Here is a 65,716-nt window from a genome sequence, read left to right on the forward strand (position 1 = left end):
AATATGATGACGGTGTGTGCGGTGTAGTGTTTCCAGATGTCTTCCCCTTCTGTCTCCTCCACGGTGGGAGCCCTCCCTCTCTCTCCCCAAGTCCCACACACACCCCTCCCCCTACCCCCGAGTCCAGGTGCTCCCATCTGCTGGGCTTCCACCACTCACTTCCCATAGACACTCTCGTCACTGTAGGCCACATACAGAAAATAGTCTTCCTCATGGTTGTCCTGAGGGAGGAAACAAGAGGAAACATCACACTCATTATCTTCAGGATTCTGAGCCTCACACAAGGTAAGCAGGTTTTGCAAGGCATCATTAGCCTCCACTGACCAAAAAATAAGAATACACAGAAGTGACTGGAATTCAACTTCTGAGTTCACAAAAAATCTTCAAGAAGAGTATCAATACGTACAAACATCAGGGATAACAACATGACCCTTTAAAAAGCTCATTCTAGCAAAAGGGAACACAGATACTATATATATATATATATATATATATATATATATATATATATATACACACACACACACACACACACACCAGAATATACACTAACAGGAAATATATGCTATGGAATAAAAATAAGATTAAGAGATTGTTAGAAAGTTTACACAATTCACTAACTCACAGGGCACAAGAAGGCAGTACAATGTGAAATCATTTAAGGAAGAATATAGCCACAAAATTGGGTGACAGATCATGACCAAGTCCTTGCCAATAGTCTTCTCATTAGATTCTGACAGCTTGCCAATTAAACCAAATGAAATCAGCAAAGTATTCTCTCCAACTGAGTTTATCTATTAAGACAAATGAATCAATTTAAAGGCTTTGCCTTATAATTTTAAATTTCATTTTATTTGGAATTTGCAATCAGAAATAATTTCTTACTGTTTCAATAACAATGATCCAAGATTAGAACCCTAGAATAAGGCAAAACTGAAAGCTCAAAGAGAATGAATCTAGTAGTCAGCTCAATCCCTAAAGGACAAGTGACATCTAATCTCCCAGAGCCTTACACTGCTGTGTGTAAGTGGATACAGGGAAGTAACACCTCCTGCCCCACTTCCCAGGTGTGTTATCAACAGACTCCAGAACAAAGGCTACAGAACACGAGACTACACAGTATTGTCGTGACCAGAACACTTACCTCATACAGCTGGCCCATGGTAGCACTAGTGGGAGGGATGGTGTTGTTGACAAAGAAGAATAAGGCATCCTCAGGCCTCAGGTGGATCCTCTTCCGGATTAAGAAGTAGAACTGGCCAACTGGATGAAGGAAGAAGGTTTTAGAAAAGGAAGGCAATTAGGGAAAACAAGGGATTATGAGAAGGGGAAGGCCCAGAAAAAAAAAAAAAAATCTGCTGCACCTGCTCCACCGCTTACAGTGCCAGCTTTAGAGAAAATCTCAGCAGAACCAAATACGGTCCTATAGCTGTAGAAATAGAAAATGCAACTCTAATAAGCCTCCATATTCCCAGACAGGCCACTAAGAAGCTTATTCTCCAATCATTTCCCTCTTTACTCAGTTTTAAACTACTGTTAGCTTATCCACTCAAAATCTGAGGATGACTTTGAGGGAATCCTATGTACATCAAGACCAAAATACTCTTCTTATCATTCTCCCAAGGAGATCGGAAATGCACTTCCATCCTCATTCCCACCTTATGACAAACCAGTGATGGGGAGAGGTCTACTAGACTCCAGTAATCTCAGCATAGTCGCCCATCCCAAAGTCCAGGCAATGAGTGGGGTTCAATGCTGTACCTTCTACCAAGCATACTGAGAAGTTCTAGAAGGCTGACATTCAAATCTAACAACTCTAAGGCAAACACATCTACAAAACCTTTCCAGTGATTTGTATAACCACTGGTTATTCCATTAAAGATCACTAAGGTGAAGAATTAATATATTCTCTGTAATCGCAAACAATATCTACAAGACATATTACCAAAAACCGTAGCTTGAGAGGACAAAGTATTCAGCTGAAAATCTAAAATGTGATCCTCCCTCTGACTTTCCTTTTGGAATAAACTGGTATCACAATAACAAAGCAGATTCTAAGTGGTTTAAAAACGTGGGCATCTGGTCATTGCTTTTCAACGATGTGGATTATACTGTGTCTAAACCACACAAGATATTGTGATGGAAAATGCGTAAGGGAACTGGCAATGGGGAAGATCATCTGGCTATGTTTGAGTCCCCCGACTCTCTGAAGAATCCTACCCACATCAACTCTACTTCGTCTCAATCCCCCAAGCTCATGCACACAGGAGGGACCAAAGAGGCTCTGCCATAGAGGGAGGATTTAGGAAGTGAAAGAGCATTACCAGTGAGGTCAGAGGGCACCAAGTACTTCCTCTTGTCCAGATCGGGCACCCTGGCTTTAGGAGCCTTCTCCACAATCACCTGGGCGGGAGGAGAATGAGAATGAAAAATACAGAATCTAATCTAGTATTTTTCCTTCCACATCCTACAACTGCCATATTTGAAGTATGTTTGTCTAGACCCAATAAAATGTTCCCATTTCTCATTTCCTTTTATCTTACAAAACCAAAGGTACATGATCTTCATCAGTAAGGCTGTAGTTCTATTACTGCAATAAGAAGAAAATGGAGGGCATGAGATGAAAAGTAAAGAGAACCTTGATTTAAATAATTACAAGTTACCTCCCAGGTATAGGATCTATACTTCCTGGTATTTACTGAGAGCATCAAAAGGACTGTGCATTTCTTCAGACGCTCCTACGTACCTACCGGTTTTATTCTTTCTAATAAATGGCATTTATTAAAGTTATGGATAAAATGGGATTTATATTTTGTACTTTGTCGAACTTCTCTAGAATGACTGCAAAAAAATGTTCAAGGCACTGTCTTATTAAGTCAAAGAAAGTGCTGAATAGTACTTAGAGTATGAGATCCTGTAACGTGAAGACACTTACGATAACCTATTTATCAATATTGGTTGGTGTTACAAGGATTTTCAATGTCTACATTAAATATGTCTATGATCAAGTTTTATAAGGATCATATATTTCTCTAATGAAAAGAAAAAAGAAAAAAAAGAAGATATATAAAAATTGAAGACTTTATGCATAAAGTTTCAAATATTAATTTAAACAACATATTTATCTTTAAGAAATAATTATAAAAATATACTTAGTATTTATAGTTTATGTAACTTAACTGAAATTATAAATATTTAAAATCTTTTATAGGGCACCAGGGTGACCCAGTGGTTGAGCATCTACCTTTGGTTCATGATCCCAGGATTCTGGGATCAAGTCCTGCATCAGGCTCCCCGTGGGAAGCCTGTTTCTCCCTCTGCCTATGTCTCTGCCCCTCTCAGGAATAAATAAAATCTTAAAAAAAAAAAATACAATCATTCTTGATCAAACACACAGAAAATCTAGAAGAGTTACAGAAGTAGAAGTAACACTAGACAAGTATCCCAGGGAACTTTGTGATCTTCAATAGGTCATTTAACTTCTTTGAACTACAGATTCCAGTGAGTAATAGGAAGATGAAACTTTCCAATATATCTTCTACAGTCATGGTACTCCTACAGTAACTTTGAGTAATCCATAAAATTTTATGTGAAAATGTTTTGTAAATTATAAAGAATTATCTTAATATAAGGAACGATTTAAGAGGAGAGACTTGGAGGCTTGAAGCTTTTAAATGGAAGGAAACACATTAAAGGAGTAAAAAACATTATTTTGTGTTTCTGGAGAGAAAGAATCCTGAACCAGGAAGACTGAAGGGACATGATCCCTCTAAAAATTTAGAAATGAAAATCAGAAAAAAAAATATGTGAATCAGAAATTTAAAAGAAAAAGTAGGAAGAAGTTCGGGGATAGACCAGTGAAGGCCCAACAATGAGGATGGACAGGAGGCATCAGGTTAATAAAAAAGCAAAGGGAAAGAGAGGGAGCCTAACACTGTTTCCCAAAGGAACCCTGAGACCTGCCGCTCCCATCAGTAAGAAGTGACAGAAACCACAAAAAGAGAGCAGAAAAAGAGGCAATAAAATATACTGCAAGTAAGATATCCAGACAGGAGGGTGGGATTTGGAGATGAACAGGAGGGGGATGGGTAATCATTAAGGCCTTGGCTTACCAGAAAATATCTTAGGTTTCCAACAACCCCAACTCTACTCATAGGCCCTGGACTAGATGCTTTTCCTCTTTGGTTCTCGACGTGTTTTTTTCTTCTGTGCAATATGGCCAATATTCCACAAGGGCTTTTACAAATTTTAAAGAAGAGACAATCTGTTCCTAACAGTTTCCTGCAGTGTTGAAGGTTTTCAATACACTGTAGCTATGCAGATACTTTAAGATCCAAAGAAAACCTTTCCTCTCAAGGCAGAAGCACATCCGTTCTTTTGGATGGTAGCTAAGAGATAAGGAGGGACCTAACTAAAACTGAGTTATGTGAGCAGTCAGGGAACCTGATTGCTTTGGTAAATACCAATGGCCCAGCTGGAAGGGGTTTTAGAAATCCCTTACACTAACCCTCTTTTCTGTAAACTGGACACTTTAGTACAGCAAGATTAAGGATCCGGCCCAAAACTAAATCTCACAACTCAGAGAGCAGAGCTCTTCTTCCTGCATCACAACCACAAAGAAGGTCACAGGCTGAGCATCTAAGGAGCAGTTGGAACACTTATAAACTGGTTAAAACCCAACTGAAGGAACCATGAGACCTGAGTGATGATTCTAAGAGCTGACAAGTTATCACACAGGTCAAACATTTTTAACACCAAACAATGAGCAGGAAAAGAATAGGGAAGATTAGCTGAACTATTCTGGGTGAGTGCATGTAAGAGATTGAAATGGCAAGGGCTCGGTTTTGAAGAAATACATGGGAATTTTAACTAGATTTAGGAACAGGTACCTTTCAGAGTTTGTGGCTTAGGCAGAGCTACTGGAACTGAGCCTCATACTGTTCTGAATAAATGGTAGTCATTTTGCTCAGTGGGTTACCTTTCTGGCATCATACTTCTCTGACCTTGCTAGGGCTGCAATGTTTTTTCTTGATTTCCAATACCTAACAGTGTGAGTCACACAGTGCCTCCTTAATTAATTCTGAGATTAATTTTCCTTAATTCTTAATTAAGAGAATTGTATTAGAAATTGAGAAACGATATGGCATGGAAGGTCCAACAACCAGAGTTGGAATCTCAGCTCTGCCACACACCAGCCGCCGGAAACCTTTAGGAATACGTCATTTTTCTGTGCTTCAGATCCTTCATCTGTAGAATGGGATTATAACGGTGTGAAGACTGAGTAAGGTCAGAGGACATGCAATACTGTCAGTACAGAGCAAACAATCAACCAATGAAAGTTAGTTGTCATTTTTAACTATTAGATGAAAGGAGGCTTGCTACCACCACAATTGGGGCAAACTTTTGAAGCTGTCACCCAAAGTCCAGATACCAAACCAGTAATTTGTGAAGGATCATTTACTGGGTGGGTAATAGAGCTAGATCTCCTTTTTAGCTGAAAACCCTTGTGTACAATTCGTGGGGAACGGAACAGACCTAAAGTCTCGCTTCCTTATAAAGGACTGCAGGGGAGTTTTACTGCAGGCATTAAGGCCCAAGTTGCTTCCAGTAGCTGTAACACGATGAAAATTAGGTAAGGATTGGAGAAGAGTCCCAAAGAGTACCTGCAGGTCAAGAACTGACAACACATAATCACAATTACTTTGCCTGGTCATAATACGTCATCTTTATCCCAATGTCCCCGCCTGCAGATAGAGCGTGCAATCTGACAGCCTCTGCTCCTCCATCTCCAAATCCCAACGGTGGTTGTTCCCTCTACCACCACACTCAACAGTCTTCTGCCTTCCCATCTGGCTGCGCAGCCTACATTACAAAAAAAAAAAAAAAAAAAAAAAAACAGGCAAGCGGCGGGGGGGATGGGGCGACGAAAAAAGCGCCCGGATGCAGAAAGCTACCTTAATGTTTCTTCTGTTCTCCTCCCTGCCGGCACTAATTTTAACCACAGAAACCAGCTTCCAAGACGGAAGAAAAAGGCCTCAGTCCTTCATTGTCGTGTCCAGGTACAATCGGATAGAATAAGTGCAGGAGGGAGGCCGGCTGCACCCTCACAAGCCCCCGGAGCCAAGAAGGATGAGGCAATCGGGCTGTGGCGCAGAGAACGTGACCTTGTTTTCTGGGCCAGGCCTGTCTCGTGCCCTCCCCCCCCCACCCCCAACAAAGCCACTTTTCTCGTTCTTATGGAATAAAAGAAAGGATCCGCTGGTTTCCGAACCTATCCCTCCCAAAGCCAATGTTCTGAGAGCCAAAGTCAACAAAGTCTGAGACGCGTCGAAGGCAGAAATCCGTGGCCGCAAACCTCACTGCCTCGAGTTATTTCCAGAACAATTTCCCTGGGATTTGGGGGGAAGCAAATGTACGGCCCCAACTCGATCCTGCCCTCACTAAAGGGCCACATTCTGCACGCACCCCAACCTGCACACCCTCCGAATACTGCTGAGTCACCCAAACGGAGGCTCCGCTCTCAAGACCGCGGCGGGAGCGGACCCCGGGAGGGTTTTACAAGGTCGGCGGTGAGGACGCGCTCCGCGGCGCTCCCGGCAGGGAAGGGCGTTCGGGCTCGGTACCCCGGGAGACCACCCCCCTCTGTGCCTCAGGGCAGCCACCGCGACTCCCGGGCTCCCCCAAGCCCGCTCAGCCCCGTCCCCCCTCCTCTTCCCTGTCCCCCATTACACTCACAGGGACCCTGTCCGGATATTTCTTCCGGATTTTTTCTCCTTCCTTTTTCCGATATTCAAAGGGATGGTCCTCCTTATACTGGAACTTCATGATGCACCGCAGGGTTTCTAAGATTCCCCGGACGGGGCCTGCCTTCCTCGCGGGCGCTGCGTCTCTCCCGCCTCGCCTCGCCTCGCCTCCCCCTGCCAAATTCCGATAGAGGTATCCGAACCGCCCGAGAAACGGCAGCTCCCGTCGCAGCGCGCCTCGGCGGAGCTGGCAGAAGGGCTGTCGGGTCCCCTCGGCCGCGAGACGGAGCCGCTCAGGTGGAGAAATCCCGGCGGATTTTCCCCGGAGCCTCGAGCACAAAAACAACTCGGCGGCGCGTTGGTATTATGACGTCATGACGTCCCGCCTCCCCGCCCCGCCCCCAGCCTTCGGAGGGCCGCGGGAGGGGGGAGGGGGGGAGGGGGGGAGGGGGGGCGGAGGGAGGGCGAAACTCGGTCTAGTCGGACGCGCTCTGCCTCTGTCCGAACTCTCCTGCGCCGAGAGTGCTGCAAACATATAATTGTTTAACTTCGCATTTCGTTGTGTGGCTGTGGCATTAAAAGTGCTTTGGATGCAAAAAAATACGTTCCAGAGATATCTTATTCCCTCTTGCTCGCTGTTTCTTGGTTGGATCCAAAAACAAACACAGGGGGCGAAAATCCAGCTTTCTCCAGCTTATTGGGATCTGGAGTCTAGGAGAAGAAAGAATGGGGGTCCTCGGGTGGCTTTGGCCTGCACGGAAATGCCCCGTGCTTGCATTGCGCCCTTTGCTCCTCGTTTGCACCCCCAGCTCCTGGGGCGCTAGGCTGGCGCCCTCCGACCGTGACCCCTCCTTCACCACGCTCACGTCATTGTGTTTGGGTCCTTGCCGCAATTCGCTCCTAGAGCAGCAGCAACAACAGAGCATGACTCAGGAATTTGAGATGTATAAGCTGAAGGGCAAGCTACGTCATCAAGGTCCTGAGAAGTGATGTCAGTCATCGCTGCCGAGGGCATCGCTCCTGTTCCGATATAGAAAGGATTCACTTTCTCCTACTAACTCAGAGGCTGGGCCTGTCTTCTGGAAAAGAAAATACCAAGCAATTCAGGTGGTTCACAAAGTACCTCTTAAACATTTCTGGTTTTATTCTGCAAAAATTCACCAGAGGATAGTACTACTTGCTAAGTGTCCCTAAGGTGAAATAAAGTGCCACTCGAAGGCGCTTGCCTCTGGCCGTCCCCTGGCCCCACTAAGAATGAAAGAATTAAGGCCTTTCCAACCACTGCCAATGGCAGTGATTCCAGGGATTATAGATCAGCAGGAGGAAGGCAGAGAAAATTGCAAAAGGTATAGAAGAGAGAGGAAGGACCGCTTGGCTTTGATCAAGTCCAGGGAGCTCTGAAATAAATATACAACAGCAGTCCCCATGTCTCTGGTTTAAAAAACAAACCCACAAAATAAAAGAAACTAAGTTTCATTATTGAAAAAAAGGAAAAATGAAGATCAATAGCCTTGCTTCTTGACGTTAATTATTTCTCCTCCATGATGTCTTTCAGTGCTTTTTTTGTATAAAAACCCAGGAACGAGTCTATCACATTATATGTTTATAATTTTTAATCCTTATTTTCGACCAAATGTTAGCTCATTTTAGTTTTGACCCACTATAGCTAAAATCTCTGAAAGGAAGTACTTTACAACCAGCTGAGAAAGATAATTGTGATGGAGATGAATATTTTAAGGGTGTGGTTCTTGGGACACCTGGGTGACTCCCTGGTTGATCATCTGCCTTTGGCTCAGGTTGGGATCCTGGGGTCCTGAGATGGAGTCCTGCATCAGGCTCCCAGGAGGGAGTCTGCTTCTCCCTCTGCCTATGTCTCTGCCTCTCTGTGTCTCTCATGAATAAATAAATAAAATCTTTAAAAAAAAAAAAAAAGGTTTGTTTCTCTGATCAAATCATAGCTAGTTAAAATGCTTATTTTAACTTTTATTTTAAGAATACCTAAGCACAATGGCAATTTATATGTGAAAAATAATTTGAAGATAAAATTTCATTAATATTTCTACCTCAAACCTTTTGTAAATGCTAATACTTCATCTTGGAATACACAATCTGTCATCTTCCAAAGTTTGCTCTCTATATTATCAGCATGATGTTTAAAACATGCAAAAGGTGATTTTATACATTAACACATTTAAGCAGATAAAATATGCAACATTCGTTTTTTAACCAGAGACAAAATACTATATTAAAAAGCTCACATTTCAGGAATTCTCATTCATTACTCAGGGGAATGGGAAATGGCATAGCCACTTTGGAAGACAATTTGGTGGTTTCTTAGAAAACCAAACATTCTCTTACAATATGATCTAGCAATCATTCCCCTTGGTATTTACCCCCCAAACTTAAAACTCTGTCCACATAAAACCTGTACACAGCTGTTTATAGCAGCTTTATTCAAAATTGTCAAAACTTGGAAGCAATCAAGATATTTTTCGGTGGGTGAATGGATAAACTATGGTTGATCAGAACAATGGAATATTATCAATGCCAAAAGGAAATGATCTATCATGCCATGAAGAAACCTTAAATGCATATTACTGAGTTAAAGAAGCCAATCTAAAAGCCAAAATACTGTATCATTCCAACTGTATATGACATTCTGAAAAAGGCAAAACTATGGAGATAGTAAAAAGTTCAGTGGTTGCCAGGGGTTGGTGGTCGGTGAGATGATTACATAGAGGACAGTGAAAATTCTCAATTCATATCAGTGTATGATAATATAATGATGGATACATGTCATTAAACATTTGTCCAAACCAATGTATGATACCACAACTGAACTCTAAGAAAACTATGAATTTTGGATGATTATGATGTGTTGATGTAAGTTCCTCAGTTGTAACAACTATACCACTCTAATGGAGAATATTAATAATGGGGGAGGCAATGCATGTGTGGAGGGTGGTAGGTAATGGGATATCTTTCTACCTTACTCCTAATTTTGCTGTGAACCTAAAACTGCTCCAAAAATAGTAAAGTCTTAAAAAAAAAAAACCTCACATTTTCTCAAAAATAAATTCGAATTTTTTCTTGTAATCTTCTAGTTTTTTATGTTCTCAAGGGTTAATTGTTTTATCTTTTATGAACAGTTTCAAATAGGTAAAAAAAATTCAAAAAATAGTTTGATGAACACCTACACACCACTACCTTGATATTTTTCATTTGAAAGTAAATACAAACTTCATGACACTTCACCCTAAATACTCAATATAGTCCTGACAAGAATAAGAAATGTTCTTACATAATCATGATATTATTACGCATTTAAAAATGCCAATATTTTCCAACATTATTAAAGAGTTTATATTCATATTTTCACAATTGCTCTTAAAACACTTTTTATATTTTTCCCTCAATCAATCATTACATTATGAAAATAGCTGGAATTGATCATAAAGATAGGTCTGATTTCTTTTTTATTCTGATATTTTTATATTATCACATTTAAACTAATATGTACCAATAAATACATGAAAAGATGCTCAATATCACTAATCATCAGGGAAATGCAAATCCAAATCCCAGCGAGATGCCACCTTACACCTGTCAAAAGAGGTAGTATCAGAGATGAGAAATAACAAGTGTTGGTGAGAATGTGGAGAAAAGAAACTGTCATGTATCATTGGTGGGAATGTCAATTGGTGCAGCCACTGTGGAAAAAATATTGAGTTTTCTCAAAAAATTAAAAATAGAAATACCATATGATCCAATAATTCCACTATTGGCTATTTATCCCAAGAAAATGAAAACACTAATTTGAAAAGATATATTATATGCACCCCTATATTTATTCCAGAATTATTTTCAGTAGCCAAGTTAAGCAAAAGCAACTTGTATCTATTGATAGATAAATGGATAAAGAAGAGGAGGTATATATACATACAATGAAATATTACTCAGCTATAAAAAATCATGAGATCTTGCCATTTGTGACAACATGGATGGACCATGCTAAAAGCATTATGTATTATGCTAAAAAGAGTAAGTCAGACAGAAAGACAAATATATTTTTTTAAAGATTTATTTATTTATTTATTTATTTATTTATTTATTTATTTATTCATGATAGACAAAGAGAGATAGAAGCAGAGACACAGGAGGAGGGAGAAGCAGGCTCCCTGCCAGGAGCCCGACGTGGGACTCGATCCTGGGACTCTAGGACCGCAGCCTGGGCCAAAGGCAGGCGCCAAACCACTGAGCCACCCAGGGATCCCCAGAAAGACAAATATTATATGATTTTGCTTATATATGGGATCTAGAAAACAAACAAACATGCAAGCAAACAAGAACAGAAACAGAATTATAAAAACAGAGAACAAACTAGTGGTTGCCAGAGGAGATGGAGGAAATAGGTAAAAGGGATTAAGAGATACAAACTTCCAGTTATAAAATAAATAAGCCACAAAGATGAGAAGTACAACATAGGGAATATAGTCAATAATATTATAATAATGATTATTGTGAGTTGCCTGGATGGCTCATTCTGTTAAGCATCTGGCTCTTGATTTCTGCTCAGGTCATGATCCCAGGGTTGTGAGATCAAGCCCTGTGACAGGCTCCATGCTTGGTGTGGAGCCTGCTTAAGATTTTCTCTCTCCTTCTCTCTCTGCTTCCCCCACTAAATAATAATAATAATAATAATAATAATAGTAATAATAATAATAATAATATTGCAATAATGTATTGTGACAAGTGGTAACTATACTTATTTTGATGAGCATAGTGTAATGCATAGAATTGTCAAATCACTATGTTGTACACCTGAAACTAATATACTGTTGTATGTCAACAACACTTAAATTAAAAATTGTAAACTAATAAAAATAAACTAATGTGTAAAACCGGAATTTCAATGTATTGATCTCCGGTGAGAAATACAATAACGAGGTTCAACAACTCATAACCATTTGCCAAATTTAATTGATAAGCTTGGAATTTAAACAAAGAAGTTAATGAATTTGAATTTTTAGATAAGCTGCCATCTGCAAAGCAGTGCCAACTACCATCAGGATGAGACTGCTTGACCCCAAGACCAAGAATCTTTCTTGTTTCAGGACTGCGCACAGGTGGATCTTCCTTCTTAATAATTTGAATGTGCCCACTTTGCTCTGTCACTATTTTAGTTTAGTTTTATTAAAAAACAAAACTCGGGCAGCCTGGGTGGCTCAGCGGTTTAGCGCCACCTTCAGCCCAGAGCATGATCCTGGAAACCCAGGATTGAGTCCCGCATCGGGTTCCCTGCATGGAGCCTGCTTCTCCCTCTGCCTGTGTCTCTGCCTCTCCCTATCTCTCTCTGTGTGAATCCCATGAATAAGTAAAATCTTAAAACAACAACAACAACAACAACAACAAAAACTCAACTGAATACATCTTAAATATCTTATTGGCTATATTAAATGATCCATGAATTGGTCAGCATCCCATCTAACAGATAGGAGCTCTGAAGAGCTGTACAAAATGAAGGACTAAAAAAAAAAAAAAAAAAAAAAAAGATTTACTTTTTTATTTTAGAGAGAGGCAGCAGAAGTTAGAAGGGCAGAAGAGCGAAAATCTGACGCGGGCTCCGTAATGACCTGGGAGCCCTACAAGAGACTGGATCTCAGAACCCTGATCATGACCTGGGTCGAAACCAAGATTCGGAAACTTAACCGGACAGTGCCACCCAAGCACCCTCAAAACGAAAGACTTATAGGCAGAAGAGAATGGGACAAAAAAAGTTACTAGCCAAAGTGGATTGTTTGTGGCAGGATCACTTTCCTTTAGGATACGTGAATGAACCAGACTAAACCTATCTTGGACCAATCTGCCCTGATGATGCTCTGTGACTCAAAGCCTTCTTGAGCCCACCGCCTTTTTTCTCTTTTTGTTTACCCGCACTCTAAAGTACACCCTTGGGGCATAACATCTTTGATCTGCTTTGGAGATGCATTATTCTCAAGCCTTTTCTGACACGATGGCTTCCCAGCACGTACTCCCTAGCTCGGCTATAGAAACAGGTTTTAGGGAGGTGGGATTGTGGAGATATTCTCATCACCTGGTTGCCCAAGAACTTTTTTCTTCCTGGAGATTCACCACAGATCTTTCATTTAGTGGCTGCTAGTTAGACACGCTTCTTTCATGGCAGGCTTTCTGAGCAAATTTCCCAAAAGAAATCAGCAGAAAGAACATGGCCTTTGTAGCCTCATCTTTTAAACTCTGAAGTGCTATCTGGCTCATTCTATTCCTCAAGGCAGTCACAATTTCCTGCCCAGGGTCAGAGGAAGAGGACAATAGTACCCTCCTTAGATGGAAGTGTTAAAAAATTTATGGACGTGTTTTTGAGCACCAATGTTACTTAAACCCATTCTTAGTCTTTAATAATGTCCTTGAGAAAGGGAGAGAGAGAGACAGAGAAACAGAGAGATCTTACTGATGCCAGAATAAATATAATAAAGCCATATTTCATTGTGTCAGTTCTCTCTTATTATCATTCAGTGGTCCATAGTTATCATTCAGATTCTCCATAGTCTTTGGAAAAAGCTGAAATTCCTTAGAAAAATCAAGCATTTATGATCTGGCTGCTGCTTATCTCTCTGGCCTCGCATTTGCCTATTTCCTATTTGGCAATCTATGTTCCAGGCATATGAAGTTACTTAATTATTTCTTTCCTATACTGCCCTTGTTTCCAGACATTGGATATTCTCAAAGTTTCTTCCTATTTTTTTTTCTGTTTAATTCCTATGAATCATTCAAGGTTTAGCTCAGGCATCATCTTCTCCAAGAAATATTTTTCATCTTACTTGCCTGGATTCTGTACCTCTTCAATGTACTTCCAAAGGACTGTGCTCTTATTTATGTCTTAGTACTTACAATGATGTACATCACCTAATACAATGTCCATTACTTTTCATTGCTTTTGGGGGGCATATGCAGTATTTCAGGGAACTCCTCCTCCCACCTTGATATCACATGATTCCTCTAGAGGGGCCTATGCAGCCTTGACTATTTAAAAGTCCTGTGACTGACACAAGACCAATCGGCATCTTTTCTTAAAATTTCTCACATATGAACTAAGGGAAGTGTTAAAAAAAACAAAATTCAAGTGAGTAAATTTGAACATCTAATTGGCTCTATTTGATGATTTATCAATCAGGCAGCATCCCATCCCATTTTAGCAGATAGAAAGGAGCTCCAAGGAGCTGTACCAGAGATAGAAGGTTTTTATAGGCAGAAGGAGACAGAAAAAGAAAGTTTCTTGCAAAGAGGGGATGTTTAGGCAAGGTCACCTTTCTTTGGGAGAAGTGGTGGGTCTATCTGGCAGATTACCTCACTGGTGTTGACCAGCTAGTTCCAGACTAACTGGTTAAAGATCATATTTCTGCAAGAGGCTGAAACTGCAATTAGGTTAGGATATTAAGACTCTGGTAATGTGAGCTTAGTACAAGTGACTCCATTTGGAGCTTCTCTCTCTCTCTTTTTTAAAGATTTATTTATTTATTCATTAGAGACATACAGGAAGAGGCAGAGACATAAGCAGGAGAAGCAGGCTCCTTGCAGGGAACCTCAGTGGTTGAGCATCTACCTTTGGCTCATGGTGTGGTCCCAGAGTCCCGGGACACCATGAGCCAAAGGTAGATGCTCAACCACTGAGCCACCCAGGTGACCCTGAACTTCTCTCTCTCTCTCTCTCTCTCTCTCTTTAACAAAGTATGCTTCTTCTTTGGTGATGAAGTTGGATAATATAAGATCAGAGGTTTACGTAGCCATCATTTTAGTTTCATGCAGTCCAAATGCACCAGTCAGTGATAAGACAAAGTGGCATTCAGAGAAACAAGATATATAAGTAGGAATATAGAGAGATAGAAACACAGAAGAAATCCTAATGTTGTTTAATCCTTAGCTTCAGGAGTCTTTCCCAGTAGACTCTGCTATTTGATGCATTATTACTGTTGCCAGGTGAACTAGGGAGATCCCAGGCCCTGGAGCCATGACCCCATCCAGCCCAAGATGTTACAGAAGGTTCTTGGTCATGTCACAAGAAAGAATTCAAGGACAAACACAGCACTGTGAACACACTGTGAACACACAGTAATAAAATTTATTAGAGTAAAAGTACACTTTTGAGACATGAGAATAGGTCAGTTCAAGAGAGAGAGAGAGAGAAAATTGTGCACCCCAGTGTTTGGGATTTCTATCTTTTATCGGCAGTTGTTAATAATGGAGTGGAATACTCATTACCTGGGGCAAGGATTTCTTAGAAGAAGGGTTTTGTACCTTTTCTTTCTTATTTGGTTGAGGGTTTCCTGTCACCTGCTGTCTTGGACTGGCCTAGTTTGATCTGGCTTCTTGTGGAGTGCTTCCAGGATAGGCCTCTGAGTTTCCCCAATTGCTGGCCATGGTTTTCACTATGCCGGCTTCCAGATGCCCTGTTAGAACTGAACCAACAGGTTCGGTGCCCCTCTAACATTACTACTGTTTATATCCTGAGTGCTAAGGACAAAAAAATGAAGAGTATGTCATAGTCAAAAGAACAAAGGGTAGATTTTTAAATTTAAGATGGTGAATTAAAAATGATACATTTGCTTTTGCTGTCTTTTGAAACTCTTCTAAAATGACAGTGTCAGGGATTGAATTGTATCCCCCCCCAAAAAAATGTTAAATTTCTAACCCCCAGGGTCCATGAATGCAACTTTGGGAATAGGATCTTTGTAGATGACGACCAAATTAAGATGAGGTCATTAGGGAAGGCCTTAATTCAATATGACTGGTGTCCTTCTTAAAGAAAAAAAATTGAATATAGGGACAGACATGCATAAAGGAAAAAGTATATGAAATCACAGGAATAATACCATCTGCAAGCAAAAATGCAGGAGGCTACCAGAAGGTAGGAGAGAGGCATGAAATAGTTTTTCTCACAGCCTTCAAAAGGAATCAACTGTACTGATACCCTAATTCTAGATGTCTGGCCTCCAGAACTGAGAGACAACACATTTCTGTTGTTTAAACCATCCAGTTTGTGGTTCTTAGTAATGGAAGTCTGTGATTTTGTGATTTATAATAATAAATAATATATTGTCTTTTAATTAGTTCCCATCAGAGCTCTTAAAAACCCTTGGAATTTATTAAGTGATGAAAGCAATAAAGGTGTATTCTGTTGTGTTAGTTAGTGACTTATGGAATGCACCCAGGCCACCTAAGAATAGGGACTGGTCACAAGAGGCACCAACCAATGGATTAAAAAATTGAAACATTCAGTCCCCTCCTACCCACTACTTTCAAGGAGAGGGAAAGGGGCTGGCTGGAAACTGAGTTCAGTCACCAATGACCAATGACTTAACCAGCCATGTTTATGTAATGAAAACTCCATAAAAACCCCAAAGCATGGGGTGCTCAGAGCCTCTGCATTGCTGGAGCTCATGGAGATGCTGGATGAGTGGCATGCTTGGAAAGGGCATGGAAGCTCTGCACCTCTTCCCACACACCTTGACCTATGCATCAGCCCCAGAAGTAAAATGTTTCTCTGGGTTGTAGGACCCACAGGAGCAAATTAATCACCCAAGGAAAAGGTCTTCAGAACCTGTGAACTCTAGAAGCTCAGGTGACAATTTGGATTTGCAAGTGACATCTGAAGTGAGAGGTGAAGGGAACAGTCTTGTAGGACTGAGCCCTTAACGTGTGGAATCTGACACCATCTCCAAGTAGAATAAAACTGCTTGAAACTTGGGAGCATCTTTAGAGACTCCATTTTGAGAAAAGTTCCATTCTTCTTTCTAAAACAAATGGCTGATGAACTACTGAATTAGGCAAAAAGACTCTTGAACTGGGCCAGAAACAATTCTTTTGCAAGCAATTGTTCTTAAAAGTCAACAGGACAAGAGGTGTCTTGATCATAAGACTTTATTGCAGACTTTCTGAAGAGAAGATAGCTAGCTAACGCATACCAGGAATAGTTTCATTTAATGCCAAGAAAATAGTCGGTCAATGTGTAACAAAAAGGAGCCCAGCCTGTTAGTACCAATTGATATTTTCTTTTTCTTCTTTTTATCCAGATCATAATATAATTGCCCTCTTTTCTCTTTCTCTTAAAAAACCCTTGCTTTTATAACTGGACCAATGTAAGTTTGCTCTTTGGTGAGTGGGATACACCAGGTAGAGTTGTCCCATAAAGTAAACTGGATTTGCAGCAAATAAGGAGATCACAAGGAATAATTTCCAAAGACTGTGAATCTCTTACAAGGGTGAAGGGATCCCTTTTATTTAAGGTTCAAATGAATATTTAGATAGAGAAGCCTTGTTACCATCTGTAGAGGCAGGCATTAGGTCATACATGCGCCTTAAGAAAACATGCCTATACATATGTTGTATGTTATATAAATGAGGCTGAGGCTTCTCCTTGTGTGGAGATGTTTGTTTGTTTTTCCATTTTTTACTTTATTATCATTTTTTTTAGTATTACAATGAGGTAAAGGTAATTGTCAGTCATTCCAGGGCTTACTTCACCCTCCATCTGTGCACAAGTCAGGGGTTTAGCTCAAAAGGTCTGAGTGATCTGGACTGTGGGAGGTCTTGTCAGGGCAGGAAACATCACCTGAGGGGTGGTTTCAGGTTTCACTTGCCTGAGTTAAGAAGTAAACTGGAAAGAGCTTAAGGAAAAATATAAGACAAAGGTGAGTGAGTACAAGCAGGTGGGCAGTGAAAGCCTGGTCTTGGGATCTAGCTGGTGACAATTTCACCACGTGGGTGGGACACTATTTGGGTTTCTACCTTAGTCTGTGCTTCTCAAATTGCAATCCTGAGGCTCCAGGTTTGCCTATCTTTTTTTTTTTTTTTTTTTTTTTTTGCCTATCTTCTCAGATGACTATAGTGTCAGAATTGAGTTGAATTTCAGGACACTGAGTTGGTGTCAAAAAAATATTTGGTATGGGTTAAAAACCCACACGTGGGAATTGGATTCAGAATCCTACAGCCTGTAGGATTTTACAGACTGTAAAAAAGGAAATCAAAAACTCACAAAGTCCAGGGGGATCCCTGGGTGGCGCAGCGGTTTGGCGCCTGCCTTTGGCCCAGGGCGCGATCCTGGAGACCCGGGATCGAATCCCACGTCGGGCTCCCGGTGCATGGAGCCTGCTTCTCCCTCTGCCTATGTCTCTGCCTCTCTCTCTCTCTCTCTCTGTGACTATCATAAATAAATAAAAATTTAAAAAAATAGCCCATTATTCATTAAAGAACAGAGAAAGAAAGTCTCAGGTATCCCCCCCCCCACCTCCCTTGTCCCATACAACCATGTGATTGTTTCTCTTCATTCCCTGATTTACTCCTTGTACAGGGTAAACAAAGCCTATGAACTGTGGCAGATGGGAAAAGCAGACAATCCAAGATGGCACACTGAAGACGAGGAGATTGAGAATATACACATGTGAATCCCCACCTTCTTCCTAGTCTGTGCCCAGAATTTTGTCAGCCTAGCTGGGTTTGCATACATACAGAATTACAGAATTTCAAATGAGCTTTGTAGTGCCCTGTTCTTAAATATGAGCAGACTGTAAGGAGTCAGGATTTGAAGGAATGATCTGGTATGAAGCAAACAGTGAACAACAATCTCAAGAGAATAAAAAAAGACTATATAGGGAGAATACAACCTCAAAAATATTATCATTAGTATCCTTGAAGAAACAAGAGAAAATATTGCATTCTTGAAACAAAAACAGCTACAACCAAAGAATATTCAGATTATATATGGGGGGGTGGAGAATGAGGAAGGCAAAATTTAATAAAAGTATTAGAAGACAGTTGAACATTTTTGAAATGTAAAATAACACATAAAGGTGATGAAGGAGGCCAGGGTATGTAAATTAGAGGTCAAACTTTCAAATACTAGGAGTCTCATAGAATACAGCAAATGTGGGAAGGGGGTCAGATTTTATTTAAAGCTAGTTATGCCCTTAAAATCCTAAGGACAGAGTGTCTGGGTGGCTCAATCAATTAAACTTCTGCCTTCGGCTCAGGTCATAATTCCAGGATGCTGAGATCCAGCCCCACGTCTCTCCCCCCGGCCCAGCTCCCTACTCAGCCTGAAGCCTGCTTCTTCCTCTCCCTCTGCCTCTCCCCCTGCTTATGCTCTTGCTCTCTCTCATTCTTTAAAAAAAAATCTTTAAAATTCTAAGGGAAATTGTTTTCTTCCTAGAATTTTATGCCAAACTATTATTTAATTATGAGGGTAGCACAAGACAAAACTTAGATGTGGAAGCTCTCCAAAAACGTGTGTCTTATGTATCTGTTTTCAGAAAGCATTCCCAAAATGAGAAACTAAACCAAGAAAGGAAAGACATGGGATGTAGGAAACTGAATTTGCCATGAGAGATAATCTACAAGATAGTAAAAGTTAATACTTATTAATGTATAACATGTTTTATATATAGTATGTACATGTGTATTAAGTCCCATAACCCTCACAATATAATATGATGTATATATATGCAGTCATTTTTCATCCTTTTATAAGTGAAGAAGTTGAAGCATAGAATGATTAAGCAATTATAAGCAGAGCCAGAATTCTAACCCATAGAGTCTGATTTCAGGCTCTTAACCATTAATAGTCTTTTCCCTGCTTGCCAATATACTCATTTAAGCAAAATTATGATAGAACTAAATTTAAAAGATGGGGGAGGGCACAAGAAATGTTCTAATGTGTCCTGATAGCCAAGGTAGAGATGATGGTGATAAAAAAGAGCTCAACTTTCATTTTCCTTAATGGCAAGTCAATGCATGATACTCCAACCTGAAAATAAAAATCAAGAACAGCAACATATGCATAGTATTTGGAGAAATGCAGATTTTAAAAAATCAAGTACAAAGTAGAGAGTTGAGAATATGTACGTGGTGAGGAGGTTCCATTTTTCTTCCTAAGCTTTGAAGAGCTATTTGACTTTTTAATCTGTATGAAAGTCTACATTTGATTAAAATAAATAAAGATTAAGTTTAAAAAATAAGAGCAGCAGATTTTTCAGTTTGGAGTTTGAGGTCTTAGAAACTTGAGTAAAAACCAGCTCAGTCAACTCAACTCTCTGTAGGTTATACCTCTTCTCTGCCATCCAGCCTCCAAAGCTGACAATTAATGAATTAAATGCTGCACTAGAGGCATTCAAATAGTTATGATTACTTACCAACTGTTTGACTCCAGATGGACTTTTGTCCCTTGGGACTGAATTTCCATGATCTACTTTGTTATATATTGAGTTGGATTTATGACCCTTTAGGAGGAGCTGGCAATTCTCAACTTTACTACCTATAGTAATTAGTATTAGCACCATGGGGGAAATGAGGTTCTAAGTTTAATATAAGAAGGGAGTATAGGAGGGTGCCTGGGTGGCTCAGTGGTTGAGCATCTGCCTTTGGCTTAGGTCATGATCCCAGGGTTCTGGGATTGAGTCCCCCATTGGGCTCCCCTGCAGGGATCTTGTTTCTCCCTCTACCTGTGTCTCTGCCTCTCTCTGTGTGTCTCTCGTGAATAAATAAATAAAATATTAAAAGAAAAAAGGGAGTACAGGAGATGACCCATACAGGCAAGTTTGACAGACAAACGGGGACTCAAGAGAGGAACACTGATACCTTTTGTCAAACAAGGCCAGCAATAACCAAAGGGCAACAGAAACAAATAATAAGTACTTGGGGCCAAAAAAAAGTACTGAGAAGCAGAAATGTAGAGAAGAGACATTATATTTAGTTGGTCTTATTTCATAATTTTGCTTATAACTAGACTTTTATGAAACACAAGGAAGAAATATCATCTTTGGGGTAGTTCAGGACCATAATGGTTTCCTTGTCTTCCAGATCTCACCTCTTACTCATCCCCTAGTGACAGCCAAAGCATCTTACAAGTTACATGATCTCTTCTCTTTCTTCAGACTTTACAATGGCTTTCATAGAATGCATGATAAAAATCAAAGTGCTTGAGCTCCCATGGAATGCCTTCCATACAAAGATGCTAACCTGTCTTTCCAGATTCATTTCCATCATATTATCACTCTTGGAATTTTTAACATTCTCTATGATTCACATTCACATTTTTCCTCTTTACTCACAGATAAAAACAAAAACAAAAAAAAAAAACACATGCTCTTATGCTGTATACATAACGTCTAAAATTTTATCACCCTGTAGGGTTCAACTCCAGTATTACCATGCTCGTGATACACTTTCCAAACTCTTAATCTTGTGAGGAATTCTAGGTGGGAAACAGTGCAATTATGGGTTAACTAAGGTGAAAGTGCCAGGAGAGACACTGGCCAACATTATTCAGAGGCAGCATGTAAAATATTTCCCACAATTGAACTCTCAGTGTATCTTGGACAAACCATAAATCACTGTAATTGTTTTCTCAGTCAGTCTGCCAGCTCAAGGGCAAACTTCCCATGCTAGTCTCCTTATTGCCTTCCAGACAATCTGCTTACCCAAGGAAAAGAAAACAAAACTTGCTGTTTTCAGACTTTGCAATTTTTCTCCTCAGGCTCTTAAATTTGTTACATAAATCCCATCTTTGCTTTATTTCCATATAAGTAAACTCTTAATATATAATAAACTAACAGACCTTCTAATAATGGTCTTATAGACTACCCTTATAAGGCTAATTCAATAAGATTCAATACTATAGTTCCTGACCTGGGCCAGAAACAGACAAAGGGTAGCAGAATTGCCATCTCAAGATATGTCTCTTTCACATAAGGATTATCTTAACCTAGTTATTTTTTTAATTAATTTTTTTTAAATTGGAGTTCAATTTCCCAACATATAGCATATCACTCAGTGCTCATCCCATCAAGTGCCCTCCTCAGTGCCCATCACCCAGTCAACCCAACGCCACGCCCACATCCCCTTCCACTACCCTTGTTCGTTTCCCAGAGTTAGGGATCTCTCAAGTTCTGTCTCCCTCTCTGATATTTTCACTCATTTTCTTTCCTTTCCCCTATAATCCCTTTCACTATTTTTTATATTCCCCAAATGAATGAGACCATATAATGTTTGTCCTTCTCCGATTGACTTATTTCACTCAGCATAATACCCTCCAGTTCCATCCACGTCGAAGCAAATGGTGGGTATTTGTCGTTTCTAATGGCTGAGGAATATTCCATTGTATACATAGACCACAGTTTCTTTATCCATTCATCTTTTTAAAAAAAATATCTATTTATTTATGATAGACGTAGAGAGAGAGAGAGAGGCAGAGGGAGAAGCAGGCTTCATGCCAGGAGCCCGACGTGGGACTCGATCCCTGGACTCCAGGATCGTGCCCTGGGCCAAAGGCAGGCATTAAACCGCTGAGCCACCCAGGGATCCCCTTTATCCATTCATCTTTCGTTGGACACCAAGGCTCCTTCCACAGTTTGGCTCTTATAGACATTGCTGCTATAAACATTGGGGTGCAGGTGTCCCGGCATTTCACTGCATCTGTATCTTTGGGGTAAATCCCCAGCAGGGCAATTGCTGGGTCGTAGGGCAGATCTATTTTTAACTCTTTGAGGAATCTCCACACAGTTTTCCAGAGTGGCTGCACCAGTTCACATTCCCACCAACAGTGCAAGAGGGTTCCCCTTTCTCTACATCCTCTCCAACATTTGTGGTTTCCTGTCTTGTTAATTTTCCCCATTCTCACTGGTGTGAGGTGGGATCTCATTGTGGTTTTGATTTGTATTTCCCCGATGGCCAGTGATGCGGAGCATTTTTTCATGTGCTTGTTGGTCATGTCTATGTCTTCCTCTGTGAGATTTCTGTTCATATCTTTTGCCCATTTCATGATTGGATTGTTTCTTTGGTGTTGAGTTTAATAAGTTCTCTAAAGATCTTGGATACTAGCCCTTTATCTGATACGTCATTTACAAATATCTTCTTCCATTCTGTAGGTTGTCTTTTAGTTTTGCTGACTCTTTCTTTTACTGTGCAGAAGCTTTTTATCTCGATTAAGTCCCAACAATTCATTTGCTTTTGTTTCCCTTGCCTTCATAGATGTATCTTGCAAGAATTTGCTGTGGCCAAGTTATTTTTAAGAAACAGCAGACAGGGGGCAGCCCTGCTGGCTCAGCGGTTTAGTGCCGCCTTTGGCCCAGGGTGTGATCCTGGAGACCCAGGATTGAGTCCCCTGTGGGGCATGGAGCCTGCTTCTCCCTCTGCCTTTGTTTCTGCCTCTCTCTCTCTCTCTCTCTCTCTATCTCTCAGGAATAAATGAATAAAATCTTAAAAAAATGAAAAAGCAACAGCAGAGAGGAGAAGCTCTGAAAACTGAGTAAAAGTTTATGTTTATTATTTTTTTTAAAGTTTATGTTTATAAAGGAAATCTCCATTTGTTAGGGTGTCTCCTCTTTACCAAGAAGAGGATGACTATATCTCTAGAAACTCTCAACAATGGAGAAGAAGACAGTGACTTAAGTCTGCAAAAAAACATACTTTTGTTTACTGTGCTTTTCCTGGTAACCTCTCATACCACCCCTACCCAACCCAATCTTCTTCTGTTTTTAGTTGGAGATGATATTCATGGTAGTGGCTTGGGCCATTTCAGGGAGTTCCCCCTCAATTTTCTTGGGCCTCTCTCACATATACAGGAACTATGCAGGTTATTAAATTTCTATTTTTCTCTTGTTAATTTTTTTTTCTGGGGTGTCTCTGCTAAGAACTTAGAAAGGTAGAGGGAAAATAATTTGTCCTTCTCTACATAAGCTACTGTAAGGGATCCTATAGTATTCTATTTGCCTCCAAACTTCTGATAAAACTAGTCATCATAACCCAATCAATTATTTCTCAGACCCCCCTCCCAGGCAAGAGACCCTGTATTGTTCTTGTGTAAATCAATATATGTCCATCTTTCAGTTCTTCTTTTTAGATTAGAAGCTTTGTGCTATCAGAGTCAACTCCCCCCACTATGTAGGTACAGACACCTCCTTCCAGATAGTGATATCTTACCAGACACTACTCCTTATAAGAGTTTTAGTTTGGGCAAATAAAAAGTTATGGGAAGTGTGGGGGGTTTTGTCCCATGTAAACACCCCAAGAAATCCCAAGTAAGATGTAGAGGGTGGATAGTGCAGCTTCAACCACCAGGCTGAAGAAGGTTTAATACATATTTGTGTCATAAGAAAGAAGTAGAAGAGAATCTCTACTGCTTAAGATCATAGGAAAAGGAGCCTGGGTGTCTCTGTTAGCTAAGCATCTGACTCTTGATCTTGGATCAGGTCATGATCTCAAGTTGTGAGATTAAGCACTGTGTTGGGCTCTGTGCTCAGTGCAGGGTCTACTTGTCCCTCTCTCTCTTCTCCTTCCCCTGTGCTCATGCTCCTCTCTCAAATAAATAAAAGAATAAAATATTTTAAAAAATAAAATCAGAGGGAAGACCTAAAGACTCAAAGAACCCAGAATTCTGCAGACAAGAAAAAATAACTGTAGTCCCTTTCATCACCACCCCCATGTTCCTTTTCAGACTCTCACTACCTTTAACTAGGATTTGTACAATATGCTCTTAGCTGAAATGAAGACCTGACTTTCTTACACTTCATCTAAGACCTCAAAGTATCACTGGAATATCTTTTTAAATATTGACCACATTATAAAACTCTTCTGTTAATAAAACATTAAGTAGTCTTCACTCTTCAAGTTCAGTATCTGAATTACTTAAATTAAGCTGAAACAATGTGACTTTTTTTAACTCCTCCCCCCCCCATTTACAATATATAATTCATACTAAACTACTATATAATGAAGAAAGGAAGCCAGTAGAAAGTGAACAGTTAAAGAATAAGAAAGAGGAAGACGAAGGGGGATGGTAAGGATGGGGAGATAATTATCTCATTTATACCCATATACATTGATCCTTGAACAACGAGGGGGAGGGATTAGGGGTGCTGACCTCCATGCATCAAAATGTGATATAATTTTTGAGTCCCCCAAAACTTAATTACTAATAGCCTACCATTGACTGGAGCCTTATCAATAACATAAACAGTCGATTAACATATATTTCCTAATATATATATATATATATATACACATATGTGTATATATTATTATATATTATATAAATTATATATGTATATATATTATTATATATATTATATGGTATATTCTTATAATAAAGTAAGCTAGAGAAAAAAATATTATTAAGAAAATCAGAAGGAAGAATGCCTGGGTGGCTCAGTGGTTGAGTGTCTGCCTTTGGCTCAGGTCATCATCCTGGGGTCCTGGGATCAAATCCCTTTTCAGGGTCCTCACAGGAAACCTGCCACTCCCTCTGCCTGTGTCTCTGCCTCTTTGTGTGTCTCTCATGAATAAATAAATAAAATCTTCAAAAAAAGAAAAGAAAATCAGAAGGAAATGAAAATATATGTATAGTATTATACTGTATAAAAAATCATTTATAAGTGGATCCACACAATTCCAACTGGTGTTGAAAGGTCTACTGTATATTGCTAAGTTTAAACACAGCAAACAGAATTTTAAGTTAAAAAAAAAGCTTATTTGGGAACAGAAGAGAAATTACAATTCAGGACAGGAAGCTATGGTGAACCATAGGTTAAGTTCAAAGAGACAAAGGGAAGGTCAGTTTTTATTAGGTTTTAGGAAGAAACTGGAATGGTGGTTTGAATAAAAGTTTATAGAAAGCATAAGCGTTTGAGGTTGTAGTGGTTTCTCATTGTCTACAAGCAATGGTTAGTGTGTTGTTGCTGGAGCAGGGAGGGCTCTTCCTTCTTTTTCTAAAAATCAGGAGATATAATGTCCACCCTTGTTAAAATAATTCTTATCTTCCTTCTTCCTGCTGGTTATGTAGACTATAATGAGGAGTACATGCTTGAGAGCTCCTCTTTCAGGACTTTCCAATTCCACTTGGAATTATTTCTGCAATATAAATAGAATTTTTTACTTGATGGCTTCTAAACTTCCATCTTCCTATCCAGACCCTACCATCCCAGATAGGCATATCCAGTAATCTCCGCCATTTCCAGTGGGATTATTTTATAAATATTATAAATTATGAAGCCTGCTATGGAATTTCTTTTCCTTTTATTTTTTACAAATTGAGATTTTCCTCATTCAATCTCAAGAAAAACTTTGATTTTTCCCCTTTGGCACATCTGAACTTTTTTTGCTGCTTCAGTTCAGCAGGCATTACCTTAAAATTACTTGGTATATATACTGCCATGAAATGCCTTTTCTCCATTATAGAGGTCACTATCTTGAATTTCCCCCTAAATCTGTTTTTGCCCAATCTTCCCCATCCTAATCAACAGCTGCACCTTCCATGTGTTGGCTCAGGTCAATGATCAAGGAGTCATTTTTCACTCTTTTCCCTTACCACATTTTCCTACTCAATCCATCAGCAAATGGGGATAATCCTATCCGCAACATATCTCTCAAATCCCTATATTTATCTCTCTTTCCACTTCTAACATCACCGTGTTAGTCCGCAGTCATGGACTATCCACAATCACAATTCCTAGCCACAATCACCTCTTGTTGACTCTTCCTCAACACTTTCCATCTAGTCTTTGTTCCTTCAAACTTGTCCTACTCCAGTCCATTTTTCTGTAGCATCAAGACTCATTGTCATAAAATTCAAATTGTATCAAGTAACTTATTGTCAATTTTCTGATGGCTTCTCAATACAGTGCAGACTCCTTTCTTCTCTAGCTCCATTTGCTGCAGTTCTCTCTTGAGCTTTCTAGAATCAGCTACTCTTTGTTCAGTCCTCAAACTTATCAAGTCTTCCCTTATCTTTGAAAAGGTTCTTCCATCACTCTGCCTTTTCCAAGGATTCTCTGCACTATTCATGATTGCTGTAATTTTAATTTTGACTTTTTCTTAAGCTCTATGAGGACCAGGAGTCAGAGTCCTTGACTGTCTTGCCCACTCTCTTATCCCCAGCTGCCTCTGCACTATTCCTAGGAGATAATTTATTTTTTGTTATTGTTGGGTCATTTTTTTTTTCTAATTTAAATTCAATTAGCCAGTGTAAAGTACATACTTAATTTCAGATGGAGTGTGCAAGGATTTTTCAGTTGCATATAACACCCAGTGCTTCCTGGCAGATAATTTCTTAAATAATACCTTTTGAGCACAGAAACAGTTGAATCAATGTAAAACAAAACCCAATTAGAAGTATTATATTGGGGAAGGACATCTATTTCAATGCTACTGGAAAGAAAGAGGAAAGAGCTGGTCTGCAGAGGCATATAGCTTTGGGCTATGAAGTTTCCTGAAGGCTTGATTTCCTCTCTGAATGAGGATAGGTCGCCTTCCTAGAATTAATATGTGGATTGAGGGGGTGTAGGATTTGAAGGGAACTACTGAAAAAAAATTTTAAGATTCTATTTACCTATTTATGAGGGAGAGAGAGAGAGAGAGAGAGAGAATGTAAGCAGAGGGAGTGAGAAGGATAAGAAGACTCTGCATGGAGCCCAGAGCCCAGAGCCCAGAGCCCAAGGCAGGGCTGGATCTCACCACCCTGAGATCATAATCTGAGCCAAAATCAAGAGTTGATCACTTAATGGACTGAGCCACCCTGTGCCTCAGGAGCCAGTGAAATCTGAATAACTACTAAAAGGAGTGGGAGACTTATGAAAGAAACTCTAGAAAAAATGGCAAATGGTTCAGATGGTGTTGGAGACCATGAGCTAGTCATGATCCCTCTTACTAGAATTGAGAGTTTTCTGCAACACCACTCAGCAGTGTAGGCTTTGGGGAGAAATCAATTAGCTTCACTGAACCAATGTTTAAAGTTTTAAGGACAGGTATGTGGAAAGTAAAAAGGCATTTTAAGAAAATCAAGAACAGTTGTGAAAGTGATTGCATTGATTAACAGACGTCTTAGATTGAGTAGAGAAAGAGATGAAGCCAAATGAGTGCTAATATTCTGACAAAATGGGGAGGGGGTGGGTACAGGAATGCAAGATTCCCTGTATCTGAAGAGGGCAGGGAGGCAGAAGGGAGAAGTGGGGTTGAAAGATCTCTTTAGAATAAGATACTTATAGGAGGATTTTTTTTTTTTTTTTTTGCAAGCTCTTTTTTTCTACAGGGTGATGTTTTAACTTCCTCAAGACTGTGGTACCTTGAAGGATGAATGAGCCTAGAATATTTTATGGAATGTGTGATAATAAAGTGCTTCATTTGGCAGTTGCAAAACAAGGCCACCACAGGGTCTATTAACGATTCATACATTTTAACAATTTCCAGAGGCAATTTGATAAATGACACAGGATAAATTCAGATTACCAGCAGGTTATACTCGATTAGAACATTTTCCGCCTTGGGCTGAGTGAGCATTCCAAGAATGTATTTAATGAGGTGCTATACTAATCAGCCATTACCTGGGTATATGTTTCTATAAGTGCTGAAGCTAACTGCTGAATAAACGAGTTTTCTAAAATATTCCTTACCTCTACATAGACCATTTTATTTATTTTTAATTTTATTTATTTTTTCATGAGAGACACACAGAGAAAGACAGAGACACAGGTAGAGGGAGAAGCAGGTTCCCTGTAGAAAGCCTGATGCAGGACTCCATCCCAGGACCCCCGGATCATGACCTGAGCCAAAGGCAGATGCTCAACCCCTGAGCCACCCAGGTGCCCCAAACACAGATCATTTTAAAAAGAATCACATATTTTCAGTTGTTAACCTCAATCAACAAATATTTATTGATGAAATGAAGTGACTGGGTGATTGGCAAAAGGACAAGTGAGAACACAATTCTCAGTAGAATCTTAGATTCTACTAAGGTGAAAATTAGATATCAATAGTAAGAGTATCAAATACGTGTGCAAAATACTTTACAAATCTTGTCATGTATATTTACTTTATTTGATCCTCACAACAATCCTTGGAGGTGTTGTTACACCCTATTTTACAAGTGGGAAAATTGCTTTAAAGATTTTCAATGATTTATCTAAGGACACTGGCAAGTCATTTTTTCCCCGACACACTTCACTTCCTAATTGTCCAGCGGTATGTCAGGTGGACAGCTTAGTACTACAGGGCAGAATGGTGTGACTGGAAGGATCGCTCAAGAACTGAGTTCAGTTGCTTGCTCCAGGAACAGAAGAGGGGTGCAGACAGGTTCAAACAGAATACATTTTCTACCATCGCTCCACTAGGTGGCAGTGAAGGCCGCCCCACTAGAACCTGGCTTTACTTTAAGTGGCCAAAGCTAGAAAGACAAAAGAAGCAAAACAGTGCTATTCTTTGAGACCTAGAAAATACTGCATATGTATGTGTATGCGTGCACGCGTGCATGTGTGTGTGCCGTGCACATGTGTTTGGAAGGCAGAACAACTGAAAAATCAATAGAAACTGTTACTGCACTCTATGCATGGATAGGGCCAGAGTGAAGGAAAGACCTTGGTATCTGACACCTCAGTACTATACCGTGTGCTCTTAGCCCATAACTACAATCTTACTCTTGCATCCTGGATGCTCACTTAGGTATTACATGGTGTCCAAGAGCATCATTGTCATTCAGTATAAAAGTGAACATTCTCTCCAGAAGAAGAATTCATGATTTTGGTGCATTAATGTCTGTGGCTGTGCCTATACTCTTTGTTTTTCTCCACAAGTGTATTACTATTTATTCTTGTATTATAGCTGGCAGAAAGAAAAACCACTTGCAGTATTCTATGGGTAAAGAAACTCAATAGCTAGAGGAGTTCAAGATACTTTTGATGCTTTCTGGGTTTAGTAGTAATAAGCATTTGCTAAGAATAATTGCAAATTTTGGTCATTGGATAAAGAATTAGAGATCCCAATTAGAGCAATTCCATCTTAGAAAATACATGTGGCTGGAAAGGAAGAATTGGAACTCATCCTTTCCACTGACTACTGTTTAGTTGTCATCCCAAACCTTCCAAAAATTAGAAAGAAAAAAAAAAAAGTTTTGTTTGTCTACCTGTAGCAACTCCGGGGATACCCCCACCCCATTTATAAAACCAGAGTTCCCATCAGTTCGAAGAGCCTCCTGCTCTAGGAGACTCATCCACTGGCGGTGGCTGCTTCTCTTCTGGCACTGGGGGTAGATCAGGAGCTTTCTGTCCACACCTTGCAACAGTGAAGCGACTCATGTGAAGAGCTTCTTCATACCCTGGGAGGGTGTCCAAAGAGGAGGGCAACTGGCCCAGGGGGCTGTGAGAGTGAGCCACAGCCAGGATTCTTCGAGCTGCAGGGCCAAAGATTGACTGCAGGGCTGGTGGGGAAAGAAAAGAGCCAAAGTAAACGTGACATCCTCAGAAATGAGGGGCTTACAACACACTTCCCTTCCCTTCATTTTTAGCAAGTGTCTTGATCATTGTCATTCTTGGCCACAAATGTTATGAAAATCCTGTGAAGATTGTTTAGAAACCAACTTCACTCTGCTGGAAGATCCTGTATTCTCTGGGGTCCTCAGCTAATCTAATTGTGTCCCCATGTCACACAACCCTGTCCTTCCCTTTTATGGACTTAGGACCCTTTATGCCAACCTGCTGATAATGCAGACTCCTTAGAAATATTTATTGCTGTCTTCCCTCAAAGGACAGTAAGTGAAGCACGAAAAGTGAACAGCAATGTCTTCTCTCTCTTTTAAAGATTTTATTTATTTACTCATGAGAGATACAAAGGGAGAGGCAGAGATAAAAGCAGAGGGAGAAGCAGAGAGGCAGCCTGATGCAGGACTTGATCCAAGGACCTCAGGATCACAATCTGAGGCAAAGGCAGACGCTCAACCACTGAGCCACCTAGGCATCCCAATGTCTTCTCTTTTCAAAAGAAACATCACAATATTGTGCCACCTACTGTTTCAGAATAGTTTTTCTCCTCTCATTTCAGGAAAGAATATAATATAAAGAAGAGAAGAGAGCACATGAAAGTATTTTCTAATCATCGAAGGGGTGTTAGGCTAACATTTAACTATCAATAGGTACAAGTAGAACAAAGAATTGAAAGTACACATGACTAATTTCTCCAAAGATATAAAATAATGTATAGGTAATAAAAAATAGAGGTTCTTACAAAATCCAAGACATGTTTCAAAAGAGATATATTCAGAGCTTAAAATAGTTTTATCAAAATAACTCATAAACTGGGTAATTCTTCCTATAAAATATTTCTAATATTTTCTCCAATATTCTACTTCTTTCTTCACCCTATCATTAGTCAAGTCAATCTTTGAGAATACAGTAACCGTGAGAGCCCAGGTCACGACACCATCAGGCTTCTGGAAATTAAAACCCTGAGTTCTAGAATCTTTGATACTATTCAATCCATATTTCTACATTATTTCATCATCCTAATGATTCTTTTATTTGTCTTATTTTTTTAAAAGATTTTATTTTAAAGAAAAGATTTTATTTACTTATTCATGACAGACGCAAAGAGAGAGGCAGAGACACAGGCAAAAGGAGAAGTAGGCTGCCTACCGGGAGCCTGATGTGGGACTGGATACCAGGACCCTGGGATCACCCTTGAGCCAAAGGCAGATGCTCAACCTCTGAGCCACCTAGGCACCCCCTGATCATCTTTAACCCCGTCTCAGGTTATAATGTCAGAGTACTCACAACTGATAGTGCTCTGGAGAGTGCTGTCATGATCAAAAGCAATGACAGTCACTTCATAGGGAGGCCGGCCTTGATCTTCCCCATTTTGCTGGCGACTCAGACAGCAGCGGAAGCAGACAGAAGTCAGGCCACACAGGAGCAGCAGTGCACCAATTACCACCAGCAACCTGCAAGACCACCCACCAGTAAGAGCTCTGTGCTTTGGTTTTTTTCTCAACCCTGGCAATAAGTGGTCTTCAGTGTCTGCCTTTTGACTTTGTGTGAATATTTTATAGAATGTTCATAAGATTTTAATTTAAACATTTTCACTTCACATTTTTTAAAAGATGTATTTATTTGTTCATGAGAGACACAGATTGAGAGAGTGGCAGAGACATAGGCAGAGGGAGAAGCAGGCTCCTCGCAGGGAGCCTGATGTGGGACTCGATCCTCGGGACTCTGGGATCAAGACCTGAGACGAAGGTAGGCGCTTAATGACTGAGCCACCCAGGCGTCCCTCACTTCACATTTATACTTATTTTGTCAGCAAGACTAAATCAGTTCATCAATTCAGTTCATCAGAGCTAAAGTGGTTTGGAGAGTGTGCTTTCTACTTTATATTCTCCTCTCTGTACAAAGTTCTCGAACTGACCCTGAAAAAAATACAAAATAATTGAGGAGATGGTATGGAAGTAGGAAACCCTTGCATATTGTCACATAGTTATTGATGATGAGGTAAATAAACTTTACGCCAGGAGATGCTGAGGTAAGTAGGATGGCGGTCTCATACATTTTTTTTTCCTGCTGTCAAAATAGTTAAAAACTAAAATAATATAAATAAATGCCCCCGAGAAATATAAATTTCCTTTGAAATATCTTTCTGGGTATGATAGCTGGAACTTACCATATATACCAGAGATGTACCCAATCTGTGGTCAGGCAACTATGGAGAAAGAATAAAGGTTTTTTGCAATGAAAATACAGCCAGTGCCTGTTGTAGTTGCAGAATCAGGAATATGAGTTACAATATAATTTGCTACCTTGTTATAATAAAAGCATCACAACTTACATATTTTTTATGTTTGCATTTTGATTCCAGTTCATTAGCATACAACAAGTTATACTGACTTCAATATAACCAGCAGAATCTATTGTGAAATGAGATGCCTTAAAGTGTTTTATACTACAGGTGGCGCTGTGTAAATAATTTGTGAATCACAGAACAGACCACAGTAGTGTTTATGAAAAGAGTGTTAATAGTGAAAGTGAATGGAAGGGAAGGGAGAAGAAATTGGTGGGAAATATCAGAAAGGGAGACAGAACGTGAAGACTCCTAACTCTGGGAAATGAACTAGGGGTGCTGGAAGGGGAGGAGGGTAGGGGGTGGGGGTGGATGGGTGACGGACACTGAGGGGGGCACTTGACAAGATGAGCACTGGGTGTTATTCTGTATGTTGGCAAATTGAACACCAATAAAAAATAAATTTATTATGAAAAAAAGTGTTAATAGAAAATATTACCATGACCACTGTAAACAGTTATGATAATTACCAAGAAAGAATGTAAATGTATGACATTTTAAAATGCATATAAAAATTAAGGTTTGTATACATATTTGAGGTCAATAAATTTAAACATAAAGAAAATTTCAGTTATAAGCATGAAAGCAATACAATGAAGTCTGTAATTTATGTTTTGCAACTTGTTGCAAAAAGGGCCACCATTAAGCCATAAAATTCTCACCATAAATAAATACCCTAAACTTTCACTTCCAAAATCAAAACTGATAAGCAACTGAAGCCAAACAAGGAGGAAAAATGTAGAAATCAACTTCACCAAGTTGAAAGTTAATTAAATTAACTGGATTAACTATGGCAATTATAAATTTTCAAAAATATAGGTTGCATGGAAGAAGGAGTGTGGTGTAAGCTCAGAAGCCAGGAGGGGAGAGGAAGAAAATATTTATTTTTGAAGATGAGCAAATTTAATCATACTTTCTGATATATCGAGCTATTGAAACCCATTGAAATTCACTTCTACATTCTCTTTGGTTGCATAGTTGTAGAACATACGGTTTGCTTTTTCAATAGACCAATGTCTCCTGTAGGTTTTCTCACATTCCCCACTTATTTAAAATCTCTTTAAGTTCTACAATGTTATGATTCGGATACTGTTAAAAGAGACTCTTCCCTGAGTGGTGGGTGTCTCAAACCTCAAACACTGTGACAAGCAAGGGAGGCCACCACCATTTCCCGTGGGTTTAACAGACTTGGCTATTGAGAAACCCTTCCCCATGGCTAAATATGTGTTTTCCTTCAGGCTGAGCAAGTGTTTTGTTCCAATTGGCCCTGTGTTTCAATAATTTACCTCCAAGTGGAATGAATCTCTTCTCCTTTTATGTCTTTGGTGTCTGTGTGAGACCTAATTGTGATAGGTTTGAATTAAGTGGTAATGACCTCAAAGTGATAGCTGAATGAAGTCTGCAATAAATATTGCCATGCCCTAAAATATGGAATATACTTGTCATATTTCAGGTGGTGATGCTACTTTGGAATTATCCAAATATATCTGCTCCCAATGAGATTTTTAAATCCAGTCTGTCTGATGAGTCACTGAGAAGCATGGGAAAGAAAGCCTTTTGCAGATCTCTGTGACTATACAAATTGAGATCAATCCCACTGTTTTAATAAGAAGACTCACTTTGGAAAAAATGCTGTCAGTGATGTTATTTTAAGTACTTAGGATGACACGAGGACATGTCTTTATTTTTGCATAACTCATCTGTGAAATAAGTAGGTTGATGCCCACTTAAGTAAAAATAAAGGGAAGTCACAGATATCTAATCACCTCTTGACCCTGTGCACTAATTTTTTTGTGTGTTTTTCCTTCCTCCTAGTTTGGTCTCAGATACTTACTGTTCAGGATTCATGCAGTTCTCCTCACATCTTGCCTGAGGAAGCTGTAGGAAGGGAAATAGTCTCAGACAGGGAAATATCTCATCTGCTCTGCTCAGCAGCCTCAACCGCTCCTCATGACTCTGCTGTTAGATTACTTGGTGAGATCCGGGAAAATATGAGGACAAGGTCATAGGGTCAGCCATGTTTAGGACTGTTTGTTTTCATTGTTCCCATGCCTGTTGATTATTATATTTAAAGGAGGAGAAACTAAGAGAGCAAATATCTAATCTGTGGGAAGGATTTTGTTTGTTTTTTTAATTTTTTTTAATTTATTTATTTATTTATTTTTTTTTTGTGAATGAGAGGCAGAGGTGGCATTTAAATCAATTTGTCCTAGAAATTTCCTGATCTGTCCCTCAGGATATTGTTATTGCCTTCTTGATTCTTTCCCAGTTACAAATTGGATTCTACTCCGCTCCCCTTTTTTATTCCCTGAGCATATCCAATAATACACCCTATAAAAAGGGAGGAAAAGGAGGGGAAAATTTTTATTTATTGAATAGCTACTATATGCTAGTCAGGCTACTAAGAATTTTCAATATGTCATAACATTTCATCACACTAATTATGTAGGCAGGTATATTTAACCTTATTTTGAAAGGTTAAGTGACAGAGGCAAAGGGGTTTAGGTTAACATGATTAACTATATGCTCCTATCTTTTTAGCCAGAATTCAGATCAAACTCTAACAAATATATGTGAAATGAAATAATAGAAAACGGGCTAAATCTGCCTGAACAACTCCTTGATATTGCTATCAAATCTCTTCTGCTACTAATATTAAAAACCTTTACTCCTTCTTTTCTTTTTATTTCAGTTGATGTTCTCCCTCAAATGGAGAAACTTCTGTTTAGAAACTGCATCTCTCTTTCAGTAACTTGAATGACTTAATATTCTCTGGAAATCAACAACATCCACAAAGGTCTCCCACCTGGGACAGGGATTTATACTCATTGAGAGTTTATGGGAAGAAGAGAGAACACACAAACTCATGGCACATCAGGTGAAAAGAATTTGTAAAAGCTCTAGAGCTGTCCTCTATAGACAACATTTGAGAGACTATTTTTTTTTTTAATTTAAAATGGTAGGTCACTAAAGATGACAAAATGTGTTATTTCCTCAATCCAGCCCTGGTTCTTTGTTTCTCTTTTCTGACTGAAAGGTAAGAAAAGCTTAAAGTGCTAAATAGATAATAGATAAAATACTTCTTTTGGGGACTATTGCCAAAAAGAAAAGCAAAGTAAGGAAAAAGAAGGAAAGGGAAAGGCAAGGAAAAGAAGACGAAGCAAAAGGAAAATACAAGAAGAAGAAATGAATTTACAGACATTGATTTAATGGGATATAGAATGGGATATAGAATGCAAAACAGGCAGTCCATTTGCTGCTGGGAGATGAACAGGAGCTGATACTAGCCAGTTGAGTCATTTGCTTTCTTTCTCTCTCTTTTTTTTTTCTTTTAAAGTACGCTCCACACCCAGTGTGGAGCCCAGTGTGGGGCTTGTACTCACAACCCTGAGATCAAGACCTAAGCTGAAATAAAGAGTTGGACTCTTAACCAACAGAGCCACCCAGACACCATTGCTTTTTCTCTCTACTAGAGTTCATAACTATATAAACTTCTGCTTGACAATTGTCCAGAATCATCAGTCTAACGACCCTTTTTTCAGCTCGTTAGCTGAGTTACTCAGGGGCTTCTGATTTTTGGTGGAAAGAAACAAGAGGTCTGAGGTATTTTTAGAGTTTTGCCTCTTTTAGTTTATTTCTGATCTGGAGGGCACCTAAACTACTAGAATTGTATTGGCGCTTATCTGGAAACTCCATTTAGGGGAATTATGTAATTTGTTTTGATTATTTATTTGGGATTTTGAGGGATGGGTGATAAGATGCTAAAAGAGAAATACAGATAAGCGGCACTTGTTAATTAACATAGCTATTCTGCATTTATCTATGATTACCCCAATTTCTGCCCCCCCCCATTTCACTGATGCCACCAGCCACACATGGATTGTGTAACCCCATAACATTAAGGAAACATTCTTGTTATTCTTTTCCCCACTACCTCTTTGATTCAATATATATCTTTCTCCTCATTCATTCCCCCCATGGTTCTTCTGAGAGTTCATTTATCTGTGAAATGAACAAACAAAAGTTTTGTTTCTGAATTTTCCCAACTCACCTGAATACAATACACCAGAGCAGAGGCTGTCACGGCCTGGCCTCGCATCCCCATGGAGCTGAACTGCTTCTCCAGGATCAGGTACACAGTGTTGGTTGCCTCCTTTCCATGCTCTACAGAGCTAGGTCTGGCTCCTTGACCTGGAGGGACTTAAGGAAACAAACTTTTCTCAGCAATAAATATTTTGCTCTCCCTCTCCCCCTCCTCTTACTCCTTTGGGCATTTATTTTCTGTAGTTTTTCTCTCCCTTTTCATCCTGGCTTCTTTCTCTATTTCTATTCTGTTTTTATGGTCTCCACATTCACTTCCTCTGCCTTCTTTCCTTCCTTTCTCCTAGCAAGCCTTTCTATAAGTCTTTAACTTTCTCCCACTGCCCCCAAACATTCAGGGAGGACACAGCAGTCCTCAGAATTAGCTATTTTTCTAGGCAGTGGCGAGAAACTTGATTTGAGGAGATTCAAAGGCGTATTGTGAGTGATGGAACAACTTCTCTTTCTCCATCAAAAAGGAATAATACTCATGGTCCTTCACTGCAGCACTTCAGGGGGACCGTTGAATAACTACCAATCTCCATTCACTTCCCTCTCCATGTGATTAGCCCTCCTCTCTTGCTTTTTGAAACCCTCCCTTTCACTGTGTTGATAATCAACTCTCCTGGTTCTGGGTCATTTACTCATAACCATTGCTGTAGGACTAAAAGGTTGATAAATGGCCTGGAAAGTGCTCTCATCTTTGAGGAAAGTAGGTCCCCTCCACCCTGACTTCAGTTCTCATTGAAACAGATAAGTCAGACACACATATTTTTTTTAACTGGGCTCCAAAAAAATAAAAAATAAACTGGGTTCCAAGATCTACAGGTCTCTAGGTTTCCCTCTCTCTTTTTCTCGCTCTCTCTTTTTTAAAGATTTTATTTATTTATTCATGAGAGACAGAGAGAGACAGAGACATTGGCAGAGGGAGAAGCAAGCTCCCTGCTGGGAGCCCAACACAGGACTCAATCCCAGGACCCCAGGATCACAACCTGGTTGAGATGCTCAACCACTGAGCCACCCAGATGTCCCCTACCCCCCGTAAGTAAAATCTAAGGTCAGAGTAAAAATAAGCACACATGGAAAGAGAATATTTATAAAGGAATGTCTCTACAGGAACAAATGAATGCTATATAAATGATTTATACTTAAGTCAGTAATTTTTTACTTAATACAAAGTATTTCCAAAATTATTTAAAATACAAAATATGTCATAGGAAAATTAGACATCAGTTTATGCAGCAATATCTATCTCATAAGAATTGAATGAAACCACTTTTCAGATCATATCTAATCCTAAAAGTCTAATTTTACTGAGTGATTGTTGAGGGCAACTGTTGGGTGGGATTGATTCAGAGTCCTCACACAACATTAAAATGTGATATCAGCATGGAGAATAGAACTTTTTTTTTTTTTCTCTTGGCTAAGGAAATCAAATAGTGATAGAAAAACCTAGTATGATACTGGCGATTGGGCATCTTTAAGTTCCCAAACTAAATGAGCACTACATTATTTTTTAATATGAAAAAGATATAGGCAGGATGAAGAGTATTTCACAAATTTCAGCAGAAAACTGGTGGAAGTTATTTCATAGGACGAGGAAATTTGACTAGGATCTTGTTGATCCTCTTGATTTCCATTCAGTTTTGCCAATGACCTTCACCTTCAATACGCTGAATAACCAATGTCTTCTCAGTTATCAGAATATCTGATGGTGTATTATTACCATGACCATGTTTTAGCTTTCCTGGTATTCCAATTCTTGAGTATTTCCCCTTGCTATTCTGGCCATCTCTTCTCCCAATCATACCAGCCAAACCTGCATGAACAGGTTTGCCAGTTAACATGATTTTTACCCCATTGCCCTTTCCTGCATGTGATTGCCATCATTGTTTTGCCCTCCAGCTTCCCAACAGGTTTGAACAAAATGAGATTCTGTTAATGACCTCCTTGCTACTTTTCTTACTTAAAATTACTATGGCCATTTTTTTTCCCCTCACTGGATTATTCCTTGAAGAAATAGAACTTCTTGTTTATCCTAATGGAAATAATTATGCATTGTGGCAATTTTAATGCTGAGTTCAGCCCCTATCGAAGCCTTTATGTCAGGAATGATGACAGAGGAAAGAAGATCCATGTGGGATGACTGAAGAGGGTAACTACTGGAAGGGCAGGTAGCTGAGGTAGAGGGGAATGACCTCATTGCAATCCTACACAATCTTGTTGTACTTCCATTAAGTTTGTGAATTATTAGCTTATACCCAGGTTGTTAAGGACTTGGAGTGGAACCAATGGACTGTACATGTACATAGGCCTTTCACCTATGCCTCACGAAATTGTTATACAAAAGCTGTAACAAGCGAAGCTAAAAAATTACCTATTTCTGGCCCCTTTGATTATTCTCCTTTTGACCTTGCATACATCAGGTGGCCAAGCATGAATTCCTTTCCTTTCTCTGCCTCAGTGAAATAGAGGTCAGGACTACCTTTACTGTGATTCATCAAGCATGAGTTATAAAGTTGAGCAATAAGTTGGGTCATACTCATGGCTTCAAAAATAGATAATAAAGCAGAAGAGATCAGTTCCATCTTGCAACTACTCCACTAGAAAGTGCCTCTATCTTATGAATCAAGATTGCAGTAGGTATTGAATGACAACCTCAGAGGTATTGACAGGATTAGATTTGAGGAAATTTAACAAAACATAAAGATTAAGTTTATCATGGAATTATTAGTTTTATATGACAGCTGACACATTACTACAAATTATATGAGTGACAATGTAAAACAACACATTAATATATTTTTTTCTATCTCATGGGGATTGGAAGTGTGAACACAGTTTAATTGGGTCTTTTGTTTATCATCTCATGGGCTGCAGTCAAGATGTCTACTGGATTTTGTTCTCATCAGAAGGCTCAACTGGAGAAGGATGTACTTCCAAGCTGTCTCAGGCAGGAATTAATTTCTCTGTGGCTATAGGATTCATGTAAGTTTGCTTCTTTAAATCTGACCAGAGAGGGAGAAAGGAGGGAAAGAAACTTCAGCAAGATAAGCAGTAAACCTTATGTAATCACATATACATGGTCATATACATTCCATTACCTTTGCCACATTACAAACCACAGATAAAACCTAAACTCAAGTGAAGAAGATTATACAAGGGCATGAACATTAGGAGGCAGGGATAATGAAAACCACTTAGTCTGTGAAGTTTGCCCAGCCATTTGCTACATCAGGATTGTAGAAATTATCCTATGGATCTTTCAACACAGAAGAAACACAAATATCCATCGATGGATGAATAGATAAACAAAATGTGGTATATACATACAATGGAATATTTTTTAGCCTTAAAAATAAAGATAATGCTACAGCATGGAAAAACCTTGAAGACAGTATGCTAAGTGAAATTATCCAGACATAAAAGGACAAGTATTGTATGTTTCACTTATATGAGGTACATAGAGTAGTCAAATTCATAGAAATAGAAAATAGAATGATAGTTTCCAGTAAATGGGAGAAGGAAGGAATGGAGAGCTATATTAGTCATGGTTGCCGAAAAAAATAGAACCAATAGTATGTGCATATTTATAGAGAAAGATTTATTATAAGGAACTAACTTATGCAATTATAGAGACTGGCAAGTCCAAATCTGTAATGTGTACCAGTAAACTTGAGACCCAAGAGAAACAATGATGAAGTTCCGGCCCACAGACTCTCTGCTGGAGAATATTTTCTTATTTGGAGGAAGATAACTGTTTTGGTTCTATTCAGGCCTTCAACTGATTAAATGAGACCCACTCTCATTATGGAGGGAAATCATCATTTCACTGATTCAAATGTTAATCTCATCCAAAAACATACTCAGAGACTCAGAAAAATATTCGGTCAAATATCTGGGCACCTCATGTCCCAGACAAGTCGACACATAAAACTAACCATCTTAGGAGTTATTGTTTAATGAGTACGAAGTTTTAGTTGGAGAAGAAGAATAGTGAGCTGAGTTCTTTATCTGGCATCAGATAGAGAAGAGATGTTTAATAAATCATTTATATTTTTTGAGCTTTAGCTTCACCCTCTCAAAATTAAAAAAAAACTAAATTTCTTTATATCTTTAAAACACAGCTTATTCTGATGATGTCTTAATAGTTAAGAATCTCAAGTGTTAACTGCTCACTGTTTACAGAATATTACAGAATATTGCAATGTATATGGCAAGCCAGGGTGATAGGAAAGAATTAGTCTATCCTTACTTTTAAAGAGCTTGTGGGGATCGCTGGGTGGTTTAGCGGTTTGGCGCCTTGCCTTTGGCCTGGGACACGATCCTGGAGTCCCGGGATCGAGTCCTGCATTGGGCTCCCTATGGGGAGCCTGCTTATTCCTCTGCCTGTGTCTCTGCCTCTCTCTCTCTTTCTCTCTCTCTCTTTCTATCTCTCTCTGTGTGTCTATCATAAAAAAAAAAAATCCCAAAGAGCTTGTGATTTGTTTGGAGAGATGAAATAACTTTAATGGAATTTAAAATCAATAAAGTTCACTATTTGAATATATAAAATAGGGGGTACTGATAATGGCAATCCTACCTGTAGAAGTTAAGTACAGAGGATTTTTTAAAGAACAAAAAATAAATTATATTTGAAGGGAGTACAGGATTTGTAGAGTTCAGCACCAGGTCCTAGACTGCTTAATGAGCTTCTTATGAATGTGGACCCAAAAGCACAATAGATAATTATGCTCTCCTGGGTTTCATGGGTGGGGTATGAAAGTGAATATTTGAAGTCTGAGAGATCTAGCTCACTCTTAGGCCTTCTCTAAAGAATGTAGTTCTTTCTTGTGCTGTGTATGTGTCTTTGGGTGTTTTAGGTATAGTCATATATTTTCTTCCAAGACACTTCTTCCTAGGACAATCCATAAAAGGTTACTAGGAAGTGATGTGCTCACAAGAAAAATGTGTCAGGTCAACAAGTATACTTCTGTAACACATCTTAATCCACTAGAAAATTGATGACATACAAAATAATTGAGTTACTATGAGGAATGATAAAGTGTCCTCTTCATTGTGACATAATTTCAGTATTTATTAATTCATTATTAAAACCCATTTCCTGAGATTCTATTTATGTGGAACTCAACAGGCTGAATGCAGGAAGCAATCTTGCTTCCTGGCACTCACAGTCAAGGGAGATGGGGTGGGGCTTGAGTGATAAAGGTAAGTAGCAATATTACAAGTTGATTTGATTAGGAAGATATATATATATATATATATATATATATATACACATATATACATATATATATAAGGAAGATATATATATATGAGTATATATCATGAGTATTATATATATAAGATATATATATATCTTAAAGATTTTATTTATTTATTTATGAGAGACACAGAGAGAGGCAGAACCAGAGGCAGAGGGAGGAGAAGCAGGCTCCATGCAAGGAGCCCAATGCAGGACTCGACCCTGGGACTCCAGGATCATGCCCTGACCCAAAGACAGATGCTCAACCACTGAGCCACACAGGTGTCCCTGACTAGGATATATTTGCTACAGACTTAGCTTTTTTGTGTGAACTGTATCATGCAGTAAAACTTTATTTTATTTTTAAAACTTATTTATTTATTTATTTATTTATTTATTTATTTATTTATTGAGAGAGAGTGAGTGAGCGGGGAAGGGCAGGGGAAGAAGAAAAGAGAAAATCTTCAAGCAGGTTCCACACACTCCGTGCAGAGCCCAGCAGAGTGCTCCATCTCACGACCCTGAGATTATGACCCTAAGATCATAACCTGAACCAAAATCAAGAGTCCCACGCTTAACCAGCTGAGCTACCCAGGTGCCCCATAGAGTAAAACTTTAAATGACAGATGAACGATTTTCAATTTGGTCTCAGACACTCTGCAAAGAAAAAGGTAATACAAATAATCCAAGAAGAAGGAGGGAAATGAAATCCTAATTAGGTTGTCAATATCAGTGATCTTCCTTAATAGTTTCCTAGAAATTTTATTTATATATTTTTCTTCAATGTTCTTTTATGTATCCCCTCTTTTATTTATTTATTTTTCCTGATGTATTTGAAGGCAAATTTCAGATATCATATCATTTCCCCATAAATACTTCAGAAAATATCTCTAATAGATAAGAATTTTTTAAGAGAGCATATATAACTGCAATGAGATATTTCTTCTCTGGTTAGGAGGCTGTGTGTGTGGGGGGGTGGGAATAGGTGAGAAATCTATCAATGAATTCATATAGGCATCCTTATGAGGAGCTCCCCAAAGACTCTTTGAGACTCCAGTCAATTATGTGTCAAATGTATCCTTTGATGGGTAATACAATTGTGCTGAATATTACTACTACTAATATTAATAACCATCATTTATTTAGTTCTTATGTTTGAAGTAGAACACTAAGCATTTTCACTCAATATTTCAAATGAATCCTTATAGCAATGTTATCAACAGTATCCAGTGGACGTTCCAATGTCCCAATTTATAGACAAAGAAGTAGGTGCAGCATATTGAGTATTCCCCAAGATTATAGACTAAGTGTACTAGCAAAGGAAAGATTTGAAACTAGCTCCACCTGGCTCCAAATTTCTCTTTCCTGCTGTGTTATACTGACACTGTGTGAAAAAGTACTAATTAAGTTCTAAAATTACCCATGTCACAATGGCTGGAGATGAGTCATATAAGACTAACTCCAAAATTTCTAATCTATTGTCAATTTAAACAGTCAAAATTAAAAGGAAAATATGAGATTTATGAAAGCCACGGTATAGAGACAGTCTGCTACAGTGAATGAAATAAAGAAATATGGACACTGGAATTAAGTAATATGGTTTAAAAATGCATAGTCTTGTATAAATTTAGTGTGACTTATTCTTTTGAGTTTGTTTCCTTATCTGAAGAGAGGCTACAAAGCCTCTCCTCTAATGCTCACAGAAGATAGTTTTCCCTTTCATAAAGTATCTAGTGAAACATTCTGAAATACTAGCAGAATCACCACTTTCCCCACCTACAATAGACATAACCCAAGAATTTGCGTCAGACAACTTCCCAGTATGAAGCAAAGCCTCTTCTTCCTCCTACCGATTGAGTCATTCTTCTATTAGATAAGTGTAGCTATTTAAACACTCCAGTAGGAGCTCACAAAATTTTACTTTGGAGAAGTGCTTGACTGCTTCACTTTCTCATTCTTGGAATGAATTTGGAAATGACTTTTGATGACTTCAAGAGCAAGACTATGAAGGATAAACCTGATCAGAAGCCAAATGGAAAGAAAGCTAAAGGTACTAGGAGGGGGTGAACGTGCACAGGGACAGATTTCTAGGATTAGCTAAAAAATGTAAATTAACTGAATATAGGATTAGAAAGCTGAAACACCAGGGGATGGAAAAATATTGTAGAATTAATAACATTTACTTTAAAAAAAACAATTCAGATATAATGGTGATGTGATGATGATGATGCCCTGATTGAACTAACTTGGTATGAATGATGACATAGTAGATTTTGATAACTTTTATTGAACATTTATCATAGGCTACATTCTATGCTATTCACTTTATATGCATTATTTCTCTGAATCTTTACACCTTAAGATTAGGACTATTATAATCTCCCTTTTATAGAGACTAATTGGGGGATCAGGAGAATTAACAAAACCATTAATTTCTATGCAGCTAGTGAGTAGTAGAGCTAGAATTGTATCACAACCTCCCATTTATTAAAAATCCAATCCACCAGAAGGTTAAAGAAATGTTGAATTCACCCAGTATATACGATGCTAATTTTTATAATAGTGTACTTAGGCATCACAAAAACTGGATATATTTTGTGAATTATCCCAAGCAGACTAAATGCTGTTCATTTAATAGCATTTTAAAATCTATTTGTTTGTTTGATATATGCAGTAAGTTAAACTAATTAAATATAAATTAATTCATAATCCTAATTCTGCAGACAGTCTAAATAAATTGTCCTTTATCTTATATTCATTCTGAGAGAAAGGAACAAAATATAAATAGCGAAAGTCACACAAGTATTCTCAGGAATGTGAATAAAGAAATTACAGGTCAGGGGTGCTCGGCCTGCTCAATCAGACGAGCATGTGACTCTTGCGCTTCAGGATCATGAATTCAAGCCCAACGTGGGGTGTAGAGATTACTTAAGTAAATAAGACTTAAAAGAAAAAAATCCCAGGTCATATTTCCATAAACAAGATAGAATTTCTCTTGGTAGGGGAAATAAGTGTGAACATGGAATAATTTAACATTTGAGCTGTTAAACTGAACTTGGTATGAAACAGTACTGCCATCTATAGATAGACATACAAATTCATAGTAGTTTTTGTTCATTCATTCATTCATTCATTCATGCCTTATTCATGTTGTAAATATTGAGTGCCTGAATTTTACTGCAATTATGAAGCTAAATCTCTCAGAATCTGATTAGATCAGTCTACTACTGCAAAGAATCCAACTGCTGTTTTAAAAATAATTATATATATATATATTTTTAAATTTCTTATTTATTTGACAGAGAGAGAGAAACCAAGTCAGTGACAAAGATCAGTAGAGAGCAGGAATGGGGAAGAGAGGGAGAAGCAAGCTCCCCATTGAGTAGGGAGCCTGACAAAGGGCTTGATCCTGAGATCCTGACCTGAGCCAAAAGCAGACACTCAACCGACTGAGCCACCCAGCCACTCCAATTCAATTGCTTACTGATCAGAAAATCACTAATGGGAGCAGAGGTTGGATTAATGGTCTCTACCTACCAAAGAAATGGGACCAAAGGTGTCCTATAGAAAATGGGAGCATATGCCTTCCTTTCAGAGGTGCAGATACTGTGTTTTTCTTCTAAAAATTCAGGAATTTCTTCACTCAAGAGCGGTAGATATACATTCATGGTATAGAATGGAAGAAAATACTTGTTGACAGACTTACACAGGTATCTACCCCCAAGCTAGGATTAGGCAATTATTTGCAAGAGACACAACTATCTTCTACTTCTCTGTCAACTTGCCACATACACTCTAGGAGCTTAATAACTTTTGAATTTATGAATGAGCTGTATTTCTTCCTGTTAAAATTTCTATTCTGTCGATCTTTAGAGTCTAACAGAAGTTCTTTTGACATAATGAGAACTCTGTGAATATATTTGACTGTTGATTGATTTGGATCATTACACATTCTCACTGGAAATTTTGTGATATAATGCTCCAAGCCATGCAGTTACTGACAATTGGGTTAAAGACCTATGTTTGTATCTTAACATCTATGTGATCTTATACTATTCACTGAGACTTTGGGTTTCTTTATCTGCATATGGAAGATAATACTACTAGTGCCTTATTTGTTTATTGTACAGGGTGAGGAGTCCACATAGATTATAGAGATATTTTCCTATTGAACCAAAATATCTGTGCTTTTGTAGTGGGATAGCTGTGAGCTACATGACTTATTTGTTTCTATAATAATGGTGAATTTTACTCCTGTAACAACAATGGCCACAGCAGGTATGAGTATAGGACATGACATTAATATGAGACCAATGAATATTGAAGTTTCATCCCTATTTTTCTTTGGTAATAATTTCAGTTCCAAGATATAATTTTAGCGGAATTAAAATTGAAAGCACAAAATTATAATTCTTTGAGGCAATCTGTTAATTAACTGATTAAAGCTTATTTGCTCGGTGGCCAACATTCTTTTATGGCATGATACTTATAAAACACACTGTGTGAGACTGTGTGTGTGTGTATATATACATGCATACACATAGGCTATATTAAAAGTATCAGGCTCTGTCCTCTGTGGATAAAGTTGGTCCAACCAAGCTGGACTGAGAGTTTCTTGGAGAGTCATTATGGGGAGAGTAGATAAAGTGTAAGCTTTAGAATCAGATACTTATCATCACATATCTGGGAGTGAATCCTGACTCTTAAATCATGTCAGTCATATGGCCATGGGTAAATTATTTAACTTCTTTGTATTTTTCATCTATAAATATGGACTATGAATTATTTACAGAGCCCTTAGCAGGACTAGAGGTAAGAAATGCAAAGTACAAGTTTCTAAAGAATCGTTTGATGGCCTGCTTACATCTTTTATGTCTTTCTGATTCCATTCTCTGTCACTCTAGGTCTTCATTTTCTTTCTTCTCGGTGGTGGTGCCCTGCTGCTGTGACACTAGGGATCCTTTGCTTGGGATTACTGGTAACTCTTATATTACTGGCAATGCAATGTAAGTACTGGAACAGGGACATGATGAAGGAAAAAGTGAGAACTTACAAACATGGCTTATTAATTGGTTTAATAACAACTACCAACAACCTTGATTTAGATACATTTGAGGCAAACTTTTTGGAATGAGTGAGAAGATGAATAAGTATATTGTGTTTGTCCCTCAAGTTGACTGGGACATGGAATGAAATTTAGTAATGATGAGTTTTTGTTTTGTTTTGTTGTTATAACTTCATGGAAAAGTCTGTTGAAATCCTAGAATGATGAGAAAGAAAATAATTTGAAGCTACTAAGCCACAAGGTCCCCTGAGAAACCCAAAAGGAAAAGAAACGTTATATAGTTCACATCAAGTTTTAATAGAGATGATTAAATTCCAATTTAAAGTTGAGAATCAAAAACAGCATCTTAATAAATAAAACATTTAAAGTAACTGTAATTCAAATTTATAATATAGCCATTTAGAAAAGAATGTTAAGAGAAAAAGAAGTGATAAGAAGGATGCAAGTGGCCAAGAAGGAATGAAAATAGTATTGATCATCCATCTAATCTGCCCATGTATTTAGGTTGTAGATTTGAGTTATGTTGTCTATCTAGAATCGAGATGGTTAAGGCCTTTGAAGTGCTATTTGTTTCTCAGTTATTGGTTAAGATCAACAACCACTTATTTTCTCAATCTGTTAACACTTAGGGTCTTCCCTAATGACTAGGAGAAGTACCCTTGACTCAATGACTGGATGAGTCTTCCTGTGAGAAGAATCACTTTACAACAGGCTCAGATCTGGCCTTCAAGCCAAGGGGACTCTTTTGTACTGAATCATCAGGCTTCTAGAACTGAGACATTCGACCTTTAACTTTAGTTGCCTGTTGGATTTCACAAACTTTATTTCATCTCCACCCTTCCTAAAATGTGCTGTGGGGAAAAACAAAACAAAACAGAACCAAAAAAAACCAACCACCTAAGAAAAAATGCTTGAAATTGTTGTGACATAGCAACTTAAAATAATTCTGTGGGAGGTGTCTCACAAAAGGGGTGTCACAGTTTTTAAATAAAATAGGAAGTCTGGAAGGATAGAGAGCAGAGGAATAAAGAGAAAAATAGAGTAAATCATTAAAGACAACTCCTATTAATAGTCACTGAGTCTGGCTGACATCAGTGATGCCATTGATATACTACTTATCTTATGATTGCTCTTAAACTTGTCTGTAATTATCAATAACAAGTAAAATCCTGTTTTGTTTTATTTTTAATAAAAAGTGTGACAGTTTCTGACATTTAAAAAAAATACTGCAGGAATATCAACTAACTTTTAAATGCATAATTTCTGAGTAAATTTGGGTCATGTTCCAGTAGTTTATCTGTTGTCAAAAGAGCTTACTTGATTTAATTCTTCAATTTCCTCAAAATCCAGTGGAGGGATTTTTGTTCGGGATTGGTAATGGAGTTCTTATTTCAGCTATGATTTAGTATCACAGGTGTCTGATCTCCTAAAGCAACAACAAGCAAACCTTACTCACCAGGAAATTATACTGGAGGGACAAATCTTAGCACAGCAGCAGGCAGAAAAAACTTCCCAGGAGTTAGAAAGGGCACTCAAAAAAACAATAGAAACCCTTACCCAGAAGCTTGATGAAAAATCAAAAAAACAAATGGAACTTCATCACCAGAACCTGGATCTCCAAGATGCTCTGAGGAAAGCCGCAAACTTTTCAGGTATGGGGGATGGAAAGTGAAAAGAAGTAGTGGAAACTTCTCTGTTAATCTTACTTCTATTTTGAAAATGACTCTAGGCATGAAATTGGCATATTGACATATATTCATAATGTTCAACACCAGAATTTTTCTATTTTTGTCACCCTCACCTTTATTTCTGCTAAATTCTTGAGATGCCTGATTTAATTAAGCACACTTTTTGGTGGATTTAAATTTTCTTTGCTTACAAGAACTTCTTTATTTTTAAAATTCTAGCTTTGAGATTTTTCTGCAAGAGTTTTTCTACCCTTGCCCTTTGCCATGGATTCTTTCTTCTTTCCATTCCAATGTATCTTAATCATTGCTTTCTTTTCCTACGGGGTCTCCTTTGTCCCTGGGAAGCTCTATATTAACATTATTTTATAACACTATTTCTTAAAGTGTGCAACATGGATTTTAAATTGAATCAATAGAGGTAGGCTGACTTGGAAGTGTTGGGTAGATACTTGAGATAAGAAAGGAATATGAAGGGCCCAGGAATTCAGTTTATATAAGAAGAATTGAGTTGATCTCAGAATCTAGGAGGCAGGTAGAAATCGTAGCATTTATAAGAAGGGGATGGTTGATGTGCACTCTCATGTTATTACATAGTTATCTGTGTCATTTAGTCTTTGTACAACATGTAATCAAATTAAGCATATGCTTTTTATCATGGGATTTAAGGGATGTGAAATGGAATTATTCTCAGAGATGCATTGCTTTGTTGGAGGTGTATGAATGAGTGCCCTATTCTCAGCATTAGTAACTAACTGCCACTAATAAACAGAGATTTCTCTGGTTTATTGCTTGAACATCTCATTTAATCTCAACCATGTAATTTATTTGAATAAGGGTTATATAATAACAGTTCACAAATACCCACAGTTCTTTATTTTATAGATGAAAAAAGTTAATAGCCAGAGTGGTTAAATGGTGATAATAATGATAGGTAGTTTTTTAAATAAAGTTTTGGGAGTTAACAAATTCCTTCAATACTTACAAGGTTATTTAAATTTCCAAAAGAAGCAGAGATTTTTAGATAAACTGATTTTTAGCAAGGGTGAACCCTGTATTTAATGTCTTTATTAAGGATGTAGCAATAGAGGAGATAAAGGAATACACCATCTCCAAAAAAAATGTTAAGGAAGGAATCTATTAAGGAGAGGCATGTTTACATAAGCAGACATAGCTACATACCAACCAATGATTTATTCCCCAGATGGGGTGGTAAAACAGGGTTTTTTTTATTCAGCTGTATGAGATTAAATCTATGTCAGGACCATCTCCCATAGATTCCAGGCATGGGCATCTGCTTAATCAAAAATATTAAGTAATATGTTTTTCACTGGCAATTATCCCAGGTAACATATTCCATTCCTTGACAATGTCAGATAAAGACCAATTAGTAGAGATAGCAAGTAAAGTACTGCTTTTCATCAAGCAGCTTTGAGAAGATTCTCAAAAACATTAATAATAAAATACCACATGGAATAAAATAAACCAGTTTTCTCAAGTTTGAGGCAAGTTTTATCTTTCTTACTAACAAGTCTGTGGTCCATAGTGTATACATGAAGAGAGAGAGAGACTCTGAGAAGTTACAGAACATAGTTTGTAGTAGATAGTCAAGCTAGAAAGGTGCAGAGTCTTCACACTCAGGAACTTTACATTCAGCACTGAAATTCATGCTGGTTGTCAACCTTTGGAGTACAACATTATCATTCAAGTAGCTTTTTTTAAAAAATGGCAGTATCCATTTTATCCAGGTTTGCCAGGAGATTCTGTATCAAAATGTCTTGAAGGCCACCAAAAAATATATTTCCCCAGTTGATTCAAACTCGGAAGTTTGAGAGTTAATGCCATGTTGTGATTAAACGCATGGATGCAAGAGCAAGGCTGCTAAGGTTCTCATTCCCATTTCCTCTATCTGCCAAATGAAGAAAATGGATGAAACTTATTTCATTGTCTTATTATGAAGATTAAATGAGTTCATGTGTGTAAAGTATTGCCAACAGTTTTTGGCACATAGTAATGTTGTATTCATTAAAAAAAAAAAAAAAAAAATTAAAAAGGGCCCCAGCCTGGTTCAGTCAGTGGAGCATGAGATTCTTGATCTTGAGGTCATAAGTTCAAGCTCCACCTTTGGGACTTGGGAGTAAAGTTGACTGAAAAATATTTTTTTTAATTAAAAAAAAAACACAGGTAATTTGAGTACCACATATGGTTATCTATTGGACAGCACATGTCTAGAAACAGGAAGCACGATATTTGAGCCAAAATTCATTATTTGAAAACCTAAAGTTTTAAAATAACAAAAACATACTTCTTTTTAAAAGATTTTATTTCTCCTTTTAAAAGATTTATTTATTGTTTTAGAGAAAGTGTGCAGTAATGAGAGAAGGCAGTGGGGGGTAAGGCAGAGGGAGAGAGAATCCTGAAGCAAACTCCCCACTGAGCAAGGAGCCCAAGGGGCGCCATCCCAGGACCCTGAGATCATGACCTGAGCCAAAATCAAGAGTAGGTCACTTAACTGACTGAGCCATCCAGGGGCCCCAGATTTTATTTATAAGTAATTCTACACCGAGTGTGGGGTTCAAATATACAACCTCAAGATTAAGAGTCACACAGTCCTCTGACTGAGCCAGCCTGGCACTCCAAGCATACTTTTTAATTGCAGTGTGGCTATGACATATCCATTCCCTGAGCTCTTACTTCCATTATTCCAAATGTGATTTTAAAAAATAGATCAGATTCTGAAGTTACATCTCAGCTCATGTTTTGTTTTTAACTTAGTTTACTAAAATAAGAATACCTTAAGAGAAATAAAGGTCTATGGACATCTTTGAAGAGTCTGGATATAATTCTAATTAAGAAGAGATGATATGCATGTCACAGTCCTGAGTGGAGAATTGATTTAAGAATTGTAGAGGGATCCCTGGGTGGTGCAGCGGTCCTGGATCCGGGTCTCCAGGATCGAATCCCACGTCGGGCTCCCGGTGCATGGAGCCTGCTTCTCCCTCTGCCTGTGTCTCTGCCTCTCTCTCTCTCTCTCTCTCTGTGTGTGACTATCATAAATAAATAAAAATAAAAAAAAATAAAGAATTGTAGAAACATTTTTATGCAAGCCTCAATCACTGATTAGATATGCTATACTTTCTAGGTCATTGTCCCCAGGACTGGCTCTGGCATGAAGAAAACTGTTACCTATTTTCCTCTGGCCCATTTAATTGGGAAAAAAGCCAGGAGAACTGCTTGTCTTTGGATGCCCAGATGCTGATAATTAATAGCACAGAGGATCTGGTGAGTTTTTATGGTTGTATTTAAGGCTGGAGTAGTGCCTTATAGGGAAATTAGTCAGGTTTGCATCCTTGGTAGAGGAGTACATGTTTGAGAGTCAGAATACTTATTTTCTAGCCTCATCTGGTTGCCAGTTATGTGCATGACCTTGGGTAGAGAGGTTACATAGTATCTCTAGGCTTCAGTAAACATTTTTGTAAAACCATGGAAAACATGTCAAAGATCTCTTTCAGTTTTTTAGTTTTCTGAATCTAGTCTAAAACAATCACCTGGACTTTATCATCACTTTAGATAAACATTCCTCCCCACAGGAATTCATCCAGCAAGCAAGTGCCCATTCCAATTTCCCATTCTGGATGGGGTTATCTCTGAGGAAACCCAGCAGCTCATGGCTCTGGGAGGACGGCTCTCCTTTGATGCCTCACTTGTAAGTTTCTATGCTCACGAAGTTGCCTCCACATTTTATTTTATTTTTTAATGATTTTATTTATTTATTCATGTGAGACACAGACAGAGAGGCAGAGACACAGGCGGAGGGAGAAACAGGCTCCATGCAGGGAGCCCGATGTGGGACTCGATCCCGGGACTCCAGGATCACACCCTGGGCTGAAGGCGGCGCTAAATCGCTGAGCCACCTGGGCTGCCCCGCCTTCACATTTTAGTACAACGTCCTCTTCTTGCCAGGGAGAAGCTTGGGGAACTTCTGAACATCTCCTTTTCCACCTCTGTCACACAGAGACTTGCCTATGTAGCCATTCAGACCTTCTCTGGAGTTTTCCTTCCACATTTATTACTGGTTTGAAACTTTAAGACAATGTTAAATTTCTGACACAAGGTGGCAGTAAATACTTCCCACCCCCCCTCCTTTTTCCCCTTCCCCACTTGCAGGTTTAGACTCCAGGGTCCTGTTTCCCACGTCTATCCTTCAGGCAGCTGTGCATATTTACAAAGAGGAGCTGTTTTTGCTGACAACTGCATTTTAAGTGCATTCAGTATATGTCAGAAGAAAGCGAATCTATTGAGAGCACCATGAAGCCAAAGACTGTGGAAGAAGAGAAGAGGGAGAGTTCTCTTCTGGAATTTAAGTTGCTTTTCGTCACTAGGTGCAAACCATGAGAACCCTGAAGACTGTGTGTTGTTAGTTGACTGCAGAACTTCTTAGCAGAGAGCCTGGGCTTCCAGCTGCCTGGCACCTTGATGGCAGAAATTTGGATTCTGTCTGTCTCTCTGTTTTTCACCTAGGCTGTCCCAAGTTTCCCTGCCAGCCCTTCAATCCTTGTTGCCTTTTTTAGTTTAAAGCCTTACTCTTCTGTAAGTCTTAGGAGCCCTTTGTACTCAATCCTCTACCTCAGTACCACCATCCCCTCACTCTCCTAAACCACATAGGAGATGGAAGGAACTTGGAGAACTGGCCCAACCGCAGGCAGAGGGAGGAAAAGGGGAAATACGCATGCCAACAGAGCCCATGAAGGAACAGAAAAAGGGAAAGGCCATACTGGGATCCAGAAACTTGTGTTCTCAATGTTAAAAGCTACCCTTTGTTGGTCTTTTAAATTGTGATCTTTCTCCAGATTACACACGTGCACACACAACACACCCACCCATGCCACATCATCACATTTTGGGGCAACAGGGATGTCCCAGGAGGTAGTTACAAACTGAATGATCTTGCCAGTCAATTAATCACAATTCATTATTAGTTTCAGAATCTATATTTCTTCACCCTTTCTCTATCAAAGGACAGCTTCAATGCCTTAGCCCTTCAGAATAGTATTTGTTAGAATCACGGGCCTGAGGCAAAAATAGTTTTTTGTTTGTTTGTTTATCTGAAATACACACCATTTGTAGATTTCTTCTCAACTCTGTTGTGCTGTGCTAACGTGGAAACATACAAAAACAAAATATGAAAGCATTCAGTTAAAGAACAAACTGAGCCAGGTATGGAAATAAAGATGGATAGAAACAGATGGAATTAGAAGCATTCCTTTATTTCCAGTATTTCTACTCCCTACCTCCCTTCACAGGTTATTCTACTTTAAAGGAAGCCTTTTTATTTTGTTGCACATAATCTAGCACAGACTTTTTTTTGTTTTAAAGAGAAACCTGTTTTGTTCCTAGGAAGACAAGAGATTTTCTCTTTTATTAACATGTTCATTGAGGTTTAATCGGCATATAACAAACTGAACCTATTTAAAGTACACGATAGTTAAGTTTTCATATATATGAACATGTCCTCTTGAAATCACTACCACAGTTAAGATAGTGAACATTTCCATCATTCCTCTGACTTTTATCTTGCCCCTCCCTCATGCCTTCTCCTTGGACAACCACCAATCTGCTTTCGGTTTGTGTTTTGTAGCATTTTACCTGAATGAAGTCAAACAGTATGCCTTTTTGTTTATTTTTGGTCTTAGCATAATCATTTTGAGATTCATCCATCTTCTTGCTTGCATCAATTTTTTCATTCCTTTTAAATGTTGAGTATTATTCCATTGTATGAATATACCCCATTTTGTTGATAAATTACCTGTTGATAACCATTTGGTTGTTTTCAGTATTTGTCTATCACAAATAAAGGTGCTAGAAACATTTGAGCGCAAGTCTTTGTATATACATGGCATTTCTGTTGGGTAAATGCTTAGGAGTTTAATGTCAGGATCACTCAATAGGTGTATGTTCAGCTATTTGAGAAATTGTCAAACTATTTTCCAAAGTTTTTCCATTTGATATTTCTACCAGCAGAGTATGAATGTTCCAATCCCACCTATCCTTTCTAACACTTGGTATGGTCAGTCTTGTAATTATAACCATTATCATAGGTGTATGGTGGTATATTGCTGTGGTTTAACTTTCGTAAGTGAAAAAATAATCTTGAGGTCTTTTTATTTACTTCTATTGCTTATATACTATCTACATATTTTCCTTGATAACATAATGTACAACTCTTCTGAGAAGTTTTGAGTTGTATGTTTTTTATTGTTACATTTTGAGAGCCCTTTGTATATGTCGGGTAAAAGTCCTTTATCAGATGTCCTTTGATCTTTTTTGTTTTTGTTTTTCAGTTTATGGTTTGACTTTTCATTCTCTGGAAAAGCAGTTTTAAATTTTGATAAAAGCCGTTTTCGTGTTTTTAACTGGTGTTCCTAAGAACTTGTTGCCAAACTCAAAGTCACAAAATTTTCTCCTGTATTTTCTTATAGATATTTTATATTTCCAGGTTTTACATGGCATGGAAATCTAGAACTTATTTTGGGTTATGTATTTGTTTTTGAGTCATGTATTAGTGTAAGTCATGTATTAAAGTTCTCTCTCTCTTTATTGTTATATTTATTTTGCATATGGATATTCAATTGATTTAGCAACATTTGTTGAAAAGACTATCCTTTCTTCACTACATTACGTTTGCACTTTTGTCAACAGTTACCCAAACATGAATGGGCCTATTTCTGTCTCTCTATTCTGTTCCATTGATCTCCTTATATATTTTTACAATACGACTATGAATGTTGCAGTTTCTCAAAATCATGCAGTGATAATTCTTCAATGTTGTTCTTTTCCAAGTTTGGTTAATCTATGTCTTTGTATTTCCATGTTAACTTTTGAATCAGCTTATTAACTTCTAAAAACAAATGAGCGAACTGTTGAAATTTTAAATGTGATTATATTGAATCTTTTAGAAAAAAATTGGGCAAAATTGTAATTTAAAAAATACTGATTTGTTCAAATAATAAACAAGATATATCTCTCCATTTACTGAAGTGTTCTTTCATTTCTCTAAACAATATTTTATAATTTTCTTTATATAGATGTTTCACATATTTTTTTTAGATTATCACAATATATTTCATATGTTTTATTCTATTGGAGATGGTATTGTTATCATTTGTAATTTTAATCTCTAAATGTCTCTTGATGGTATATAGAATTATAATAATTTTTTATAATAACCTTAAATCCTGAAACACTTACTTTTTCTAGTACTTTGTTTATGTGTGTGTGTGTGTGTGTGTGTGTATTCCATTGGATTTTTTACACAGATAATCATGTCATCTGCAAATAAAAACACTTTTATTTTTTCCTTTCTGGATAATTTTTATTTATTTTCCTTGCTAGATTTCATAGACTAGACCCTCTAGTAAACAATAAAAGAGGGATCCCTGGGTGGCGCAGCGGTTTGGCGCCTGCCTTTGGCCCAGGGTGCGATCCTGGAGGCCCGGGATCGAATCCCACATCGGGCTCCCGGTGCATGGAGCCTGCTTCTCCCTCTGCCTATGTCTCTGCCTCTCTCTCTCTCTGTGACTATCATAAATAAATAAAAATAAAAAAAAAACAATAAAAGAAAGTGGTGAGAGTGAAAGTCCTTATTTTTTCTTGATCTTGGAAGAAATATTTTGTTATTATCATTTTAATATCTCAAGGATTTGTATCAATGCAACTTCTCTCATTCCTGACATTGTTAATTTTTGTCTTTTCCTAATTAGTTTGATTTAGAAGAAAAAGTTCATTTTTCTTCTTGATGAAACTTTTTTTCATTGAATTTACTTTTTTTTATAAAAAATAATCTATCGCCTATGTTTTCTATTTTATTAGTTTCTGCTTCAATTGATATATCTTTTTCTTTCTTCTCCTTAATTATATTTTAATGTCTTCTTCTTTTTCTAGTTTCTTAAGATGAAAGCTCAGTTCAGGGGCACCTGGGTGGCTCAGTTTGTTAAGCATTTGCCTTTGGCTCAGGTCATGATCTCAGAGTATTGGGATCAAGTCCCACAATGGGCTTCCTGCTCAGAAGCCTGCTTCTTCTCCCTCTGCCTGCTTCTCTCCTTGCCTGTGCTTTCCATCTCTCTGTCAAATGAATAAATAAAAGTCTTTTAAAAAAAGATGAAAACTCAGTTCATTGATTTCAGATCTTTTTTTTTTTTTTAAATACACTCATATTGTGTTATACATTTCCCTTTAAGTGCTAACTGTAATGGAATACAACAAATTCTGATTTTTTTTTTCCATATTCATTCAGTTCAAAATACCTCCTAATTTCCCTTTAATTTCTGCTATTTCATAACCCCCTCGGGAGCTTCTTATTCCTGGGTGAAATATGAAACTGCTCCCTCTTTCTTACTCAAAGGGCAAAGAGAGGCAGGCTACTCCAGATTGGAAGGTGGCAGGTTTAATAAGCAAAGGGAATTTACAGACAAGGCTTGTCTCAGGTATCAACAAGACTAGTTAATCCCCTACACACTTTCCAAATATTAAAAAACTTCTACAGAAGCCTTAACTGGGCTCAACCATGCACACCAGGCAGGTGTTCTCATTACCACAGCACTATGTCAAGACTATGTCCTTAGAGCAGCTCCTGATAGTAGGAAAGGCAGACAGAACCCATATTTGAAAGACAGGGGAGGGAACAAGGAACCTCTGACTCCTGGTCCAGCTCATAGGTCAATTGAAGGTCATGTCTTTTTTGATGACCTTCCCCAAAACTCTACCATCATAACTGGTTCTTAAAATCTCATGTACCCCTTCTTCTGCAATATGCCATGAGTGGTCAGTATGGAGGTGGCTCTTTGGGTAGGTATCTGGCTGCACTGGAGGCAGATACCACAGCAGTAATATAGGTATATGTAAGAGAAAACATAGATTCAAACAATGATTCAAAAAAAATCAGTGACACATTTTTTTTCTCTACCAAGAGACCCATGATCCCAACCATTGATTAATTCATTTGGGATGGGGGTTGGATCACTTAGGGCATTTATTTGTGTTATTCTATCATTTAATAAAGATGATACATTCTCAGATTTATTAAGTATGAACACATAACATTCTGGGTGGATAACACCACAGGTGCCTCCTTGAGAGATAGTAATAATGTCTAAGGCCATTCTCTTTCTGAAGACTCTCATTAGAGTTATTTCAGCATTCAGTTAACAGGTTGTGTTAACTATCATTTAAGGCTTGATGGGTGAATTTAGTAAGACCTTCTTTTTGTGCTGTAACATCCTCTAAACCAATGGGAAGCAAAGATAGTAGCCAAATAATGAACCAGTAGAAGACAGAATGTGCTCACCTGGCCTTGACGAGAAGAAAGTTGGCAGTTTTAGGAACTGACATGTTTGTACATACCTCTGGGTGAAGCAGCGTTGTCAGGCATAAGGAGATGGACTAGAGACAGGATATGCCAGACTAGTACCCTATCTTCTCTCTTTCAATGATGCATGTTCCCTTCCATGTATATATTTCAATAGGTCCATCTTGTATCGGGACAACAGAATTTCAGCAGAGATTGAATAGTTTCCCCTCACCCAGAAGGTGCAAAGTAATTCATCCATCTTGGGAGGATGTCTCATTGCAAATTCCAGTAGATAACTTTTTGGACTTTTTGCCCTCAGCAGCATGGAACATTAATCTTTAGTAAGAATCAGGTCAATGACTGTTTCCCAAGACTTCCATACTTTTCTGGGATTTGTGCCTCAGCCAGGGCCCCTAGTCTGGCATATGGAGTGACAGACCCTACTCGTTGATCACTCAAATGTATTAAAGTCTAGGGTGGTACATTAGCCCACCCAGTCAAGGTGATTTTATCTGTTAATAATTTAATTTGCTGTTTTGATATTTCATTTTTCCTTTCTACCAACCCTGCTGCTTGCCATTTACAGAGGAGATGGAACATCCAATATAAATTCTTTTTGCCCAGTGTTGTACATCATGAACTTTGGAATGTGACTCCTCACTACTGTCTATCCATGGTACTCAGCTTCTGTCATCCCCTAATTGTAGCAGCCTGGTTTGCCCAGTGGCAGGGGAAAGCTTGGGTTAGGTCAGACTCAGTGTCCACACAAACCACGGCATATTTAGAACCCTCACTCAGAGAAAGGGACCAATGTAATCAATTTATCAATCCCTTATTGACTGAGAACTTTAGTGGATGGTCCCAGATTCTTTTGGCAGTTGTCCTAGACAGTAACAGGACATGCTGTTACTTGATTAACCAAGTCACTGCACTTCAAGGGCAATCCAGCATCCTTGACAATATGCTCTCCTACCCAGGCACTGTGGTGGTCCCTCTTTCTACGCTCTATCTGCTCCAGCTATTGAAGGGTCAGTAGATAGGGTTTGTAACTGAGCTAGAGTATCAGCTTTCTGACTTCCATGGGTGTCAGTGATTTGTGAGCTGGGGCAAAAAAGACAGTGAAGAGTACCTCAGGCTCTTGCAGATGGACCCAAATGTCTTTTACATATCCTGCCTCCACAAGGGCTTATTTATGATCATTCATCCCCTAGCTTCCCATTGTCTAAGCCATAGGATTATTCCCTCTGGAACAGCCCAACTGTCAGTGCACAGGGATAATGACCAGGACTCATGAGTGCTTATCAGACAGACTGCTTTGAGCTCAGCCCACTGGCTACTGCACTGGTGGCTGCATGAGAGGCTCTACCTGGAGGAACACTGTGTGCATCATTAGGAGCTGTTGCTCTAGGAGTATATTGGGTTTCTACCCCCTTCCAGAGCTGGAACCAAAATCCTGGGAATACTCTCCCTATTTTGGGTCTCTGCCATAGTGCTCAACCCATCCCTTCTGGAGTCATACACACATGTAACTCAAATGGTAGCCCTGCTTGAGAGACACCCAGAACTTTAATCTACTTAACTAGAACTTTGGCTTTTTGCTCTGATCCTTAGTCCCATATACACCCTTTCTTTATGAGGCAGCATAAGGAATGGAGGCACTAAGCCAGGTAGAGAATAAAAGTCTTCCAAAACCCCATAATCCCTAGAAAGGGTTGAACCTTATTAATGACAGCTTTTGGGGCAACATGGGTTTTATCCGACCAAACAATATCTAAAACCTGACAGCAGTGCCTGGGCCTTGAATTTTCTATAAGTCCATTACCCATCTTCTCCTTTTCAGATACTCCAGGAAAGTCTGCAGAGTGTCCTGCAGCAGAGGCAAGTCTTCCCATGTTAACATTGTATCATCAATGTAAGGGGCCCATCTTACTGATATGGGGAAGGAGAACAGGGACAGGCTCCAGCTACTATCCCACGACACAGTGGGGATGTACAGGCAGCTTTGGGGGAACACTTGAAAGGTTCATCACTGTCCTTCCCACATGAAGGCAAATTGATCTTAGTTATCAGAAACGTGTGCTCGTCAAAGTCTTTTTAATGAATCTCCCTGAATACAAAATGCTTTCCCAGGATTTTTTAAAAATTTATTTTATTTTTTTGCCAAAGCATCAGAGTAAAACAGTAACTGTTTGAAAATGACAAAAGACTTAAAGATGGCTATGGCTAAAGATTTGATGAGAGTTCATCATAATGAAATTGACAAGGAATTTGGTTATTTCTAAGACATACATTTAAAAATTGTGATTGGTAACATTATACCAGGAGATATCAGACATTAGGAATTTTTTACAAATATACCCTCAAGAAAGTTTAGCATCACTTTTCAATGCTTCTCATGAAATTTAACATAGACAAAAAGTTACATAGTTGTTAAAAAAAACTTAGCTCTTTTAATAGAGAAGAAAAAAAGAAAAAAGAAGACTCAGTTTCTTAAGTAATAAAAAACCTGATAAAGACAAAACATGGAATCTTTATTTTCAAGGCAGATCATAGTAAATGTAAAGGAAAATCTCACATTTATAATTTCATATTCAGAGAAGACCGATAATAAATGAAAACTTTGTCCTCCTACCAGAAAGAAAACCAAATTTTCATTTTCCTATGGTTACTTTTGATATCAAAACTGTTTTTAAAACAAGACTTACATAAATCAACTCCAATCTTAACTTGATTATTATTTTCTCAATATTCCTTTTCCAGAACCTTCCACAACTTTCTAAACCCATTTAGTTGTTATTCCAAAATTCCAGCCATGTGTCGGGTACCCAGCTTTTCACTGATATTTGTGATCTTTTGGAGGCTATGGACTGGATTTGGGGCAAGGGAACTTCTACAGCATTGCGTATTTTTAAAAGCCTTTCTCCCTCTTTTTTTTTCCCTTCAGTCTCTTTGGGCAATGGTTATCTCCTGGGTGTTTACATTTCAAAGACACGGTAAGATTTACAACTCAAAAGGACACAGAAAGAATGTAAGTTTTCTCTTGGGAGTTTTGGGGTAATTGCCATTTAAAATTTTCTTTTTAAAAAATAAAAAATAAAAAAATAAAATAAAATTTTCTTTGTATAAAGAATCACAAGTCATACGGTATCTTATCCTTTCCTTCATCAATCACCATAATAGCCTCCTCTTCATTTTTATCACTTTCCCAGAAATTCACTTCTTAATCAGGCTTTGTCACCAATGCCTGGATCTCAATCAGTAGCAGCCTGCACCCTCCTAGTTTTGCAAAACAGTGGGCTAAGCACTCCAATTGATTATCCTGCTCCCCCACCTTGGCTGCTGGCCCTCAAGCCAGCGGACTAGTGGACACCCACACATCCTCTCTAATGTCAGCTCTAATTTCTAACTCAAGTTGCAGCCTCTAGTTGGGCATTTGAGGCCAGCTGAGCTGCTCACAGTCAAGGCCAGCCCACTGCGGCAACCATATGTTCCTGCTTCCCTTCTTTGCCACAGCGTGATATCCACAGTTTCTCCAATAAGCACATTACAGCAGCCAGAGCTTTCAGGGTGTCTCTGTAGTCAGGCAGTGGTCCACAAACATCTGACATGTGGATAGAAGACCCCACATAGAAGTCAATGGATTCCCTGAGGGTCCCTCTTGCCTGTGGTTTGTTTCTTCAGTCTTCTGGCTAGCTCTACAGTTGTTGGTTTGAAATCTTCTTGGGAGTTTCCTCCACGTAGTCTGAAACCAGTTCCATATTAACCAAAGGCAGAAAGAGATGAAGGAAAGAGGCAGGTCTTTCCAGATTGGTAGGTGTCAGGTTTAATAAGTAAAGGAAACTTACATACAGAGCGTGTCTTGGGTGGCCATAAGGCCAGGGAATCCTCACACCTACCAATTTAAAAGTTTATGTAGAGACCTTAACTAGGTTCAATCACATATGCTATACAGCCATTCTCAACACCACCTCATCATCTCAAGCCTATGTCCTTGGAGCAGCCTCTGGGAGTGGGAAAAGCAAGAGGAATCCACATCCAAAAACAGAGAAGGGAGTGAGGAGCTTCCCAGAGGTTAGTTCACAGGCAACCTGGCAATTACTTTTTTGTTTTTATCAAAGAGCTTCCCCAACAACCTCTTTGATTAATTGCTTATTCAGGAAAGTGTTATTCAGTTTCCAAATATTTGGGGATTTCCAGAGATCATTGTGCTATAAATTTTCAATTTAAGGGGATCCCTGGGTGGCGCAGCGGTTTGGCGCCTGCCTTTGGCCCAGGGCGCGATCCTGGAGACCTGGGATCGAATCCCACATCGGGCTCCCGGTGCATGGAGCCTGCTTCTCCCTCCGCCTGTGTCTCTGCCTCTCTCTCTCTCTCTCTCTCTCTCTATGACTATCATAAAAAAAAAAAAAAATCTTTAAAAAAAAAAATAATTCTATTCTGGGCAGAGAACAAAGTTTCTATGACTAGATCATTTAAATTTATTGAGACCTGTCATTAAATTTGTCATGTGTACCTAAGGAGAATGTGCATCCTTCAGTTAAATGGAGTGTTCTAAAAATGTACATCAGATATAAGTGGCTGATGACTTAGTTCAAATCTACTATATCTTTGATGATTTGGAGGCCAATTATTGTATCAATTATTGAAAAAGAAATATCTAAACCTCTGACCATAATTATAATTTTGTCTGTTCCTCTTGTAGTTCTATCAGTTTTTGCTTCATATATTTTAAAGCTCTGATAATAGATGCATAAATATTGTGGATTGCTATTCCCTCTTGGTGAATTAACCTCTATATCATTATGAGATGAACTTCTTTTTTAAAAAAAGATTTTATTTATTTATTCATGAGAGACACAGAGAAAGAGAGGCAGACATAGGCAGAAGGAGAAGCAGGCTCCCCAGGGGGAGCCCAATGTGGGACTCGATCCCAGGACCCCAGGATCACAACCTGAGCCAAACGCAGATGCTCAACCACTGAACCACCCATGTGCCTCGAGATGAACTTATTTATCTCTGTTAATAATGTTTGCTATGTATCTATCTGTCTGAAATTAATATAACCATATAGCTACTCCTGGTTTTCTCTAAGTAATGTGAACATGATATATCCTTTTCAGTCCCTTTACTTTTAACATATTTTTTCTATATATACTTAGAATATGTTTCTTTTATGTAAAATATAATTGAGTCTTGCTATTTTATATAATTTGACAATTTCTGTCCTTTGGGTGTTTAAACCATTTAAATTTAATGTGATTTTGATATGATTAGATTTAAATCTTTCTGATATTTGTTTTCCATCTGTCTCAACATACCTTTGTTCCCTTTTCCTTTTCCTGTCTCCTTTTTTGTTTTTTTAAGATTTTATTCATTTAGTTGAAAGAGAGAGAGAGAGAGAGAGAGAGCACGTATGCACACAGGTGGGGGAAAGGGCAGAAGGAGAGGGAGAGGGCAAGAAGCAGACTCCCTGCTGAACTCAGAACGAGGAGAACAAAGCCTGATGCAAAGCTCAATCCAAAGATCCTGAGATGATGACGTGAGTTGAAATTAAATGCCTAGCAGATGAGCCACCCAGCCATCCTTCCCTACCCCCTTTTGTATTAATTAACTACCCCATTTGTATCTCCCTATTCTCTTATCAGATTTTTCTCTTCATTTTGTAACTTCTATAGTTGTTTCAGTATCTATTATACACACAATAACTTATTATAGTTTACCTCGAAGTGATATTATACAATTTGATGTTTAGGAATAGAACCTTACAGCAGTTTACTTCCATTTCTCTTCTCCTATCTGTCATGCCGATGTTATCATACATTTCGTTTTTGTATATGTTATAAACCAAAATACATAGTTATTATTTTTGCTTAAGGAGTAAACCATATTTTTTTTTAAAAAAAAGATTTTGTTTCTTTATGAGAGAGAGAGTTTGTATGTTCAGGGGGAGGGTTGGGGAGAGGGAGAGAGAATCTCCAGCAGGCACAGGGCTTAATCCCACAACTCTGGGATCATGACCTGAGCCAAAACCAAGAGTTGGCTGCTCAAGGGACTGAGCTACCCAGGCACCCCAAGAGTAAATCAGCTTTTAGAGACATTTAAATAATAATAAAAAAACTATGCACTTACCCATGTAATTACTATTTCTGATGCTCTTCATTTTTTTTTCTAGATCGACATTATCATCATGTGATATTTTCATTTGCCTTAAAAGATTTCCTTTGTCATTTTCTGTTTCAAAGGTCTGCTTGTGACGAATTCTTTTTGCTTTTTGACCAAGATTGGCAAAATTTAAGCTATTCACAATTCAAATATGTATTCTGCTTCACCCTGGACCCGTCTCTCACCCTGGGCCCCCCACACACTGTTCAGGGACTCCAGTGACATGTATATTAGGTGACCAGAAGTTATCCCACAGTACCCTAATGCTTCTTTCTTTCCTTTTTTCCTTCCCTCCTTTCCCCTTTCCTTTCCTTCTTTCTTTCCTTGCCTTTTACAGTTCTTTTCTCTCATGTTTCACATTTGATAGTTTCTATTGTTATATCTTCAAGTCCATTTATCTTTTCTGCTATCTGTCATTAATATCTTCCAGTGTGGTTTTCATCTTACACTTAATAGTTTTCATTTCCAGAAGGGTGCTTTGTTGTTGTTTTTAAAGATTTTATTTTTACATAATCTCTATACACAATGTGGTGCTCAAACTCACAACTCAGAGATCAAGAGTCATATGCTCTATCGACTGAACCAGCCACATGCCCTTATTGCTTTTAAAAATATTTTCCATGTTTTTATGCAGCTTTTTAAATATATGAATGTGTTAAGAACATATTAGCTATTTTCATTTGTGCACCTTTTAATTCTAACTATTTTAAGTCTGTACCTTTTAGTTCTAACCTCTGGATTGGTTTTGGTTATTTTTTTTCCTCACAATCTCATCTCCCATGAGGGTCATGTTTTTCTTTTTTTTTTTTTTCATTTCATTTTTTTTCTTAAAGATTTTATTTATTTATTCATGAGAGACACAAAGAGAGAGGCAGAGACATAGACAGAGGGGGGCCCAATTTGGGACTTGATTCTGAGATCTCAGGATCATGCCTTGATCTGAAGGCAGATGCTCAACCATTGAGCCACCCAGTCATCCCTAGGGAGTCACGTTTTTCTGACTCTTGGCATTACTGTTAATCTTCATCTGAAAGTCAGACATTGTTAATTTTACCCAAGTCAATGCTAGATATTTTTGTATGCTAAAAATATTCCTAAATTTTATTGTGAAATGCATTTAAAGTATATAGAAACAGTGTTATGCTTCTGGTTATTCCTTTTATGACTGTTGGGCAGTGCCAAGGAAGTTTTCATCCTGGAGTTAACCGTTCTCCATAATCAAGGGGAGATTTTCTAAGGATTCTTCTTAGTTATCTATGAACTGTGCTCTTTCCCAGGGTGCTGTTGAGAAAGGGCACTATTGCTTAGCCTAGGTGAACACTGCGTATTACTTTCCCTGTTCTTTTTGGAGGATTATTTTTCCCAGTTCTCCAGCAATTCCTTACATGCATGCTCTGATTTGTCCCTTGCTGATTGCTCAGGGAGGACTCTCTGCAAATGTCTTGGGTTCTCTCTCTGTGCAGCTGATGGGGGAACACAGGGCTAGCTGAGGACAAAGCACAATCCTGGGGCAGCATACTGAGAAGTCCTTGAAATAAGCAGAGGGACATTCCTCTACAGACTCAACTGCCTTGATGTTATACTTTGCTAAGGGCAGAAGGCAATCTTAGCCCAACCCCAGGACCCTGTACGTCTACTTTAACATTTAAAAATTGCTTTAGAAGTTTCCTTTATCTCTGAACCCCCCCCCCCAAAAGATACACGCTGGCAATCATCCCCCCATGCACATGG

At 38.5% G+C, this 65,716-nt stretch overlaps 3 protein-coding genes across 4 annotated transcripts in view; 1 reads left to right on the plus strand and 2 right to left on the minus strand.

Annotated features, from left to right (window-relative positions):
- The window catches only part of GABARAPL1 (GABA type A receptor associated protein like 1), an 8,371-nt gene extending 1,116 nt beyond the window's left edge, over nt 1-7,255 (minus strand). Inside the window, exons 1-4 of the mRNA XM_025995224.2 lie at nt 6,736-7,255; nt 2,325-2,403; nt 1,145-1,263; nt 1-221 (exon numbers count right to left, since the gene is read on the minus strand). The exon at nt 1-221 is cut by the window's left edge and continues 1,116 nt beyond it. Of these exons, the coding sequence (XP_025851009.1) occupies nt 156-221; nt 1,145-1,263; nt 2,325-2,403; nt 6,736-6,825 (354 nt within the window). The 5' untranslated portion in view covers nt 6,826-7,255 and the 3' untranslated portion in view covers nt 1-155. The remainder of the gene's footprint in view (nt 222-1,144; nt 1,264-2,324; nt 2,404-6,735) is intronic.
- Nucleotides 7,256-28,432: 21,177 nt separating this feature from the next.
- TMEM52B (transmembrane protein 52B) lies at nt 28,433-37,070 on the minus strand. 2 transcript variants are annotated; one of them, XM_025995600.2, is made up of 6 exons: nt 37,018-37,070; nt 36,454-36,602; nt 34,237-34,280; nt 32,226-32,264; nt 31,343-31,509; nt 28,433-29,994 (listed from the first exon to the last, which is right to left on the minus strand). In XM_025995600.2, exons 1-6 carry the CDS (start codon nt 37,025-37,027, stop codon nt 29,753-29,755), a joined length of 651 nt encoding a protein of 216 aa, XP_025851385.1. In that variant the 5' UTR covers nt 37,028-37,070; the 3' UTR covers nt 28,433-29,752. The 2 variants fall into 2 exon arrangements, with proteins under 2 accessions (XP_025851385.1, XP_025851386.1); XM_025995601.2 differs by having other exon boundaries at nt 36,971-37,049.
- A 6,508-nt stretch (nt 37,071-43,578) lies between these two features.
- OLR1 (oxidized low density lipoprotein receptor 1) lies at nt 43,579-55,505 on the plus strand. Its single transcript, XM_025995602.2, has 6 exons — nt 43,579-43,777; nt 46,632-46,733; nt 48,199-48,444; nt 51,620-51,759; nt 52,068-52,183; nt 52,645-55,505. Exons 1-6 carry the CDS (start codon nt 43,690-43,692, stop codon nt 52,787-52,789), a joined length of 837 nt encoding a protein of 278 aa, XP_025851387.1. The 5' UTR covers nt 43,579-43,689; the 3' UTR covers nt 52,790-55,505.
- Nucleotides 55,506-65,716: the final 10,211 nt, after the last annotated feature.

The sequence above is a fragment of the Vulpes vulpes genome, chromosome 8 (genome assembly GCF_048418805.1).
Source record: "Vulpes vulpes isolate BD-2025 chromosome 8, VulVul3, whole genome shotgun sequence".
NCBI classification, from domain to species: Eukaryota; Metazoa; Chordata; class Mammalia; order Carnivora; family Canidae; genus Vulpes; species Vulpes vulpes.

Bases quoted from the DNA above. Each gene is read 5' to 3' on its own strand.
- TMEM52B (XM_025995600.2), bottom strand. The intron at 34,281-36,453 runs GTGAGTTGGGAA...CCCTTCCTACAG, and splicing joins CTCTGGTGTATTGTATTCAG to CTTCCTCAGGCAAGATGTGA. The intron at 32,265-34,236 runs GTAAGTATCTGA...CTTTCTCCATAG, and splicing joins AACTGCATGAATCCTGAACA to TTGCCTGACCACAGATTGGG.
- OLR1 (XM_025995602.2), top strand. From the start codon at position 43,690: ATGAATTTGGAAATGACTTTTGATGACTTCAAGAGCAAGACTATGAAG. The intron at 48,445-51,619 runs GTATGGGGGATG...TATACTTTCTAG, and splicing joins GAAAGCCGCAAACTTTTCAG to GTCATTGTCCCCAGGACTGG. The intron at 51,760-52,067 runs GTGAGTTTTTAT...TCCTCCCCACAG, and splicing joins TTAATAGCACAGAGGATCTG to GAATTCATCCAGCAAGCAAG.